The sequence below is a fragment of the Lissotriton helveticus genome, chromosome 2_1 (assembly GCF_964261635.1).
Source record: "Lissotriton helveticus chromosome 2_1, aLisHel1.1, whole genome shotgun sequence".
Classification (NCBI taxonomy): domain Eukaryota; kingdom Metazoa; phylum Chordata; class Amphibia; order Caudata; family Salamandridae; genus Lissotriton; species Lissotriton helveticus.
This window is the reverse complement of record NC_136059.1, coordinates 2,048,538,368-2,048,610,456: the sequence shown is the minus strand read 5'-3', so window position 1 is coordinate 2,048,610,456 and position 72,089 is coordinate 2,048,538,368.

The window sequence follows — 72,089 nt, the reverse complement described above, 5'->3', positions numbered from 1 at the left end:
CAACATCCACAATGCTCAGGGGTGTGGAATGCCCAATCAGAGAGCAGTTGGGGGTGTGGCACGCAAACTTCGGTGGAAGCCTCTGAGGAAGATAGCAATTGAAACGCGTCAGGTGATTCGAAGTTGCTGCAATCCCGCCCACCTGCGTGTGCAGTTTGTACGTAACAGGGGTTGGCCTAACGGCTAAGGCGCTCGACCTCGGACCTGGGGATCTGGGTTCAAGTCTCGGTAACGACGCCAAAAACCCCCTGTGATTCTGGGCAAATCACTTAATCTCCCCGTGCCTAAAAAAATGAAAGTGTGTCCTCATGTAACGTAACTGGTGCTATGTAAAGCGCTCTGATAACTGATTCGGTTCGGTTCTGTTCTAGTTCGCGCTATATAAAACTCCCAAAAAAAAAAAAAAAAAACAGGTTACGGGTCAAACCTTTTCTGTTGCTTGAGTGCTCCTTCATTTGGTGGCGGACCCAGGAGCATTAATACATAGCGGCAGCCCAGCCACGAGGGTGCACCATCCTGTTTAAGACAGGGGCCATGAGATGGGATGTTACCTACCTCGACTGTGGAGCAACGGAGCTGGATCAAAACTGCAACGCTAGTGGAGTCTCATCCAGAGTCTAGGGGCTCATACAGAGCAGCAGTTAAGACAGTGCGTTCATCTATGGACTTTAATGACTTCAACATCCACAATGCTCAGGGGCGTGGAATGCCCAATCAGAGAGCAGTTGGGGGTGTGGCACGCAAACTTCGGTGGAAGCCTCTGAGGAAGATAGCAATTGAAACGCGTCAGGTGATTCGAAGTTTCTGCATATCCCACCCACCTGCCTGTGCAGTTTGTACCTAACAATAAAGGTTATGGGTAAAACCTTCTCTGTTGCTTGAGTGCTCCTTCATTTGGTGGCGTACCCAGGAGCATTAATACATAGCGGCAGCCCAGCCGCGAGGGTGCACCATCCTGTTTAAGACGGGGGCCATGAGATGGGATGTTACCTACCTCGACTGTGGAGCAACGGAGCTGGATCAAAACTGCAACGCTAGTGGAGTCTCATCCAGAGTCTAGGGGCTCATACAGAGCAGCAGTAAGACAGTGCGTTCATCTATGGACTTTAATGACTTCAACATCCACAATGCTCAGGGGCGTGGAATGCCCAATCAGAGAGCAGTTGGGGGTGTGGCACGCAAACTTCGGTGGAAGCCTCTGAGGAAGATAGCAATTGAAACGCGTCAGGTGATTCGAAGTTTCTGCATATCCTGCCCACCTGCGTGTGCAGTTTGTACCTAACAATAAAGGTTACGGGTCAAACCTTCTCTGTTGCTTGAGTGCTCCTTCATTTGGTGGCGGACCCAGGAGCATTAATACATAGCGTCAGCCCAGCCGCAAGGGTGCACCATCCTGTTTAAGACGGGGGCCATGAGATGGGATGTTACCTACTTCGACTGTGGAGCAACGGAGCTGGATCAAAACTGCAACGCTAGTGGAGGCTCATCCAGAGTCTAGGGGCTCATACAGAGCAGCAGTTAAGACAGTGCGTCCATCTATGGACTTTAAGGACTTCAACATCCACAATGCTCAAGGGCGTGGAATGCCCAATCAGAGAGCAGTTGGGGGTGTGGCACGCAAACTTCGGTGGAAGCCTCTGAGGAAGATAGCAATTGAAACGCGTCAGGTGATTCAAAGTTTCTGCATATCCCGCCCACCTGCGTGTGCAGTTTGTACCTAACAATAAAGGTTACGGGTCAAACCTTCTCTGTTGCTTGAGTGCTCCTTCATTTGGTGGCGGACCCAGGAGCATTAATACATAGCGGCAGCCCAGCCGCGAGGGTGCACCATCCTGTTTAAGACGGGGGCCATGAGATGGGATGTTACCTACCTCGACTGTGGAGCAACGGAGCTGGATCAAAACTGCAACGCTAGTGGAGGCTCATCCAGAGTCAAGGGGCTCATACAGAGCAGCAGTTAAGACAGTGCGTTCATCTATGGACTTTAATGACTTCAACATCCACAATGCTCAGGGGCGTGGAATGCCCAATCAGAGAGCAGTTGGGGGTGTGGCACGCAAACTTCGGTGGAAGCCTCTGAGGAAGATAGCAATTGAAACGCGTCAGGTGATTCGAAGTTTCTGCATATCCTGCCCACCTGCGTGTGCAGTTTGTACCTAACAATAAAGGTTACGGGTCAAACCTTCTCTGTTGCTTGAGTGCTCCTTCATTTGGTGGCGGACCCAGGAGCATTAATACATAGCGTCAGCCCAGCCGCGAGGGTGCACCATCCTGTTTAAGACGGGGGCCATGAGATGGGATGTTACCTACTTCGACTGTGGAGCAACGGAGCTGGATCAAAACTGCAACGCTAGTGGAGGCTCATCCAGAGTCTAGGGGCTCATACAGAGCAGCAGTTAAGACAGTGCGTCCATCTATGGACTTTAATGACTTCAACATCCAAAATGCTCAAGGGCGTGGAATGCCCAATCAGAGAGCAGTTGGGGGTGTGGCACGCAAACTTCGGTGGAAGCCTCTGAGGAAGATAGCAATTGAAACGCGTCAGGTGATTCGAAGTTTCTGCATATCCCGCCCACCTGCGTGTGCAGTTTGTACCTAACAATAAAGGTTACGGGTCAAACCTTCTCTGTTGCTTGAGTGGTCCTTCATTTGGTGGCGGACCCAGGAGCATTAATACATAGCGGCAGCCCAGCCGCGAGGGTGCACCATCCTGTTTAAGACGGGGGCCATGAGATGGGATGTTACCTACCTCGACTGTGGAGTAACGGAGCTGGATCAAAACTGCAACGCTAGTGGAGGCTCATCCAGAGTCTAGGGGCTCATACAGAGCAGCAGTTAAGGCAGTGCGTTCATCTATGGACTTTAATGACTTCAACATCCACAATGCTCAGGGGCGTGGAATGCCCAATCAGAGAGCAGTTGGGGGTGTGGCACGCAAACTTTGGTGGAAGCCTCTGAGGGAGATAGCAATTGAAACGCGTCAGGTGATTCGAAGTTTCTGCATATCCCGCCCACCTGCGTGTGCAGTTTGTACCTAACAATAAAGGTTACGGGTCAAACCTTCTCTGTTGCTTGAGTGCTCCTTCATTTGGTGGCGGACCCAGGAGCATTAATACATAGCAGCAGCCCAGCCACGAGGGTGCACCATCCTGTTTAAGACGGGGGCCATGAGATGGGATGTTACCTACCTCGACTGTGGAGCAACGGAGCTGATCAAAACTGCAACGCTAGTGGAGTCTCATCCAGAGTCTAGGGGCTCATACAGAGCAGCAGTTAAGACAGTGCGTTCATCTATGGACTTTAATGACTTCAACATCCACAATGCTCAGGGGCGTGGAATGCCCAATCAGAGAGCAGTTGGGGGTGTGGCACGCAAACTTCGGTGGAAGCCTCTGAGGAAGATAGCAATTGAAACGCGTCAGGTGATTCGAAGTTTCTGCATATCCCACCCACCTGCCTGTGCAGTTTGTACCTAACAATAAAGGTTATGGGTAAAACCTTCTCTGTTGCTTGAGTGCTCCTTCATTTGGTGGCGTACCCAGGAGCATTAATACATAGCGGCAGCCCAGCCGCGAGGGTGCACCATCCTGTTTAAGACGGGGGCCATGAGATGGGATGTTACCTACCTCGACTGTGGAGCAACGGAGCTGGATCAAAACTGCAACGCTAGTGGAGTCTCATCCAGAGTCTAGGGGCTCATACAGAGCAGCAGTTAAGACAGTGCGTTCATCTATGGACTTTAATGACTTCAACATCCACAATGCTCAGGGGCGTGGAATGCCCAATCAGAGAGCAGTTGGGGGTGTGGCACGCAAACTTCGGTGGAAGCCTCTGAGGAAGATAGCAATTGAAACGCGTCAGGTGATTCGAAGTTTCTGCATATCCTGCCCACCTGCGTGTGCAGTTTGTACCTAACAATAAAGGTTACGGGTCAAACCTTCTCTGTTGCTTGAGTGCTCCTTCATTTGGTGGCGGACCCAGGAGCATTAATACATAGCGTCAGCCCAGCCGCAAGGGTGCACCATCCTGTTTAAGACGGGGGCCATGAGATGGGATGTTACCTACTTCGACTGTGGAGCAACGGAGCTGGATCAAAACTGCAACGCTAGTGGAGGCTCATCCAGAGTCTAGGGGCTCATACAGAGCAGCAGTTAAGACAGTGCGTCCATCTATGGACTTTAAGGACTTCAACATCCACAATGCTCAAGGGCGTGGAATGCCCAATCAGAGAGCAGTTGGGGGTGTGGCACGCAAACTTCGGTGGAAGCCTCTGAGGAAGATAGCAATTGAAACGCGTCAGGTGATTCAAAGTTTCTGCATATCCCGCCCACCTGCGTGTGCAGTTTGTACCTAACAATAAAGGTTACGGGTCAAACCTTCTCTGTTGCTTGAGTGCTCCTTCATTTGGTGGCGGACCCAGGAGCATTAATACATAGCGGCAGCCCAGCCGCGAGGGTGCACCATCCTGTTTAAGACGGGGGCCATGAGATGGGATGTTACCTACCTCGACTGTGGAGCAACGGAGCTGGATCAAAACTGCAACGCTAGTGGAGGCTCATCCAGAGTCAAGGGGCTCATACAGAGCAGCAGTTAAGACAGTGCGTTCATCTATGGACTTTAATGACTTCAACATCCACAATGCTCAGGGGCGTGGAATGCCCAATCAGAGAGCAGTTGGGGGTGTGGCACGCAAACTTCGGTGGAAGCCTCTGAGGAAGATAGCAATTGAAACGCGTCAGGTGATTCGAAGTTTCTGCATATCCTGCCCACCTGCGTGTGCAGTTTGTACCTAACAATAAAGGTTACGGGTCAAACCTTCTCTGTTGCTTGAGTGCTCCTTCATTTGGTGGCGGACCCAGGAGCATTAATACATAGCGTCAGCCCAGCCGCGAGGGTGCACCATCCTGTTTAAGACGGGGGCCATGAGATGGGATGTTACCTACTTCGACTGTGGAGCAACGGAGCTGGATCAAAACTGCAACGCTAGTGGAGGCTCATCCAGAGTCTAGGGGCTCATACAGAGCAGCAGTTAAGACAGTGCGTCCATCTATGGACTTTAATGACTTCAACATCCAAAATGCTCAAGGGCGTGGAATGCCCAATCAGAGAGCAGTTGGGGGTGTGGCACGCAAACTTCGGTGGAAGCCTCTGAGGAAGATAGCAATTGAAACGCGTCAGGTGATTCGAAGTTTCTGCATATCCCGCCCACCTGCGTGTGCAGTTTGTACCTAACAATAAAGGTTACGGGTCAAACCTTCTCTGTTGCTTGAGTGGTCCTTCATTTGGTGGCGGACCCAGGAGCATTAATACATAGCGGCAGCCCAGCCGCGAGGGTGCACCATCCTGTTTAAGACGGGGGCCATGAGATGGGATGTTACCTACCTCGACTGTGGAGTAACGGAGCTGGATCAAAACTGCAACGCTAGTGGAGGCTCATCCAGAGTCTAGGGGCTCATACAGAGCAGCAGTTAAGGCAGTGCGTTCATCTATGGACTTTAATGACTTCAACATCCACAATGCTCAGGGGCGTGGAATGCCCAATCAGAGAGCAGTTGGGGGTGTGGCACGCAAACTTTGGTGGAAGCCTCTGAGGGAGATAGCAATTGAAACGCGTCAGGTGATTCGAAGTTTCTGCATATCCCGCCCACCTGCGTGTGCAGTTTGTACGTAACAATAAAGGTTACGGGTCAAACCTTCTCTGTTGCTTGAGTGCTCCTTCATTTGGTGGCGGACCCAGGAGCATTAATACATAGCGGCAGCCCAGCCGCGAGGGTGCACCATCCTGTTTAAGATGGGGGCCATGAGATGGGATGTTACCTACTTCGACTGTGGAGCAACGGAGCTGGATCAAAACTGCAACGCTAGTGGAAGCTCATCCAGAGTCTAGGGGCTCATACAGAGCAGCAGTTAAGACAGTGCGTCCATCTATGGACTTTAATGACTTCAACATCCACAATGCTCAAGGGCGTGGAATGCCCAATCAGAGAGCAGTTGGGGGTGTGGCACGCAAACTTCGGTGGAAGCCTCTGAGGAAGATAGCAATTGAAACGCGTCAGGTGATTCGAAGTTTCTGTATATCCCGCCCACCTGCGTGTGCAGTTTGTACCTAACAATAAAGGTTACGGGTCAAACCTTCTCTGTTGCTTGAGTGGTCCTTCATTTGGTGGTGGACCCAGGAGCATTAATACATAGCGGCAGCCCAGCCGCGAGGGTGCACCATCCTGTTTAAGACGGGGGCCATGAGATGGGATGTTACCTACCTCGACTGTGGAGTAACGGAGCTGGATCAAAACTGCAACGCTAGTGGAGGCTCATCCAGAGTCTAGGGGCTCATACAGAGCAGCAGTTAAGGCAGTGCGTTCATCTATGGACTTTAATGTTTTCAACATCCACAATGCTCAGGGGCGTGGAATGCCCAATCAGAGAGCAGTTGGGGGTGTGGCACGCAAACTTCGGTGGAAGCCTCTGAGGGAGATAGCAATTGAAACGCGTCAGGTGATTCGAAGTTTCTGCATATCCTGCCCACCTGCGTGTGCAGTTTGTACCTAACAATAAAGGTTACGGGTCAAACCTTCTCTGTTGCTTGAGTGCTCCTTCATTTGGTGGCGGACCCAGGAGCATTAATACATAGCGTCAGCCCAGCCGCGAGGGTGCACCATCCTGTTTAAGACGGGGGCCATGAGATGGGATGTTACCTACTTCGACTGTGGAGCAACGGAGCTGGATCAAAACTGCAACGCTAGTGGAGGCTCATCCAGAGTCTAGGGGCTCATACAGAGCAGCAGTTAAGACAGTGCGTCCATCTATGGACTTTAATGACTTCAACATCCAAAATGCTCAAGGGCGTGGAATGCCCAATCAGAGAGCAGTTGGGGGTGTGGCACGCAAACTTCGGTGGAAGCCTCTGAGGAAGATAGCAATTGAAACGCGTCAGGTGATTCGAAGTTTCTGCATATCCCGCCCACCTGCGTGTGCAGTTTGTACCTAACAATAAAGGTTACGGGTCAAACCTTCTCTGTTGCTTGAGTGGTCCTTCATTTGGTGGCGGACCCAGGAGCATTAATACATAGCGGCAGCCCAGCCGCGAGGGTGCACCATCCTGTTTAAGACGGGGGCCATGAGATGGGATGTTACCTACCTCGACTGTGGAGTAACGGAGCTGGATCAAAACTGCAACGCTAGTGGAGGCTCATCCAGAGTCTAGGGGCTCATACAGAGCAGCAGTTAAGGCAGTGCGTTCATCTATGGACTTTAATGACTTCAACATCCACAATGCTCAGGGGCGTGGAATGCCCAATCAGAGAGCAGTTGGGGGTGTGGCACGCAAACTTTGGTGGAAGCCTCTGAGGGAGATAGCAATTGAAACGCGTCAGGTGATTCGAAGTTTCTGCATATCCCGCCCACCTGCGTGTGCAGTTTGTACGTAACAATAAAGGTTACGGGTCAAACCTTCTCTGTTGCTTGAGTGCTCCTTCATTTGGTGGCGGACCCAGGAGCATTAATACATAGCGGCAGCCCAGCCGCGAGGGTGCACCATCCTGTTTAAGATGGGGGCCATGAGATGGGATGTTACCTACTTCGACTGTGGAGCAACGGAGCTGGATCAAAACTGCAACGCTAGTGGAAGCTCATCCAGAGTCTAGGGGCTCATACAGAGCAGCAGTTAAGACAGTGCGTCCATCTATGGACTTTAATGACTTCAACATCCACAATGCTCAAGGGCGTGGAATGCCCAATCAGAGAGCAGTTGGGGGTGTGGCACGCAAACTTCGGTGGAAGCCTCTGAGGAAGATAGCAATTGAAACGCGTCAGGTGATTCGAAGTTTCTGTATATCCCGCCCACCTGCGTGTGCAGTTTGTACCTAACAATAAAGGTTACGGGTCAAACCTTCTCTGTTGCTTGAGTGGTCCTTCATTTGGTGGTGGACCCAGGAGCATTAATACATAGCGGCAGCCCAGCCGCGAGGGTGCACCATCCTGTTTAAGACGGGGGCCATGAGATGGGATGTTACCTACCTCGACTGTGGAGTAACGGAGCTGGATCAAAACTGCAACGCTAGTGGAGGCTCATCCAGAGTCTAGGGGCTCATACAGAGCAGCAGTTAAGGCAGTGCGTTCATCTATGGACTTTAATGTTTTCAACATCCACAATGCTCAGGGGCGTGGAATGCCCAATCAGAGAGCAGTTGGGGGTGTGGCACGCAAACTTCGGTGGAAGCCTCTGAGGGAGATAGCAATTGAAACGCGTCAGGTGATTAGAAGTTTCTGCATATCCCGCCCACCTGCGTGTGCAGTTTGTACGTAACAATAAAGGTTACGGGTCAAACCTTCTCTGTTGCTTGAGAGCTCCTTCATTTGGTGGCGGACCCATGAGCATTAATACATAGCGGCAGCCCAGCCGCGAGGGTGCACCATCCTGTTTAAGACGGGGGCACTGAGATGGGATGTTACCTACCTCGACTGTGGAGCAACGGAGCTGGATCAAAGCTGCAACGCTATTGGAGGCTCATCCAGAGTCTAGGGGGTCATACAGAGCAGCAGTTAAGACAGTGCGTTCATCTATGGACTTTAATGACTTCAACATCCACAATGCTCAGGGGTGTGGAATGCCCAATCAGAGAGCAGTTGGGGGTGTGGCACGCAAACTTCGGTGGAAGTCTCTGAGGAAGATAGCAATTGAAACGCATCAGGTGATTCGAAGTTTCTGCATATCCCGCCCACCTGCGTGTGCAGTTTGTACCTAACAATAAAGGTTACGGGTCAAACCTTCTCTGTTGCTTGAGTGCTCCTTCATTTGGTGGCGGACCCAGGAGCATTAATACATAGCGGCAGCCCAGCCGCGAGGGTGCACCATCCTGTTTAAGACGGGGGCCATGAGATGGGATGTTACCTACCTCGACTGTGGAGCAACGGAGCTGGATCAAAACTGCAACGCTATTGGAGGCTCATCCAGAGTCTAGGGGGTCATACAGAGCAGCAGTTAAGACAGTGCGTTCATCTATGGACTTTAATGACTTCAACATTGTTGGACAGGCCACATGAAGGGCCGCTCTCCCCCGGCCCAACCAGGCCCGAACCAGCCACGCAAGTACCACACACCACCATTGCATGTCCACCGTCCCCGCAGGGACCCCTACACTCGAACCTGTTGACCGCGTAGGCCGACCCACTACCGGCCTGCGCGCCCATCCTGGGCGCCATCTTGGACACTCCACCACGAGGCCGCCTGGCCCCCGATCGACCTCAACCCTGGGCCTGGCCAGGCCTCAGACATTCCGGCACCAACATCCACCCAGGAGGTGAGCGGGCTACTTGGTCAGTCAATGGGAGCAAGAGGTGTCGATGGCTCTCCCCCGCCAAGTACCGCTCGCCCATCGCCTCCCCGGGCGCTGGCTCCACCCCCCTGCTGGGTGTCTGAACCCCCTCATCCCGGACCTCCCGACCTCCAAGTGCGAGGGTCCGGACATCAAAGCACACCAGCCCTATAACTGGGGCAGCTCCAGAGCAGGACGGGAGTTGTATCTTGGAGTCGAGAGACGCAAAGAAGAACTCATCCTTGACGGACTACTGGCGCTGCCGTAGCTCTGTCTTGTGCACCTTCGTCTTGCCTGCTGGCGCTGCCGCGGCTTTGGGAACCACCCTATCCTTCATCGTCGTCGGGACCTGCTGGCGTGGCCGCGGACCGTTGTAACCACCACCTTCATCGGGACCTGCTGGCTCTGCCGCGGACCGTCGTCTTCCTTCATCCATCTCGGGACCTGCTGGCTCCGCCGCGGCCCGTTCATCTACACCCCCGAGCTCGAGGATTGAGAGCTATTGCCATTTTTTTAGTAACAAGACTGTCCCGCTACCCTCTTCCCAAACAGAGACCAGAATAGAGGGGACCCCTGAGTCCAGACCTCCTTGTACCATTCTACCGTACTTGAAGAATTCCCTATAAAGTATCGTTGAACTTTATCCTTGTGTGGTGTCCGTCTGTGGGGGGGAAGTTACTTGTCTGTACGACTCTCTGGAGACGGCTCTCCCCGGAGACCTCTCCCCTTATCCTCGGCCGACCCTCCCGGTCCGTCTAACATTGGTGGCCAGCGACGGGATCCGAATCACCGCATAAACCGTACAGAGAGTAGCTCACCCCACGGCGAATCACGATGTCAACTAAAGACAGCGGATCAACGGAGAAATTCCAGATGGAGAAATTGGACGAGTACAGCCATCGTGAACTTAAACAGTTCTGTATCGAATTAGGTATCGCTACCACCGGACTAAATACCAAAGATGACTTTAAGCAGGCCCTGGAATCTTGGGCAGAAACCGGGGCTGCCGGAACCCCCGATCAAGACATCGCAGCACAAACCCCCATGGCCCCTGAAGAACGAAGAACGGGTCTCTCGCCAGACGAGATCCAGGAACGAGAAAGAACCCGACTACACGAGCTGGAAATGGCCCGGCTCAAAATGGACGTTGAACTAAAGTTGGCCGAACAGAAAATCAACTTAGAGCACCTGCGTCTCCGAGAAGAAAGAGAGGAGAAACAGAGACAAAGGGAGCTCGAGGAAAAGAAACTGGCATATGAACATGAGCGGAAATTAGCTGAAATCGACCTACGCAAACAGAATAAAGAAGCAGGGGTGCCCGAGCAACCCCACACTCCAGGGGCAACAGAGAAGAAGGTACACATCCCCAAGGATGTCGTTCGAGAATACTTCCGAGAGGACGACATCCAGCAATGGTTTAAGGCCTATGAAATCGCTATGACTGCACACCGGATCGATAGAAGCGATTGGGGGGCCGGTCTGTGGGGGAGATTCCTCAATGAGGGCCGCGACGCCCTGCTGCAACTCCCGGACCACCAGATGACCTCCTATGACCATATGAAAGCCGCACTCCTCACCCGCTATGGCCTCACACCCGAGATGTACCGTCAGAGGTTCCGAGACTGCACCCGCATCCCAGGTACAACTTGGGTGGACTATGTCAATTACTTTAGCCGAGCCTTCGAGGGCTGGATCAAAGGAAGCAAGGTCACAACCTACGAACAACTGTTCAATCTTATGGTATGGGAGCATCTGTCGAACAATTGCTTCATTGAACTTCGCCAGCACCTCCTCGACAGCAAGTTAACGGATCCCCGGCAGCTCGCAGCCGAAGCAGACCGGTGGGAGATCACCAGAGTGAGTCGAAATGGGTCCTCCGAACAGAACCGGAACAACAATGGTCAGCACCGTCCCCGAGGAGGTGGAGGCCAAGGACGCGGAAGAAGCAACGCTCCGGTCACCCCCACTACCAGCCCCACCCCCCCGGCCAACCGGGGCAGCACCCCAGCGCGACCGGGACATCGAGCCAATGTTACCTGCCATCGATGCCAACGAGTCGGACACTATGCAAACGACCCAAACTGCCCCCAGTACCAGAGCCCAAGACCCCGCCAAGTAGCCGCTGCTGCTCTGGGGGAGGAACAGATCTCAGAGGAACAAGAAGAATATGAACAGGAACACCAAGAATGGGAGCCAGCCGCCATGGCTCTCGCCTGCCTAGGGGGGAGAGACATGGTCCCGCGGGTCCCCCTACCCGCTAATACCCAGAAGTACAGCCAATGGGTGGGCATCAATGGACGCCGGGCTGAAGCCCTTCGTGACACTGGGGCCAGTGTAACAGCCGTCCGCTGTCACCTGGTGACCCCCGAACAATACTTACCAAACATTCTCTGCCCTGTACGTTCAGCCGATAACTCAGAAAGTCTGTGTCGGATGGCCTGCGTCCCCTTCGAATGGGGAGGGGTCTCCGGCATGTTGAAGGTGACGGTCCGAGATGATGCCCCCGTAGACTGCCTCCTGGGTAATGACCTGGAAAGCTCTCCTTGGGCAGCAGTCGAACGAAAAGAACACCTGGGGATGCTGGGCGTCCCGGACTGGGCGTGCGTCACCACCCGGTCCATGACCGCCCGTGCCAACACCCGCCCAGAGGAACTCGAATGGCCGGCGCCACCGCCTCCGGTCGCCCCCGCCGAAACCACCGACCGTGACGTCCCCCCCGAACCAGCTCAACCTCCAGACCTCGCTAACCTCGACCAGTGGCCTCAAGAGGGGGGGCCCACGCAAGAACAATTTCGCCAAGAACAAAAGACCTGTCCCTCCCTCGAGGGACTCCGCCAGCAAGCACTAGCCCAAAGCGCAGGGGATACCTCCGGAACTCACTGGGTCTACTGGGACAATGATCTGCTGTACAGTGAGCAAAGAATCGCGGAGCTGGGGGCCAGCCGAGTCCTAGTGGTACCCCTCCGTTTTAGAGACTTTCTGCTAAACCTGGCCCACGATGTCCCCCTGGCAGGACACTTGGGTCAAGACAAAACCTATAGCCGCCTGGTGACCCACTTCTTCTGGCCCAAAATGAGGGACAATGTACACCAGCATTGCCGATCTTGCCCCACGTGCCAAGCCAGTGGGAAGAGCGGCCGCAAACTGAAAGCCCCCCTGCAACCTTTTCCCGTGGTCACCACCCCGTTCGAGAGGGTCGGAATCGATATCGTAGGGCCCCTGGACCCGCGCACAAAACAAGGCCATCGATTCATCCTGGTGCTAGTGGACCACGCCACCCGCTACCCGGAGGCTGTTCCCCTGCGGACTGTGACAGCCCCGGTAGTCGGCCGGGCTCTGATGGGGATCTTCTCCCGGGTAGGCTTCCCCCGGGAGGTCGTCAGTGACAGAGGCACGAACTTTATTTCGAAATATATGAAATCTCTCTGGCAACAGTGCGGGGTTACCTACCGGTTCACGACCCCCTATCACCCTCAAGGAAACGGCCTCGTTGAGCGGTTCAACCGCACGCTCAAAGGGATGATCGGGGGGTTGGAAGAGCCCCTCCGTCGCCAGTGGGATGTGCTGCTGCCGTGCCTCCTCTTCGCATATCGAGAGGTTCCCCAGAAGTCCCTGGGCTTCAGCCCATTTGAACTGCTATATGGACACCCCGTGCGCGGGCCGCTCAGCCTAGTTAAGGAAGGCTGGGAGATGCCCCCTCTAAAGAACCCACCAGATGTTTTCCGCTACCTCCTAACACTCCGCAACCAGACCCGGCGATTCCGAGAACTAGCAAAAGCCAACCTAGAGGCCAGTCAAGAGGACATGAAAAGGTGGTATGACCGGAATGCCTCCTCCATCGAATTTGAACCTGGGCAACAGGTATGGGTGATGTCCCCCACCGAACCTTGCGCCCTACAAGACAAGTGGACAGGGCCCTTCAAAGTGGTCGAGCGCAAGGGTCCGGCTACCTATCTCATCGACTTGGAATCTTCCCGGAACCCCCTCCGGGTCCTCCACGCTAACAGACTGAAACCGCACTTTGTACGGACAGAACTCAGCCTCCTGATGGCCACAGACAATGGGGCTGAAGAGGACTCCGAGCCCCTCCCGGACCTCCTCCGAACGCGGGAGAAAGACGGTTCCGTAGAGGGGGTCCGACTCTCAGAGGCCCTCACCCGAGAGCAACACCAGGAGTGCCAAGTTCTCCTGTCACAATTCGCCAGCCTGTTCTCCCTCACCCCAGGTGTCACTTCCTGGTGTACGCACGATGTGGACACGGGGGACAGCCCCCCTATCCGCCACCGGGCCTACCGCGTGCCAGATCGGGTACGGGCCTGCATCCAGGAGGAAGTAGCCAAAATGCTCACGCTCGGGGTCATCGAGCCCTCAGACAGCCCCTGGGCCAGCCCGGTAGTACTGGTCCCCAAAGCAGCCGCCCCCGGCACCACACCAGAACTCCGGTTCTGCGTCGACTACCGGGGCTTGAATGCGGTCACCAGGACAGACGCACATCCCATCCCCCGGGCAGATGAACTAATCGACCGCATGGGAGCTGCCCGCTACCTCAGTATCTTCGACCTGACGGCGGGCTACTGGCAAATCGGCCTCACACCCCGGGCACAAGAACGTTCTGCCTTTTCCACTCCCGATGGCCATTACCATTTCACAGTCATGCCCTTCGGCATGAAGAATGCCCCAGCAACCTTCCAACGGCTCGTCAATCAGGTCCTGGCGGGGCTCGAAGGATTCAGCGCCGCCTACCTAGACGACATCGCTGTATACAGCAACCAGTGGTCCGAGCACCTCCACCACCTCCGAGCAGTGCTGCACGCCCTTCAGCAAGCTGGCCTCACGATCAAGGCCAGCAAATGTCAAATTGGGCAAGGGTCTGTAACCTACCTCGGGCACCAGGTGGGAAGCGGCCTGGTGGCCCCTCTGCAGCTAAAAATTGCCGCCATCCAGTCCTGGCAGCCCCCCCTTACCCAGACCGAGGTACGAGCCTTCCTGGGCCTCACGGGCTATTACCGAAGGTTCGTGAAAGACTATGGTACTATCGTGAGGCCCCTCTCAGAGCTCACGTCAAAAAATCAGCCCCAGAAAGTCAACTGGACCCCAGAGTGTCAAGCTGCATTTGAACAATTGAAAGCCGCCATGTGCTCCGCCCCTGTGCTCCAGGCCCCCGACTACAGCCGGGAGTTCATCGTCCAGACGGATGCCTCCGACCATGGCATTGGGGCAGTCCTGTCTCAAGTGAACACCGAAGGCCGTGATCAGCCGGTGGCCTTCATCAGCCGGCGACTCCTACCACGGGAACAACGCTGGAGCACCATAGAGAGGGAGGCCTTCGCGGTGGTATGGGCCCTCAAGAAGCTCCGGCCCTACCTTTTTGGCACACCCTTTCGGGTACAGACCGACCACCGACCCCTGCAGTGGCTGATGCAGATGCGGGGGGAAAACCCGAAGTTACTACGCTGGTCCATCTCCCTACAAGGGATGGACTTCACAGTTGAACATCGGCCTGGGCCAGATCACGCCAACGCAGATGGCCTGTCCCGGTTCTTCCGCCTCGACGAGAAGAGTCCCCAAGAGAATGGGTAACTCTCCCCGCCTTCAGCTGGGGGGGACGCATGTTGGACAGGCCACATGAAGGGCCGCTCTCCCCCGGCCCAACCAGGCCCGAACCAGCCACGCAAGTACCACACACCACCATTGCACGTCCACCGTCCCCGCAGGGACCCCTACACTCGAACCTGTTGACCGCGTAGGCCGACCCACTACCGGCCTGCGCGCCCATCCTGGGCGCCATCTTGGACACTCCACCACGAGGCCGCCTGGCCCCCGATCGACCTCAACCCTGGGCCTGGCCAGGCCTCAGACATTCCGGCACCAACATCCACCCAGGAGGTGAGCGGGCTACTTGGTCAGTCAATGGGAGCAAGAGGTGTCGATGGCTCTCCCCCGCCAAGTACCGCTCGCCCATCGCCTCCCCGGGCGCTGGCTCCACCCCCCCTGCTGGGTGTCTGAACCCCCTCATCCCGGACCTCCCGACCTCCAAGTGCGAGGGTCCGGACATCAAAGCACACCAGCCCTATAACTGGGGCAGCTCCAGAGCAGGACGGGAGTTGTATCTTGGAGTCGAGAGACGCAAAGAAGAACTCATCCTTGACGGACTACTGGCGCTGCCGTAGCTCTGTCTTGTGCACCTTCGTCTTGCCTGCTGGCGCTGCCGCGGCTTTGGGAACCACCCTATCCTTCATCGTCGTCGGGACCTGCTGGCGTGGCCGCGGACCGTTGTAACCACCACCTTCATCGGGACCTGCTGGCTCTGCCGCGGACCGTCGTCTTCCTTCATCCATCTCGGGACCTGCTGGCTCCGCCGCGGCCCGTTCATCTACACCCCCGAGCTCGAGGATTGAGAGCTATTGCCATTTTTTTAGTAACAAGACTGTCCCGCTACCCTCTTCCCAAACAGAGACCAGAATAGAGGGGACCCCTGAGTCCAGACCTCCTTGTACCATTCTACCGTACTTGAAGAATTCCCTATAAAGTATCGTTGAACTTTATCCTTGTGTGGTGTCCGTCTGTGGGGGGGAAGTTACTTGTCTGTACGACTCTCTGGAGACGGCTCTCCCCGGAGACCTCTCCCCTTATCCTCGGCCGACCCTCCCGGTCCGTCTAACAAACATCCACAATGCTCAGGGGCGTGGAATGCCCAATCAGAGAGCAGTTGGGGGTGTGGCACGCAAACTTCGGTGGAAGCCTCTGAGGAAGATAGCAATTGAAACGTGTCAGGTGATTCGAAGTTTATGCATATCCCGCCCACCTGCGTGTGCAGTTTGTACCTAACAATAAAGGTTACGGGTCAAACCTACTCTGTTGCTTGAGTGCTCCTTCATTTGGTGGCGGACCCAGAAGCATTAATACATAGCGGCAGCCCAGCCGCGAGGGTGCACCATCCTGTTTAAGACGGGGGCCATGAGATGGGATGTTACCTACCTCGACTGTGGAGCAACGGAGCTGGATCAAAACTGCAACGCTAGTGGAGGCTCATCCAGAGTCTAGGGGCTCATACAGAGCAGCAGTTAAGACAGTGCGTTCATCTATGGACTTTAATGACTTCAACATCCACAATGCTCACTGGCGTGGAATGCCCAATCAGAGAGCAGTTGGGGGTGTGGCACGCAAACTTCGGTGGAAGCCTCTGAGGAAGATAGCAATTGAAACGCGTCAGGTGATTCGAAGTTTCTGCATATCCCGCCCACCTGCGTGTGCAGTTTGTACCTAACAATAAAGGTTACGGGTAAAACCTTCTCTGTTGCTTGAGTGCTCCTTCATTTGGTGGCGGACCCAGGAGCATTAATACATAGCGGCAACTCAGCCGCGAGGGTGCACCATCCTGTTTAAGATGGGGGCAATGAGATGGGATGTTACCTACCTCGACTGTGTAGCAACGGAGCTGGATCAAAACTGCAACGCTAGTGGAGGCTCATCCAGAGCCTAGGGGCTCATACAGAGCAGCAGTTAAGACAGTGCGTTCATGTATGGACTTTAATGACTTCAACATCCACAATGCTCAGGGGCATGGAATGCCCAATCAGAGAGTAGTTGGGGGTGTGGCACGCAAACTTCGGTGGAAGCCTCTGAGGAAGATAGCAATTGAAACGCGTCAGGTGATTCGAAGTTTTTGCATATCCCGCCCACCTGCGTGTGCAGTTTGTACCTAACAATAAAGGTTACGGGTCAAACCTTCTCTGTTGCTTGAGTGCTCCTTCATTTGGTGGCGGACCCAGGAGCATTAATACATAGCGGCAGCCCAGCCGCGAGGGTGCACCATCCTGTTTAAGACGGGGGCCATGAGATGGGATGTTACCTACCTCGACTGTGGAGCAAAGGAGCTGGATCAAAACTGCAACGCTAGTGGAGGCTCATCCAGAGTCTAGGGGCTCATACAGAGCAGCAGTTAAGACAGTGCGTTCATCTATGGACTTTAATGACTTCAACATCCACAATGCTCACTGGCGTGGAATGCCCAATCAGAGAGCAGTTGGGGGTGTGGCACGCAAACTTCGGTGGAAGCCTCTGAGGAAGATAGCAATTGAAACGCGTCAGGTGATTCGAAGTTTCTGCATATCCCGCCCACCTGCGTGTGCAGTTTGTACCTAACAATAAAGGTTACGGGTCAAACCTTCTCTGTTGCTTGAGTGCTCCTTCATTTGGTGGCGGACCCAGGAGCATTAATACATAGCGGCAGCCCAGCCGCGAGGGTGCACCATCCTGTTTAAGATGGGGGCCATGAGATGGGATGTTACCTACCTCGACTGTGGAGCAACGGAGCTGATCAAAACTGCAACGCTAGTGGAGGCTCATCCAGAGTCTAGGGGCTCATACAGAGCAGCAGTTAAGACAGTGCGTTCATGTATGGACTTTAATGACTTCACCATCCACAATGCTCAGGGGCGTGGAATTCCCAATCAGAGAGTAGTTGGGGGTGTGGCACGCAAACTTCGGTGGAAGCCTCTGAGGAAGATAGCAATTGAAACGCGTCAGGTGATTCGAAGTTTCTGCATATCCCGCCCACCTGCGTGTGCAGTTTGTACCTAACAATAAAGGTTACGGGTCAAACCTTCTCTGTTGCTTGAGTGCTCCTTCATTTGGTGGCGGACCCAGGAGCATAAAAAAACATAGCGGCAGCCCAGCCGCGAGGGTGCACCATCCTGTTTAAGACGGGGGCTATGAGATGGGATGTTACCTACCACGACTGTGGAGCAAAGGAGCTGGATCAAAACTGCAACGCTAGTGGAGGCTCATCCAGAGTCTAGGGGCTCATACAGAGCAGCAGTTAGGACAGTGCGTTCATCTATGGACTTTAATGACTTCAACATCCACAATGCCCAGCGGCGTGGAATGCCCAATCAGAGAGCAGTTGGGGGTGTGGCACGCAAACTTCGGTGGAGGCTTCTGAGGAAGATAGCAATTGAAACGCGTCAGGTGATTCTAATTTTTTGCATATCCCGCCCACCTGCGTGTGCAGTTTGTACCTAACAATAAAGGTTACGGTTCAAACCTTCTCTGTTGCTTGAGTGCTCCTTCATTTGGTGGCGGACCCTGGAGCATTAATACATAGCAGCAGCCCAGCCGCGAGGGTGCACCATCCTGTTTAAGACGGGGGCCATGAGATGGGATGTTACCTACCTCGACTGTGGAGCAACGGAGCTGGATCAAAACTGCAACGCTAGTGGAGGCTCATCCAGAGTCTAGGGGCTCATACAGAGCAGCAGTTAAGAAAGTGCGTTCATCTATGGACTTTAATTACTTCAACATCCACAATGCTCAGGGGCGTGGAATGCCCAATCAGAGAGCAGTTGGGGGTGTGGCACGCAAACTTCGGTGGAAGCCTCTGAGGAAGATAGCAATTGAAACGCGTCAGGTGATTCGAAGTTTCTGCATATTCCGCCCACCTGCGTGTGCAGTTTGTACCTAACAATAAAGGTTACGGGTCAAACCTTCTCTGTTGCTTGAGTGCTCCTTCATTTGGTGGCGGACCCAGGAGCATTAATACATAGCGGCAGCCCAGCCGCGAGGGTGCACCATCCTGTTTAAGACGGGGGCCATGAGATGGGATGTTACCTACCTCGACTGTTGAGCAACGGAGCTGGATCAAAACTGCAATGCTAGTGGAGGCTCATCCAGAGTCTAGGGGCTCATACAGAGCAGCAGTTAAGACAGTGCGTTCATCTATGGACTTTAATGACTTCAACATCCACAATGCTCAGGGGCGTGGAATGCCCAATCAGAGAGCAGTTGGGGGTGTGGCACGCAAACTTCGGTGGAAGCCTCTGAGGAAGATAGCAATTGAAACGCGGCAGGTGATTCGAAGTTGCTGCAATCCCGCCCACCTGCGTGTGCAGTTTGTACGTAACAGGGGTTGGCCTAACGGCTAAGGCGCTCGACCTCGGACCTGGGGATCTGGGTTCAAGTCTCGGTAACGACGCCAAAAACCCCCTGTGATTCTGGGCAAATCACTTAATCTCCCTGTGCCTAAAAAAATGAAAGTGTGTCCTCATGTAACATAACTGGTGCTATGTAAAGCGCTCTGATAACTGATTCGGTTCGGTTCTAGTTCGCGCTATATAAAACTCCCAAAAAAAAAAAAAAAAAAAAAGGTTACGGGTCAAACCTTCTCTGTTGCTTGAGTGCTCCTTCATTTGGTGGCGGACCCAGGAGCATTAATACATAGCGGCAGCCCAGCCGCGAGGGTGCACCATCCTGTTTAAGACGGGGGCCATGAGATGGGATGTTACCTACCTCGACTGTGGAGCAACGGAGCTGGATCAAAACTGCAACGCTAGTGGAGTCTCATCCAGAGTCTAGGGGCTCATACAGAGCAGCAGTTAAGACAGTGCGTTCATCTATGGACTTTAATGACTTCAACATCCACAATGCTCAGGGGCGTGGAATGCCCAATCAGAGAGCAGTTGGGGGTGTGGCACGCAAACTTCGGTGGAAGCCTCTGAGGAAGATAGCAATTGAAACGCGTCAGGTGATTCGAAGTTTCTGCATATCCCACCCACCTGCCTGTGCAGTTTGTACCTAACAATAAAGGTTATGGGTAAAACCTTCTCTGTTGCTTGAGTGCTCCTTCATTTGGTGGCGTACCCAGGAGCATTAATACATAGCGGCAGCCCAGCCGCGAGGGTGCACCATCCTGTTTAAGACGGGGGCCATGAGATGGGATGTTACCTACCTCGACTGTGGAGCAACGGAGCTGGATCAAAACTGCAACGCTAGTGGAGTCTCATCCAGAGTCTAGGGGCTCATACAGAGCAGCAGTTAAGACAGTGCGTTCATCTATGGACTTTAATGACTTCAACATCCACAATGCTCAGGGGCGTGGAATGCCCAATCAGAGAGCAGTTGGCGGTGTGGCACGCAAACTTCGGTGGAAGCCTCTGAGGAAGATAGCAATTGAAACGCGTCAGGTGATTCGAAGTTTCTGCATATCCTGCCCACCTGCGTGTGCAGTTTGTACCTAACAATAAAGGTTACGGGTCAAACCTTCTCTGATGCTTGAGTGCTCCTTCATTTGGTGGCGGACCCAGGAGCATTAATACATAGCGTCAGCCCAGCCGCGAGGGTGCACCATCCTGTTTAAGACGGGGGCCATGAGATGGGATGTTACCTACTTCGACTGTGGAGCAACGGAGCTGGATCAAAACTGCAACGCTAGTGGAGGCTCATCCAGAGTCTAGGGGCTCATACAGAGCAGCAGTTAAGACAGTGCGTCCATCTATGGACTTTAATGACTTCAACATCCACAATGCTCAAGGGCGTGGAATGCCCAATCAGAGAGCAGTTGGGGGTGTGGCACGCAAACTTCGGTGGAAGCCTCTGAGGAAGATAGCAATTGAAACGCGTCAGGTGATTCGAAGTTTCTGCATATCCCGCCCACCTGCGTGTGCAGTTTGTACCTAACAATAAAGGTTACGGGTCAAACCTTCTCTGTTGCTTGAGTGCTCCTTCATTTGGTGGCGGACCCAGGAGCATTAATACATAGCGGCAGCCCAGCCGCGAGGGTGCACCATCCTGTTTAAGACGGGGGCCATGAGATGGGATGTTACCTACCTCGACTGTGGAGCAACGGAGCTGGATCAAAACTGCAACGCTAGTGGAGGCTCATCCAGAGTCTAGGGGCTCATACAGAGCAGCAGTTAAGACAGTGAGTTCATCTATGGACTTTAATGACTTCAACATCCACAATGCTCAGGGGCGTGGAATGCCCAATCAGAGAGCAGTTGGGGGTGTGGCACGCAAACTTCGGTGGAAGCCTCTGAGGAAGATAGCAATTGAAACGCGTCAGGTGATTCGAAGTTTCTGCATATCCTGCCCACCTGCGTGTGCAGTTTGTACCTAACAATAAAGGTTACTGGTCAAACCTTCTCTGTTGCTTGAGTGCTCCTTCATTTGGTGGCGGACCCAGGAGCATTAATACATAGCGTCAGCCCAGCCGCGAGGGTGCACCATCCTGTTTAAGACGGGGGCCATGAGATGGGATGTTACCTACTTCGACTGTGGAGCAACGGAGCTGGATCAAAACTGCAACGCTAGTGGAGGCTCATCCAGAGTCTAGGGGCTCATACAGAGCAGCAGTTAAGACAGTGCGTCCATCTATGGACTTTAATGACTTCAAAATCCACAATGCTCAAGGGCGTGGAATGCCCAATCAGAGAGCAGTTGGGGGTGTGGCACGCAAACTTCGGTGGAAGCCTCTGAGGAAGATAGCAATTGAAACGCGTCAGGTGATTCGAAGTTTCTGCATATCCCGCCCACCTGCGTGTGCAGTTTGTACCTAACAATAAAGGTTACGGGTCAAACCTTCTCTGTTGCTTGAGTGGTCCTTCATTTGGTGGCGGACCCAGGAGCATTAATACATAGCGGCAGCCCAGCCGCGAGGGTGCACCATCCTGTTTAAGACGGGGGCCATGAGATGGGATGTTACCTACCTCAACTGTGGAGTAACGGAGCTGGATCAAAACTGCAACGCTAGTGGAGGCTCATCCAGAGTCTAGGGGCTCATACAGAGCAGCAGTTAAGGCAGTGCGTTCATCTATGGACTTTAATGACTTCAACATCCACAATGCTCAGGGGCGTGGAATGCCCAATCAGAGAGCAGTTGGGGGTGTGGCACGCAAACTTTGGTGGAAGCCTCTGAGGGAGATAGCAATTGAAACGCGTCAGGTGATTCGAAGTTTCTGCATATCCCGCCCACCTGCGTGTGCAGTTTGTACGTAACAATAAAGGTTACGGGTCAAACCTTCTCTGTTGCTTGAGTGCTCCTTCATTTGGTGGCGGACCCAGGAGCATTAATACATAGCGGCAGCCCAGCCGCGAGGGTGCACCATCCTGTTTAAGATGGGGGCCATGAGATGGGATGTTACCTACTTCGACTGTGGAGCAACGGAGCTGGATCAAAACTGCAACGCTAGTGGAAGCTCATCCAGAGTCTAGGGGCTCATACAGAGCAGCAGTTAAGACAGTGCGTCCATCTATGGACTTTAATGACTTCAACATCCACAATGCTCAAGGGCGTGGAATGCCCAATCAGAGAGCAGTTGGGGGTGTGGCACGCAAACTTCGGTGGAAGCCTCTGAGGAAGATAGCAATTGAAACGCGTCAGTTGATTCGAAGTTTCTGTATATCCCGCCCACCTGCGTGTGCAGTTTGTACCTAACAATAAAGGTTACGGGTCAAACCTTCTCTGTTGCTTGAGTGGTCCTTCATTTGGTGGTGGACCCAGGAGCATTAATACATAGCGGCAGCCCAGCCGCGAGGGTGCACCATCCTGTTTAAGACGGGGGCCATGAGATGGGATGTTACCTACCTCGACTGTGGAGTAACGGAGCTGGATCAAAACTGCAACGCTAGTGGAGGCTCATCCAGAGTCTAGGGGCTCATACAGAGCAGCAGTTAAGGCAGTGCGTTCATCTATGGACTTTAATGTTTTCAACATCCACAATGCTCAGGGGCGTGGAATGCCCAATCAGAGAGCAGTTGGGGGTGTGGCACGCAAACTTCGGTGGAAGCCTCTGAGGGAGATAGCAATTGAAACGCGTCAGGTGATTCGAAGTTTCTGCATATCCCGCCCACCTGCGTGTGCAGTTTGTACGTAACAATAAAGGTTACGGGTCAAACCTTCTCTGTTGCTTGAGAGCTCCTTCATTTGGTGGCGGACCCATGAGCATTAATACATAGCGGCAGCCCAGCCGCGAGGGTGCACCATCCTGTTTAAGACGGGGGCACTGAGATGGGATGTTACCTACCTCGACTGTGGAGCAACGGAGCTGGATCAAAACTGCAACGCTATTGGAGGCTCATCCAGAGTCTAGGGGGTCATACAGAGCAGCAGTTAAGACAGTGCGTTCATCTATGGACTTTAATGACTTCAACATCCACAATGCTCAGGGGTGTGGAATGCCCAATCAGAGAGCAGTTAGGGGTGTGGCACGCAAACTTCGGTGGAAGTCTCTGAGGAAGATAGCAATTGAAACGCATCAGGTGATTCGAAGTTTCTGCATATCCCGCCCACCTGCGTGTGCAGTTTGTACCTAACAATAAAGGTTACGGGTCAAACCTTCTCTGTTGCTTGAGTGCTCCTTCATTTGGTGGCGGACCCAGGAGCATTAATACATAGCGGCAGCCCAGCCGCGAGGGTGCACCATCCTGTTTAAGACGGGGGCCATGAGATGGGATGTTACCTACCTCGACTGTGGAGCAACGGAGCTGGATCAAAACTGCAACGCTATTGGAGGCTCATCCAGAGTCTAGGGGGTCATACAGAGCAGCAGTTAACACAGTGCGTTCATCTATGGACTTTAATGACTTCAACATCCACAATGCTCAGGGGTGTGGAATGCCCAATCAGATAGCAGTTGGGGGTGTGGCACGCAAACTTCGGTGGAAGCCTCTGAGGAAGATAGCAATTGAAACGCATCAGGTGATTCGAAGTTTCTGCATATCCCGCCCACCTGCGTGTGCAGTTTGTACCCAACAATAAAGGTTACGGGTCAAACCTTCTCTGTTGCTTGAGTGCTCCTTCATTTGGTGGCGGACCCAGGAGCATTAATACATAGCGGCAGCCCAGCCGCGAGGGTGCACCATCCTGTTTAAGACGGGGGCCATGAGATGGGATGTTACCTACCTCGACTGTGGAGCAACGGAGCTGGATCAAAACTGCAACGCTATTGGAGGCTCATCCAGAGTCTAGGGGGTCATACAGAGCAGCAGTTAAGACAGTGCGTTCATCTATGGACTTTAATGACTTCAACATCCACAATGCTCAGGGGCGTGGAATGCCCAATCAGAGAGCAGTTGGGGGTGTGGCACGCAAACTTCGGTGGAAGCCTCTGAGGAAGATAGCAATTGAAACGTGTCAGGTGATTCGAAGTTTATGCATATCCCGCCCACCTGCGTGTGCAGTTTGTACCTAACAATAAAGGTTACGGGTCAAACCTACTCTGTTGCTTGAGTGCTCCTTCATTTGGTGGCGGACCCAGAAGCATTAATACATAGCGGCAGCCCAGCCGCGAGGGTGCACCATCCTGTTTAAGACGGGGGCCATGAGATGGGATGTTACCTACCTCGACTGTGGAGCAACGGAGCTGGATCAAAACTGCAACGCTAGTGGAGGCTCATCCAGAGTCTAGGGGCTCATACAGAGCAGCAGTTAAGACAGTGCGTTCATCTATGGACTTTAATGACTTCAACATCCACAATGCTCACTGGCGTGGAATGCCCAATCAGAGAGCAGTTGGGGGTGTGGCACGCAAACTTCGGTGGAAGCCTCTGAGGAAGATAGCAATTGAAACGCGTCAGGTGATTCGAAGTTTCTGCATATCCCGCCCACCTGCGTGTGCAGTTTGTACCTAACAATAAAGGTTACGGGTCAAACCTTCTCTGTTGCTTGAGTGCTCCTTCATTTGGTGGCGGACCCAGGAGCATTAATACATAGCGTCAGCCCAGCCGCGAGGGTGCACCATCCTGTTTAAGACGGGGGCCATGAGATGGGATGTTACCTACTTCGACTGTGGAGCAACGGAGCTGGATCAAAACTGCAACGCTAGTGGAGGCTCATCCAGAGTCTAGGGGCTCATACAGAGCAGCAGTTAAGACAGTGCGTCCATCTATGGACTTTAATGACTTCAACATCCACAATGCTCAAGGGCGTGGAATGCCCAATCAGAGAGCAGTTGGGGGTGTGGCACGCAAACTTCGGTGGAAGCCTCTGAGGAAGATAGCAATTGAAACGCGTCAGGTGATTCGAAGTTTCTGCATATCCCGCCCACCTGCGTGTGCAGTTTGTACCTAACAATAAAGGTTACGGGTCAAACCTTCTCTGTTGCTTGAGTGCTCCTTCATTTGGTGGCGGACCCAGGAGCATTAATACATAGCGGCAGCCCAGCCGCGAGGGTGCACCATCCTGTTTAAGACGGGGGCCATGAGATGGGATGTTACCTACCTCGACTGTGGAGCAACGGAGCTGGATCAAAACTGCAACGCTAGTGGAGGCTCATCCAGAGTCTAGGGGCTCATACAGAGCAGCAGTTAAGACAGTGAGTTCATCTATGGACTTTAATGACTTCAACATCCACAATGCTCAGGGGCGTGGAATGCCCAATCAGAGAGCAGTTGGGGGTGTGGCACGCAAACTTCGGTGGAAGCCTCTGAGGAAGATAGCAATTGAAACGCATCAGGTGATTCGAAGTTTCTGCATATCCTGCCCACCTGCGTGTGCAGTTTGTACCTAACAATAAAGGTTACGGGTCAAACCTTCTCTGTTGCTTGAGTGCTCCTTCATTTGGTGGCGGACCCAGGAGCATTAATACATAGCGTCAGCCCAGCCGCGAGGGTGCACCATCCTGTTTAAGACGGGGGCCATGAGATGGGATGTTACCTACTTCGACTGTGGAGCAACGGAGCTGGATCAAAACTGCAACGCTAGTGGAGGCTCATCCAGAGTCTAGGGGCTCATACAGAGCAGCAGTTAAGACAGTGCGTCCATCTATGGACTTTAATGACTTCAACATCCACAATGCTCAAGGGCGTGGAATGCCCAATCAGAGAGCAGTTGGGGGTGTGGCACGCAAACTTCGGTGGAAGCCTCTGAGGAAGATAGCAATTGAAACGCGTCAGGTGATTCGAAGTTTCTGCATATCCCGCCCACCTGCGTGTGCAGTTTGTACCTAACAATAAAGGTTACGGGTCAAACCTTCTCTGTTGCTTGAGTGGTCCTTCATTTGGTGGCGGACCCAGGAGCATTAATACATAGCGGCAGCCCAGCCGCGAGGGTGCACCATCCTGTTTAAGACGGGGGCCATGAGATGGGATGTTACCTACCTCGACTGTGGAGTAACGGAGCTGGATCAAAACTGCAACGCTAGTGGAGGCTCATCCAGAGTCTAGGGGCTCATACAGAGCAGCAGTTAAGGCAGTGCGTTCATCTATGGACTTTAATGACTTCAACATCCACAATGCTCAGGGGCGTGGAATGCCCAATCAGAGAGCAGTTGGGGGTGTGGCACGCAAACTTTGGTGGAAGCCTCTGAGGGAGATAGCAATTGAAACGCGTCAGGTGATTCGAAGTTTCTGCATATCCCGCCCACCTGCGTGTGCAGTTTGTACGTAACAATAAAGGTTACGGGTCAAACCTTCTCTGTTGCTTGAGTGCTCCTTCATTTGGTGGCGGACCCAGGAGCATTAATACATAGCGGCAGCCCAGCCGCGAGGGTGCACCATCCTGTTTAAGATGGGGGCCATGAGATGGGATGTTACCTACTTCGACTGTGGAGCAACGGAGCTGGATCAAAACTGCAACGCTAGTGGAAGCTCATCCAGAGTCTAGGGGCTCATACAGAGCAGCAGTTAAGACAGTGCGTCCATCTATGGACTTTAATGACTTCAACATCCACAATGCTCAAGGGCGTGGAATGCCCAATCAGAGAGCAGTTGGGGGTGTGGCACGCAAACTTCGGTGGAAGCCTCTGAGGAAGATAGCAATTGAAACGCGTCAGGTGATTCGAAGTTTCTGTATATCCCGCCCACCTGCGTGTGCAGTTTGTACCTAACAATAAAGGTTACGGGTCAAACCTTCACTGTTGCTTGAGTGGTCCTTCATTTGGTGGTGGACCCAGGAGCATTAATACATAGCGGCAGCCCAGCCGCGAGGGTGCACCATCCTGTTTAAGACGGGGGCCATGAGATGGGATGTTACCTACCTCGACTGTGGAGTAACGGAGCTGGATCAAAACTGCAACGCTAGTGGAGGCTCATCCAGAGTCTAGGGGCTCATACAGAGCAGCAGTTAAGGCAGTGCGTTCATCTATGGACTTTAATGTTTTCAACATCCACAATGCTCAGGGGCGTGGAATGCCCAATCAGAGAGCAGTTGGGGGTGTGGCACGCAAACTTCGGTGGAAGCCTCTGAGGGAGATAGCAATTGAAACGCGTCAGGTGATTCGAAGTTTCTGCATATCCCGCCCACCTGCGTGTGCAGTTTGTACGTAACAATAAAGGTTACGGGTCAAACCTTCTCTGTTGCTTGAGAGCTCCTTCATTTGGTGGCGGACCCATGAGCATTAATACATAGCGGCAGCCCAGCCGCGAGGGTGCACCATCCTGTTTAAGACGGGGGCACTGAGATGGGATGTTACCTACCTCGACTGTGGAGCAACGGAGCTGGATCAAAACTGCAACGCTATTGGAGGCTCATCCAGAGTCTAGGGGGTCATACAGAGCAGCAGTTAAGACAGTGCGTTCATCTATGGACTTTAATGACTTCAACATCCACAATGCTCAGGGGTGTGGAATGCCCAATCAGAGAGCAGTTAGGGGTGTGGCACGCAAACTTCGGTGGAAGTCTCTGAGGAAGATAGCAATTGAAACGCATCAGGTGATTCGAAGTTTCTGCATATCCCGCCCACCTGCGTGTGCAGTTTGTACCTAACAATAAAGGTTACGGGTCAAACCTTCTCTGTTGCTTGAGTGCTCCTTCATTTGGTGGCGGACCCAGGAGCATTAATACATAGCGGCAGCCCAGCCGCGAGGGTGCACCATCCTGTTTAAGACGGGGGCCATGAGATGGGATGTTACCTACCTCGACTGTGGAGCAACGGAGCTGGATCAAAACTGCAACGCTATTGGAGGCTCATCCAGAGTCTAGGGGGTCATACAGAGCAGCAGTTAACACAGTGCGTTCATCTATGGACTTTAATGACTTCAACATCCACAATGCTCAGGGGTGTGGAATGCCCAATCAGATAGCAGTTGGGGGTGTGGCACGCAAACTTCGGTGGAAGCCTCTGAGGAAGATAGCAATTGAAACGCATCAGGTGATTCGAAGTTTCTGCATATCCCGCCCACCTGCGTGTGCAGTTTGTACCCAACAATAAAGGTTACGGGTCAAACCTTCTCTGTTGCTTGAGTGCTCCTTCATTTGGTGGCGGACCCAAGAGCATTAATACATAGCGGCAGCCCAGCCGCGAGGGTGCACCATCCTGTTTAAGACGGGGGCCATGAGATGGGATGTTACCTACCTCGACTGTGGAGCAACGGAGCTGGATCAAAACTGCAACGCTATTGGAGGCTCATCCAGAGTCTAGGGGGTCATACAGAGCAGCAGTTAAGACAGTGCGTTCATCTATGGACTTTAATGACTTCAACATCCACAATGCTCAGGGGCGTGGAATGCCCAATCAGAGAGCAGTTGGGGGTGTGGCACGCAAACTTCGGTGGAAGCCTCTGAGGAAGATAGCAATTGAAACGTGTCAGGTGATTCGAAGTTTATGCATATCCCGCCCACCTGCGTGTGCAGTTTGTACCTAACAATAAAGGTTACGGGTCAAACCTACTCTGTTGCTTGAGTGCTCCTTCATTTGGTGGCGGACCCAGAAGCATTAATACATAGCGGCAGCCCAGCCGCGAGGGTGCACCATCCTGTTTAAGACGGGGGCCATGAGATGGGATGTTACCTACCTCGACTGTGGAGCAACGGAGCTGGATCAAAACTGCAACGCTAGTGGAGGCTCATCCAGAGTCTAGGGGCTCATACAGAGCAGCAGTTAAGACAGTGCGTTCATCTATGGACTTTAATGACTTCAACATCCACAATGCTCACTGGCGTGGAATGCCCAATCAGAGAGCAGTTGGGGGTGTGGCACGCAAACTTCGGTGGAAGCCTCTGAGGAAGATAGCAATTGAAACGCGTCAGGTGATTCGAAGTTTCTGCATATCCCGCCCACCTGCGTGTGCAGTTTGTACCTAACAATAAAGGTTACGGGTCAAACCTTCTCTGTTGCTTGAGTGCTCCTTCATTTGGTGGCGGACCCAGGAGCATTAATACATAGCGGCAGCTCAGCCGCGAGGGTGCACCATCCTGTTTAAGATGGGGGCAATGAGATGGGATGTTACCTACCTCGACTGTGTAGCAACGGAGCTGGATCAAAACTGCAACGCTAGTGGAGGCTCATCCAGAGTCTAGGGGCTCATACAGAGCAGCAGTTAAGACAGTGCGTTCATGTATGGACTTTAATGACTTCAACATCCACAATGCTCAGGGGCGTGGAATGCCCAATCAGAGAGTAGTTGGGGGTGTGGCACGCAAACTTCGGTGGAAGCCTCTGAGGAAGATAGCAATTGAAACGCGTCAGGTGATTCGAAGTTTTTGCATATCCCGCCCACCTGCGTGTGCAGTTTGTACCTAACAATAAAGGTTACGGGTCAAACCTTCTCTGTTGCTTGAGTGCTCCTTCATTTGGTGGCGGACCCAGGAGCATTAATACATAGCGGCAGCCCAGCCGCGAGGGTGCACCATCCTGTTTAAGACGGGGGCCATGAGATGGGATGTTACCTACCTCGACTGTGGAGCAAAGAAGCTGGATCAAAACTGCAACGCTAGTGGAGGCTCATCCAGAGTCTAGGGGCTCATACAGAGCAGCAGTTAAGACAGTGCGTTCATCTATGGACTTTAATGACTTCAACATCCACAATGCTCACTGGCGTGGAATGCCCAATCAGAGAGCAGTTGGGGGTGTGGCACGCAAACTTCGGTGGAAGCCTCTGAGGAAGATAGCAATTGAAACGCGTCAGGTGATTCGAAGTTTCTGCATATCCCGCCCACCTGCGTGTGCAGTTTGTACCTAACAATAAAGGTTGTGGGTCAAACCTTCTCTGTTGTTTGAGTGCTCCTTCATTTGGTGGCGGACCCAGGAGCATTAATACATAGCGGCAGCCCAGCCGCGAGGGTGCACCATCCTGTTTAAGACGGGGGCCATGAGATGGGATGTTACCTACCTCGACTGTGGAGCAACGGAGCTGGATCAAAACTGCAACGCTAGTGGAGGCTCATCCAGAGTCTAGGGGCTCATACAGAGCAGCAGTTAAGGCAGTGCGTTCATCTATGGACTTTAATGACTTCAACATCCACAATGCTCACTGGCGTGGAATGCCCAATCAGAGAGCAGTTGGGGGTGTGGCACGCAAACTTCGGTGGAAGCCTCTGAGGAAGATAGCAATTGAAACGCGTCAGGTGATTCGAAGTTTCTGCATATCCCGCCCACCTGCGTGTGCAGTTTGTACCTAACAATAAAGGTTACGGGTCAAACCTTCTCTGTTGCTTGAGTGCTCCTTCATTTGGTGGCGGACCCAGGAGCATTAATACATAGCGGCAGCTCAGCCGCGAGGGTGCACCATCCTGTTTAAGATGGGGGCAATGAGATGGGATGTTACCTACCTCGACTGTGTAGCAACGGAGCTGGATCAAAACTGCAACGCTAGTGGAGGCTCATCCAGAGTCTAGGGGCTCATACAGAGCAGCAGTTAAGACAGTGCGTTCATGTACGGACTTTAATGACTTCAACATCCACAATGCTCAGGGGCGTGGAATGCCCAATCAGAGAGTAGTTGGGGGTGTGGCACGCAAACTTCGGTGGAACCCTCTGAGGAAGATAGCAATTGAAACGTATCAGGTGATTCGAAGTTTTTGCATATCCCGCCCACCTGCGTGTGCAGTTTGTACCTAACAATAAAGGTTACGGGTCAAACCTTCTCTGTTGCTTGAGTGCTCCTTCATTTGGTGGCGGACCCAGGAGCATTAATACATAGCGGCAGCCCAGCCGCGAGGGTGCACCATCCTGTTTAAGACGGGGGCCATGAGATGGGATGTTACCTACCTCGACTGTGGAGCAAAGGAGCTGGATCAAAACTGCAACGCTAGTGGAGGCTCATCCAGAGTCTAGGGGCTCATACAGAGCAGCAGTTAAGACAGTGCGTTCATCTATGGACTTTAATGACTTCAACATCCACAATGCTCACTGGCGTGGAATGCCCAATCAGAGAGCAGTTGGGGGTGTGGCACGCAAACTTCGGTGGAAGCCTCTGAGGAAGATAGCAATTGAAACGCGTCAGGTGATTCGAAGTTTCTGCATATCCCGCCCACCTGCGTGTGCAGTTTGTACCTAACAATAAAGGTTACGGGTCAAACCTTCTCTGTTGCTTGAGTGCTCCTTCATTTGGTGGCGGACCCAGGAGCATTAATACATAGCGGCAGCCCAGCCGCGAGGGTGCACCATCCTGTTTAAGATGGGGGCCATGAGATGGGATGTTACCTACCTCGACTGTGGAGCAACGGAGCTGATCAAAACTGCAACGCTAGTGGAGGCTCATCCAGAGTCTAGGGGCTCATACAGAGCAGCAGTTAGGACAGTGCGTTCATCTATGGACTTTAATGACTTCAACATCCACAATGCCCAGCGGCGTGGAATGCCCAATCAGAGAGCAGTTGGGGGTGTGGCACGCAAACTTCGGTGGAGGCTTCTCAGGAAGATAGCAATTGAAACGCGTCAGGTGATTCTAATTTTTTGCATATCCCGCCCACCTGCGTGTGCAGTTTGTACCTAACAATAAAGGTTACAGTTCAAACCTTCTCTGTTGCTTGAGTGCTCCTTCATTTGGTGGCGGACCCAGGAGCATTAATACATAGCAGCAGCCCAGCCGCGAGGGTGCACCATCCTGTTTAAGACGGGGGCCATGAGATGGGATGTTACCTACCTCGACTGTGGAGCAACGGAGCTGGATCAAAACTGCAACGCTAGTGGAGGCTCATCCAGAGTCTAGGGGCTCATACAGAGCAGCAGTTAAGAAAGTGCGTTCATCTATGGACTTTAATTACTTCAACATCCACAATGCTCAGGGGCGTGGAATGCCCAATCAGAGAGCAGTTGGGGGTGTGGCACGCAAACTTCGGTGGAAGCCTCTGAGGAAGATAGCAATTGAAACGCGTCAGGTGATTCGAAGTTTCTGCATATCCCGCCCACCTGCGTGTGCAGTTTGTACCTAACAATAAAGGTTACGGGTCAAACCTTCTCTGTTGCTTGAGTGCTCCTTCATTTGGTGGCGGACCCAGGAGCATTAATACATAGCGGCAGCCCAGCCGCGAGGGTGCACCATCCTGTTTAAGACGGGGGCCATGAGATGGGATGTTACCTACCTCGACTGTTGAGCAACGGAGCTGGATCAAAACTGCAATGCTAGTGGAGGCTCATCCAGAGTCTAGGGGCTCATACAGAGCAGCAGTTAAGACAGTGCGTTCATCTATGGACTTTAATGACTTCAACATCCACAATGCTCAGGGGCGTGGAATGCCCAATCAGAGAGCAGTTGGGGGTGTGGCACGCAAACTTCGGTGGAAGCCTCTGAGGAAGATAGCAATTGAAACGCGTCAGGTGATTCGAAGTTGCTGCAATCCCGCCCACCTGCGTGTGCAGTTTGTACGTAACAGGGGTTGGCCTAACGGCTAAGGCGCTCGACCTCGGACCTGGGGATCTGGGTTCAAGTCTCGGAAACGACGCCAAAAACCCCCTGTGATTCTGGGCAAATCACTTAATCTCCCTGTGCCTAAAAAAATGAAAGTGTGTCCTCATGTAACGTAACTGGTGCTATGTAAAGCGCTCTGATAACTGATTCGGTTCGGTTCTAGTTCGCGCTATATAAAACTCCCAAAAAAATAATAATAATCTGGGTCAAACCTTCTCTGTTGCTTGAGTGCTCCTTCATTTGGTGGCGGACCCAGGAGCATTAATACATAGCGGCAGCCCAGCCGCGAGGGTGCACCATCCTGTTTAAGACGGGGGCCATGAGATGGGATGTTACCTACCTCGACTGTGGAGCAACGGAGCTGGATCAAAACTGCAACGCTAGTGGAGTCTCATCCAGAGTCTAGGGGCTCATACAGAGCAGCAGTTAAGACAGTGCGTTCATCTATGGACTTTAATGACTTCAACATCCACAATGCTCAGGGGCGTGGAATGCCCAATCAGAGAGCAGTTGGGGGTGTGGCACGCAAACTTCGGTGGAAGCCTCTGAGGAAGATAGCAATTGAAACGCGTCAGGTGATTCGAAGTTTCTGCATATCCCGCCCACCTGCGTGTGCAGTTTGTACCTAACAATAAAGGTTACGGGTCAAACCTTCTCTGTTGCTTGAGTGCTCCTTCATTTGGTGGCGGACCCAGGAGCATTAATATATAGCGGCAGCCCAGCCGCGAGGGTGCACCATCCTGTTTAAGACGGGGGCCATGAGATGGGATGTTACCTACCTCGACTGTTGAGCAACGGAGCTGGATCAAAACTGCAATGCTAGTGGAGGCTCATCCAGAGTCTAGGGGCTCATACAGAGCAGCAGTTAAGACAGTGCGTTCATCTATGGACTTTAATGACTTCAACATCCACAATGCTCAGGGGCGTGGAATGCCCAATCAGAGAGCAGTTGGGGGTGTGGCACGCAAACTTTGGTGGAAGCCTCTGAGGAAGATAGCAATTGAAACGCATCAGGTGATTCGAAGTTGCTGCAATCCCGCCCACCTGCGTGTGCAGTTTGTACGTAACAATAAAGGTTACGGGTCAAACCTTCTCTGTTGCTTGAGTGCTCCTTTATTTGGTGGCGTACCCAGGAGCATTAATACATAGCGGCAGCCCAGCCGCGAGGGTGCACCATCCTGTTTAAGACGGGGGCCATGAGATGGGATGTTACCTACCTCGACTGTGGAGCAACGGAGCTGGATCAAAACTGCAACGCTAGTGGAGGCTCATCCAGAGTCTAGGGGCTCATACAGAGCAGCAGTTAAGACAGTGCGTTCATCTATGGACTTTAATGACTTCAACATCCACAATGCTCAGGGGTGTGGAATGCCCAATCAGAGAGCAGTTGGGGGTGTGGCACGCAAACTTCGGTGGAAGCCTCTGAGGAAGATAGCAATTGAAACGCGTCAGTTGATTCGAAGTTTCTGCATATCCCGCCCACCTGCGTGTGCAGTTTGTACCTAACAATAAAGGTTACGGGTCAAACCTTCTCTGTTGCTTGAGTGCTCCTTCATTTGGTGGCGGACCCAGGAGCATTAATACATAGCGGCAGCTCAGCCGCGAGTGTGCACCATCCTGTTTAAGACGGGGGCAATGAGATGGGATGTTACCTACCTCGACTGTGTAGCAACGGAGCTGGATCAAAACTGCAACGCTAGTGGAGGCTCATCCAGAGTCTAGGGGCTCATACAGAGCAGCAGTTAAGACAGTGCGTTCATCTATGGACTTTAATGACTTCAACATCCACAATGCCCAGCGGCGTGGAATGCCCAATCAGAGAGTAGTTGGGGGTGTGGCACGCAAACTTCGGTGGAAGCCTCTGAGGAAGATAGCAATTGAAACGCGTCAGGTGATTCGAAGTTTTTGCATATCCAGCCCACCTGCGTGTGCAGTTTGTACCTAACAATAAAGGTTACGGGTCAAACCTTCTCTGTTGCTTGAGTGCTCCTTCATTTGGTGGCGGACCCAGGAGCATTAATACATAGCGGCAGCCCAGCCGCGAGGGTGCACCATCCTGTTTAAGACGGGGGCCATGAGATGGGATGTTACCTACCTCGACTGTGGAGCAAAGGAGCTGGATCAAAACTGCAACGCTAGTGGAGGCTCATCCAGAGTCTAGGGGCTCATACAGAGCAGCAGTTAAGACAGTGCGTTCATCTATGGACTTTAATGACTTCAACATCCACAATGCTCACTGGCGTGGAATGCCCAATCAGAGAGCAGTTGGGGGTGTGGCACGCAAACTTCGGTGGAAGCCTCTGAGGAAGATAGCAATTGAAACGTGTCAGGTGATTCGAAGTTTCTGCATATCCCGCCCACCTGCGTGTGCAGTTTGTACCTAACAATAAAGGTTACGGGTCAAACCTTCTCTGTTGCTTGAGTGCTCCTTCATTTGGTGGCGGACCCAGGAGCATTAATACATAGCGGCAGCCCAGCCGCGAGGGTGCACAATCCTGTTTAAGATGGGGGCCATGAGATGGGATGTTACCTACCTCGACTGTTGAGCAACGGAGCTGATCAAAACTGCAACACTAGTGGAGGCTCATCCAGAGTCTAGGGGCTCATACAGAGCAGCAGTTAAGACAGTGCGTTCATCTGACTTCAACATCCACAATGCTCAGGGGCGTGGAATGCCCAATCAGAGAGCAGTTGGGGGTGTGGCACGCAAACTTTGGTGGAAGCCTCTGAGGAAGATAGCAATTGAAACGCGTCAGGTGATTCGAAGTTGCTGCAATCCCGCCCACCTGCGTGTGCAGTTTGTACGTAACAATAAAGGTTACGGGTCAAACCTTCTCTGTTGCTTGAGTGCTCCTTTATTTGGTGGCGGACCCAGGAGCATTAATACATAGCGGCAGCCCAGCCGCGAGGGTGCACCATCCTGTTTAAGACGGGGGCCATGAGATGGGATGTTACCTACCTCGACTGTGGAGCAAAGGAGCTGGATCAAAACTGCAACGCTAGTGGAGGCTCATCCAGAGTCTAGGGGCTCATACAGAGCAGCAGTTAAGACAGTGCGTTCATCTATGGACTTTAATGACTTCAACATCCACAATGCTCACTGGCGTGGAATGCCCAATCAGAGAGCAGTTGTGGGTGTGGCACGCAAACTTCGGTGGAAGCCTCTGAGGAAGATAGCAATTGAAACGCGTCAGGTGATTCGAAGTTTCTGCATATCCCGCCCACCTGCGTGTGCAGTTTGTACCTAACAATAAAGGTTACGGGTCAAACCTTCTCTGTTGCTTGAGTGCTCCTTCATTTGGTGGCGGACCCAGGAGCATTAATACATAGCGGCAGCCCAGCCGCGAGGGTGCACCATCCTGTTTAAGATGGGGGCCATGAGATGGGATGTTACCTACCTCGACTGTGGAGCAACGGAGCTGATCAAAACTGCAACGCTAGTGGAGGCTCATCCAGAGTCTAGGGGCTCATACAGAGCAGCAGTTAGGACAGTGCGTTCATCTATGGACTTTAATGACTTCAACATCCACAATGCCCAGCGGCGTGGAATGCCCAATCAGAGAGCAGTTGGGGGTGTGGCACGCACACTTCGGTGGAGGCTTCTGAGGAAGATAGCAATTGAAACGCGTCAGGTGATTCTAATTTTTTGCATATCCCGCCCACCTGCGTGTGCAGTTTGTACCTAACAATAAAGGTTACGGTTCAAACCTTCTCTGTTGCTTGAGTGCTCCTTCATTTGGTGGCGGACCCTGGAGCATTAATACATAGCAGCAGCCCAGCCGCGAGGGTGCACCATCCTGTTTAAGACGGGGGCCATGAGATGGGATGTTACCTACCTCGACTGTGGAGCAACGGAGCTGGATCAAAACTGCAACGCTAGTGGAGGCTCATCCAGAGTCTAGGGGCTCATACAGAGCAGCAGTTAAGAAAGTGCGTTCATCTATGGACTTTAATTACTTCAACATCCACAATGCTCAGGGGCGTGGAATGCCCAATCAGAGAGCAGTTGGGGGTGTGGCACGCAAACTTCGGTGGAAGCCTCTGAGGAAGATAGCAATTGAAACGCGTCAGGTGATTCGAAGTTTCTGCATATCCCGCCCACCTGCGTGTGCAGTTTGTACCTAACAATAAAGGTTACGGGTCAAACCTTCTCTGTTGCTTGAGTGCTCCTTCATTTGGTGGCGGACCCAGGAGCATTAATACATAGCGGCAGCCCAGCCGCGAGGGTGCACCATCCTGTTTAAGACGGGGGCCATGAGATGGGATGTTACCTACCTCGACTGTTGAGCAACGGAGCTGGATCAAAACTGCAATGCTAGTGGAGGCTCATCCAGAGTCTAGGGGCTCATACAGAGCAGCAGTTAAGACAGTGCGTTCATCTATGGACTTTAATGACTTCAACATCCACAATGCTCACTGGCGTGAAATGCCCAATCAGAGAGCAGTTGGGGGTGTGGCACGCAAACTTCGGTGGAAGCCTCTGAGGAAGATAGCAATTGAAACGCGTCAGGTGATTCGAAGTTTCTGCATATCCCGCCCACCTGCGTGTGCAGTTTGTACCTAACAATAAAGGTTACGGGTCAAACCTTCTCTGTTGCTTGAGTGCTCCTTCATTTGGTGGCGGACCCAGGAGCATTAATACATAGCGGCAGCCCAGCCGCGAGGGTGCACCATCCTGTTTAAGATGGGGGCCATGAGATGGGATGTTACCTACCTCGACTGTGGAGCAACGGAGCTGATCAAAACTGCAACGCTAGTGGAGGCTCATCCAGAGTCTAGGGGCTCATACAGAGCAGCAGTTAGGACAGTGCGTTCATCTATGGACTTTAATGACTTCAACATCCACAATGCCCAGCGGCGTGGAATGCCCAATCAGAGAGCAGTTGGGGGTGTGGCACGCAAACTTCGGTGGAGGCTTCTGAGGAAGATAGCAATTGAAACGCGTCAGGTGATTCTAATTTTTTGCATATCCCGCCCACCTGCGTGTGCAGTTTGTACCTAACAATAAAGGTTACGGGTCAAACCTTCTCTGTTGCTTGAGTGCTCCTTCATTTGGTGGCGGACCCAGGAGCATTAATACATAGCGGCAGCCCAGCCGCGAGGGTGCACCATCCTGTTTAAGACGGGGGCCATGAGATGGGATGTTACCTACCTCGACTGTTGAGCAACGGAGCTGGATCAAAACTGCAATGCTAGTGGAGGCTCATCCAGAGTCTAGGGGCTCATACAGAGCAGCAGTTAAGACAGTGCGTTCATCTATGGACTTTAATGACTTCAACATCCACAATGCTCAGGGGCGTGGAATGCCCAATCAGAGAGCAGTTGGGGGTGTGGCACGCAAACTTCGGTGGAAGCCTCTGAGGAAGATAGCAATTGAAACGCGTCAGGTGATTCGAAGTTGCTGCAATCCCGCCCACCTGCGTGTGCAGTTTGTACGTAACAGGGGTTGGCCTAACGGCTAAGGCGCTCGACCTCGGACCTGGGGATCTGGGTTCAAGTCTCGGTAACGACGCCAAAAACCCCCTGTGATTCTGGGCAAATCACTTAATCTCCCTGTGCCTAAAAAAAATGAAAGTGTGTCCTCATGTAACGTAACTGGTGCTATGTAAAGCGCTCTGATAACTGATTCGGTTCGGTTCTAGTTCGCGCTATATAAAACTCCCCAAAAAATAATAATAATCTGGGTCAAACCTTCTCTGTTGCTTGAGTGCTCCTTCATTTGGTGGCGGACCCAGGAGCATTAATACATAGCGGCAGCCCAGCCGCGAGGGTGCACCATCCTGTTTAAGACGGGGGCCATGAGATGGGATGTTACCTACCTCGACTGTGGAGCAACGGAGCTGGATCAAAACTGCAACGCTAGTGGAGTCTCATCCAGAGTCTAGGGGCTCATACAGAGCAGCAGTTAAGACAGTGCGTTCATCTATGGACTTTAATGACTTCAACATCCACAATGCTCAGGGGCGTGGAATGCCCAATCAGAGAGCAGTTGGGGGTGTGGCACGCAAACTTCGGTGGAAGCCTCTAAGGAAGATAGCAATTGAAACGCGTCAGGTGATTCGAAGTTTCTGCATATCCCGCCCACCTGCGTGTGCAGTTTGTACCTAACAATAAAGGTTACGGGTCAAACCTTCTCTGTTGCTTGAGTGCTCCTTCATTTGGTGGCGGACCCTGGAGCATTAATACATAGCGGCAGCCCAGCCGCGAGGGTGCACCATCCTGTTTAAGACGGGGGCCATGAGATGGGATGTTACCTACCTCGACTGTGGAGCAACGGAGCTGGATCAAAACTGCAACACTAGTGGAGGCTCATCCAGAGTCTAGGGGCTCATACAGAGCAGCAGTTAAGAAAGTGCGTTCATCTATGGACTTTAATGACTTCAACATCCACAATGCTCAGGGGCGTGGAATGCCCAATCAGAGAGCAGTTGGGGGTGTGGCACGCAAACTTCGGTGGAAGCCTCTGAGGAAGATAGCAATTGAAACGCGTCAGGTGATTCGAAGTTTCTGCATATCCCGCCCACCTGCGTGTGCAGTTTGTACCTAACAATAAAGGTTACGGGTCAAACCTTCTCTGTTGCTTGAGTGCTCCTTCATTTGGTGGCGGACCCGGGAGCATTAATATATAGCGGCAGCCCAGCCGCGAGGGTGCACCATCCTGTTTAAGACGGGGGCCATGAGATGGGATGTTACCTACCTCGACTGTTGAGCAACGGAGCTGGATCAAAACTGCAATGCTAGTGGAGGCTCATCCAGAGTCTAGGGGCTCATACAGAGCAGCAGTTAAGACAGTGCGTTCATCTATGGACTTTAATGACTTCAACATCCACAATGCTCAGGGGCGTGGAATGCCCAATCAGAGAGCAGTTGGGGGTGTGGCACGCAAACTTTGGTGGAAGCCTCTGAGGAAGATAGCAATTGAAACGCATCAGGTGATTCGAAGTTGCTGCAATCCCGCCCACCTGCGTGTGCAGTTTGTACGTAACAATAAAGGTTACGGGTCAAACCTTCTCTGTTGCTTGAGTGCTCCTTTATTTGGTGGCGTACCCAGGAGCATTAATACATAGCGGCAGCCCAGCCGCGAGGGTGCACCATCCTGTTTAAGACGGGGGCCATGAGATGGGATGTTACCTACCTCGACTGTGGAGCAACGGAGCTGGATCAAAACTGCAACGCTAGTGGAGGCTCATCCAGAGTCTAGGGGCTCATACAGAGCAGCAGTTAAGACAGTGCGTTCATCTATGGACTTTAATGACTTCAACATCCACAATGCTCAGGGGTGTGGAATGCCCAATCAGAGAGCAGTTGGGGGTGTGGCACGCAAACTTCGGTGGAAGCCTCTGAGGAAGATAGCAATTGAAACGCGTCAGGTGATTCGAAGTTTCTGCATATCCCGCCCACCTGCGTGTGCAGTTTGTACCTAACAATAAAGGTTACGGGTCAAACCTTCTCTGTTGCTTGAGTGCTCCTTCATTTGGTGGCGGACCCAGGAGCATTAATATATAGCGGCAGCCCAGCCGCGAGGGTGCACCATCCTGTTTAAGACGGGGGCCATGAGATGGGATGTTACCTACCTCGACTGTTGAGCAACTGAGCTGGATCAAAACTGCAATGCTAGTGGAGGCTCATCCAGAGTCTAGGGGCTCATACAGAGCAGCAGTTAAGACAGTGCGTTCATCTATGGACTTTAATGACTTCAACATCCACAATGCTCAGGGGCGTGGAATGCCCAATCAGAGAGCAGTTGGGGGTGTGGCACGCAAACTTTGGTGGAAGCCTCTGAGGAAGATAGCAATTGAAACGCATCAGGTGATTCGAAGTTGCTGCAATCCCGCCCACCTGCGTGTGCAGTTTGTACGTAACAATAAAGGTTACGGGTCAAACCTTCTCTGTTGCTTGAGTGCTCCTTTATTTGGTGGCGTACCCAGGAGCATTAATACATAGCGGCAGCCCAGCCGCGAGGGTGCACCATCCTGTTTAAGACGGGGGCCATGAGATGGGATGTTACCTACCTCGACTGTGGAGCAACGGAGCTGGATCAAAACTGCAACGCTAGTGGAGGCTCATCCAGAGTCTAGGGGCTCATACAGAGCAGCAGTTAAGACAGTGCGTTCATCTATGGACTTTAATGACTTCAACATCCACAATGCTCAGGGGTGTGGAATGCCCAATCAGAGAGCAGTTGGGGGTGTGGCACGCAAACTTCGGTGGAAGCCTCTGAGGAAGATAGCAATTGAAACGCGTCAGTTGATTCGAAGTTTCTGCATATCCCGCCCACCTGCGTGTGCAGTTTGTACCTAACAATAAAGGTTACGGGTCAAACCTTCTCTGTTGCTTGAGTGCTCCTTCATTTGGTGGCGGACCCAGGAGCATTAATACATAGCGGCAGCTCAGCCGCGAGTGTGCACCATCCTGTTTAAGACGGGGGCAATGAGATGGGATGTTACCTACCTCGACTGTGTAGCAACGGAGCTGGATCAAAACTGCAACGCTAGTGGAGGCTCATCCAGAGTCTAGGGGCTCATACAGAGCAGCAGTTAAGACAGTGCGTTCATCTATGGACTTTAATGACTTCAACATCCACAATGCCCAGCGGCGTGGAATGCCCAATCAGAGAGTAGTTGGGGGTGTGGCACGCAAACTTCGGTGGAAGCCTCTGAGGAAGATAGCAATTGAAACGCGTCAGGTGATTCGAAGTTTTTGCATATCCAGCCCACCTGCGTGTGCAGTTTGTACCTAACAATAAAGGTTACGGGTCAAACCTTCTCTGTTGCTTGAGTGCTCCTTCATTTGGTGGCGGACCCAGGAGCATTAATACATAGCGGCAGCCCAGCCGCGAGGGTGCACCATCCTGTTTAAGACGGGGGCCATGAGATGGGATGTTACCTACCTCGACTGTGGAGCAAAGGAGCTGGATCAAAACTGCAACGCTAGTGGAGGCTCATCCAGAGTCTAGGGGCTCATACAGAGCAGCAGTTAAGACAGTGCGTTCATCTATGGACTTTAATGACTTCAACATCCACAATGCTCACTGGCGTGGAATGCCCAATCAGAGAGCAGTTGGGGGTGTGGCACGCAAACTTCGGTGGAAGCCTCTGAGGAAGATAGCAATTGAAACGTGTCAGGTGATTCGAAGTTTCTGCATATCCCGCCCACCTGCGTGTGCAGTTTGTACCTAACAATAAAGGTTACGGGTCAAACCTTCTCTGTTGCTTGAGTGCTCCTTCATTTGGTGGCGGACCCAGAACCATTAATACATAGCGGCAGCCCAGCCGCGAGGGTGCACAATCCTGTTTAAGATGGGGGCCATGAGATGGGATGTTACCTACCTCGACTGTTGAGCAACGGAGCTGATCAAAACTGCAACACTAGTGGAGGCTCATCCAGAGTCTAGGGGCTCATACAGAGCAGCAGTTAAGACAGTGCGTTCATCTGACTTCAACATCCACAATGCTCAGGGGCGTGGAATGCCCAATCAGAGAGCAGTTGGGGGTGTGGCACGCAAACTTTGGTGGAAGCCTCTGAGGAAGATAGCAATTGAAACGCGTCAGGTGATTCGAAGTTGCTGCAATCCCGCCCACCTGCGTGTGCAGTTTGTACGTAACAATAAAGGTTACGGGTCAAACCTTCTCTGTTGCTTGAGTGCTCCTTTATTTGGTGGCGGACCCAGGAGCATTAATACATAGCGGCAGCCCAGCCGCGAGGGTGCACCATCCTGTTTAAGACGGGGGCCATGAGATGGGATGTTACCTACCTCGACTGTGGAGCAAAGGAGCTGGATCAAAACTGCAACGCTAGTGGAGGCTCATCCAGAGTCTAGGGGCTCATACAGAGCAGCAGTTAGGACAGTGCGTTCATCTATGGACTTTAATGACTTCAACATCCACAATGCCCAGCGGCGTGGAATGCCCAATCAGAGAGCAGTTGGGGGTGTGGCACGCACACTTCGGTGGAGGCTTCTGAGGAAGATAGCAATTGAAACGCGTCAGGTGATTCTAATTTTTTGCATATCCCGCCCACCTGCGTGTGCAGTTTGTACCTAACAATAAAGGTTACGGTTCAAACCTTCTCTGTTGCTTGAGTGCTCCTTCATTTGGTGGCGGACCCTGGAGCATTAATACATAGCAGCAGCCCAGCCGCGAGGGTGCACCATCCTGTTTAAGACGGGGGCCATGAGATGGGATGTTACCTACCTCGACTGTGGAGCAACGGAGCTGGATCAAAACTGCAACGCTAGTGGAGGCTCATCCAGAGTCTAGGGGCTCATACAGAGCAGCAGTTAAGAAAGTGCGTTCATCTATGGACTTTAATTACTTCAACATCCACAATGCTCAGGGGCGTGGAATGCCCAATCAGAGAGCAGTTGGGGGTGTGGCACGCAAACTTCGGTGGAAGCCTCTGAGGAAGATAGCAATTGAAACGCGTCAGGTGATTCGAAGTTTCTGCATATCCCGCCCACCTGCGTGTGCAGTTTGTACCTAACAATAAAGGTTACGGGTCAAACCTTCTCTGTTGCTTGAGTGCTCCTTCATTTGGTGGCGGACCCAGGAGCATTAATACATAGCGGCAGCCCAGCCGCGAGGGTGCACCATCCTGTTTAAGACGGGGGCCATGAGATGGGATGTTACCTACCTCGACTGTTGAGCAACGGAGCTGGATCAAAACTGCAATGCTAGTGGAGGCTCATCCAGAGTCTAGGGGCTCATACAGAGCAGCAGTTAAGACAGTGCGTTCATCTATGGACTTTAATGACTTCAACATCCACAATGCTCACTGGCGTGGAATGCCCAATCAGAGAGCAGTTGGGGGTGTGGCACGCAAACTTCGGTGGAAGCCTCTGAGGAAGATAGCAATTGAAACGCGTCAGGTGATTCGAAGTTTCTGCATATCCCGCCCACCTGCGTGTGCAGTTTGTACCTAACAATAAAGGTTACGGGTCAAACCTTCTCTGTTGCTTGAGTGCTCCTTCATTTGGTGGCGGACCCAGGAGCATTAATACATAGCGGCAGCCCAGCCGCGAGGGTGCACCATCCTGTTTAAGATGGGGGCCATGAGATGGGATGTTACCTACCTCGACTGTGGAGCAACGGAGCTGATCAAAACTGCAACGCTAGTGGAGGCTCATCCAGAGTCTAGGGGCTCATACAGAGCAGCAGTTAGGACAGTGCGTTCATCTATGGACTTTAATGACTTCAACATCCACAATGCCCAGCGGCGTGGAATGCCCAATCAGAGAGCAGTTGGGGGTGTGGCACGCAAACTTCGGTGGAGGCTTCTGAGGAAGATAGCAATTGAAACGCGTCAGGTGATTCTAATTTTTTGCATATCCCGCCCACCTGCGTGTGCAGTTTGTACCTAACAATAAAGGTTACGGTTCAAACCTTCTCTGTTGCTTGAGTGCTCCTTCATTTGGTGGCGGACCCTGGAGCATTAATACATAGCAGCAGCCCAGCCGCGAGGGTGCACCATCCTGTTTAAGACGGGGGCCATGAGATGGGATGTTACCTACCTCGACTGTGGAGCAACGGAGCTGGATCAAAACTGCAACGCTAGTGGAGGCTCATCCAGAGTCTAGGGGCTCATACAGAGCAGCAGTTAAGAAAGTGCGTTCATCTATGGACTTTAATTACTTCAACATCCACAATGCTCAGGGGCGTGGAATGCCCAATCAGAGAGCAGTTGGGGGTGTGGCACGCAAACTTCGGTGGAAGCCTCTGAGGAAGATAGCAATTGAAACGCGTCAGGTGATTCGAAGTTTCTGCATATCCCGCCCACCTGCGTGTGCAGTTTGTACCTAACAATAAAGGTTACGGGTCAAACCTTCTCTGTTGCTTGAGTGCTCCTTCATTTGGTGGCGGACCCAGGAGCATTAATACATAGCGGCAGCCCAGCCGCGAGGGTGCACCATCCTGTTTAAGACGGGGGCCATGAGATGGGATGTTACCTACCTCGACTGTTGAGCAACGGAGCTGGATCAAAACTGCAATGCTAGTGGAGGCTCATCCAGAGTCTAGGGGCTCATACAGAGCAGCAGTTAAGACAGTGCGTTCATCTATGGACTTTAATGACTTCAACATCCACAATGCTCAGGGGCGTGGAATGCCCAATCAGAGAGCAGTTGGGGGTGTGGCACGCAAACTTCGGTGGAAGCCTCTGAGGAAGATAGCAATTGAAACGCGTCAGGTGATTCGAAGTTGCTGCAATCCCGCCCACCTGCGTGTGCAGTTTGTACGTAACAGGGGTTGGCCTAACGGCTAAGGCGCTCGACCTCGGACCTGGGGATCTGGGTTCAAGTCTCGGTAACGACGCCAAAAACCCCCTGTGATTCTGGGCAAATCACTTAATCTCCCTGTGCCTAAAAAAATGAAAGTGTGTCCTCATGTAACGTAACTGGTGCTATGTAAAGCGCTCTGATAACTGATTCGGTTCGGTTCTAGTTCGCGCTATATAAAACTCCCAAAAAAATAATAATAATCTGGGTCAAACCTTCTCTGTTGCTTGAGTGCTCCTTCATTTGGTGGCGGACCCAGGAGCATTAATACATAGCGGCAGCCCAGCCGCGAGGGTGCACCATCCTGTTTAAGACGGGGGCCATGAGATGGGATGTTACCTACCTCGACTGTGGAGCAACGGAGCTGGATCAAAACTGCAACGCTAGTGGAGTCTCATCCAGAGTCTAGGGGCTCATACAGAGCAGCAGTTAAGACAGTGCGTTCATCTATGGACTTTAATGACTTCAACATCCACAATGCTCAGGGGCGTGGAATGCCCAATCAGAGAGCAGTTGGGGGTGTGGCACGCAAACTTCGGTGGAAGCCTCTGAGGAAGATAGCAATTGAAACGCGTCAGGTGATTCGAAGTTTTTGCATATCCCGCCCACCTGCGTGTGCAGTTTGTACCTAACAATAAAGGTTACGGGTCAAACCTTCTCTGTTGCTTGAGTGCTCCTTCATTTGGTGGCGGACCCAGGAGCATTAATACATAGCGGCAGCCCAGCCGCGAGGGTGCACCATCCTGTTTAAGACGGGGGCCATGAGATGGGATGTTACCTACCTCGACTGTTGAGCAACGGAGCTGGATCAAAACTGCAATGCTAGTGGAGGCTCATCCAGAGTCTAGGGGCTCATACAGAGCAGCAGTTAAGACAGTGCGTTCATCTATGGACTTTAATGACTTCAACATCCACAATGCTCACTGGCGTGGAATGCCCAATCAGAGAGCAGTTGGGGGTGTGGCACGCAAACTTCGGTGGAAGCCTCTGAGGAAGATAGCAATTGAAACGCGTCAGGTGATTCGAAGTTTCTGCATATCCCGCCCACCTGCGTGTGCAGTTTGTACCTAACAATAAAGGTTACGGGTCAAACCTTCTCTGTTGCTTGAGTGCTCCTTCATTTGGTGGCGGACCCAGGAGCATTAATACATAGCAGCAGCCCAGCCGCGAGGGTGCACCATCCTGTTTAAGATGGGGGCCATGAGATGGGATGTTACCTACCTCGACTGTGGAGCAACGGAGCTGATCAAAACTGCAACGCTAGTGGAGGCTCATCCAGAGTCTAGGGGCTCATACAGAGCAGCAGTTAGGACAGTGCGTTCATCTATGGACTTTAATGACTTCAACATCCACAATGCCCAGCGGCGTGGAATGCCCAATCAGAGAGCAGTTGGGGGTGTGGCACGCAAACTTCGGTGGAGGCTTCTGAGGAAGATAGCAATTGAAACGCGTCAGGTGATTCTAATTTTTTGCATATCCCGCCCACCTGCGTGTGCAGTTTGTACCTAACAATAAAGGTTACGGTTCAAACCTTCTCTGTTGCTTGAGTGCTCCTTCATTTGGTGGCGGACCCTGGAGCATTAATACATAGCAGCAGCCCAGCCGCGAGGGTGCACCATCCTGTTTAAGACGGGGGCCATGAGATGGGATGTTACCTACCTCGACTGTGGAGCAACGGAGCTGGATCAAAACTGCAATGCTAGTGGAGGCTCATCCAGAGTCTAGGGGCTCATACAGAGCAGCAGTTAAGACAGTGCGTTCATCTATGGACTTTAATGACTTCAACATCCACAATGCTCAGGGGCGTGCAATGCCCAATCAGAGAGCAGTTGGGGGTGTGGCACGCAAACTTCGGTGGAAGCCTCTGAGGAAGATAGCAATTGAAACGCGTCAGGTGATTCGAAGTTGCTGCAATCCCGCCCACCTGCGTGTGCAGTTTGTACGTAACAGGGGTTGGCCTAACGGCTAAGGCGCTCGACCTCGGACCTGGGGATCTGGGTTCAAGTCTCGGTAACGACGCCAAAAACCCCCTGTGATTCTGGGCAAATCACTTAATCTCCCTGTGCCTAAAAAAATGAAAGTGTGTCCTCATGTAACGTAACTGGTGCTATGTAAAGCGCTCTGATAACTGATTCGGTTCGGTTCTAGTTCGCGCTATATAAAACTCCCAAAAAAATAATAATAATCTGGGTCAAACCTTCTCTGTTGCTTGAGTGCTCCTTCATTTGGTGGCGGACCCAGGAGCATTAATACATAGCGGCAGCCCAGCCGCGAGGGTGCACCATCCTGTTTAAGACGGGGGCCATGAGATGGGATGTTACCTACCTCGACTGTGGAGCAACGGAGCTGGATCAAAACTGCAACGCTAGTGGAGTCTCATCCAGAGTCTAGGGGCTCATACAGAGCAGCAGTTAAGACAGTGCGTTCATCTATGGACTTTAATGACTTCAACATCCACAATGCTCAGGGGCGTGGAATGCCCAATCAGAGAGCAGTTGGGGGTGTGGCACGCAAACTTCGGTGGAAGCCTCTAAGGAAGATAGCAATTGAAACGCGTCAGGTGATTCGAAGTTTCTGCATATCCCGCCCACCTGCGTGTGCAGTTTGTACCTAACAATAAAGGTTACGGGTCAAACCTTCTCTGTTGCTTGAGTGCTCCTTCATTTGGTGGCGGACCCTGGAGCATTAATACATAGCGGCAGCCCAGCCGCGAGGGTGCACCATCCTGTTTAAGACGGGGGCCATGAGATGGGATGTTACCTACCTCGACTGTGGAGCAACGGAGCTGGATCAAAACTGCAACACTAGTGGAGGCTCATCCAGAGTCTAGGGGCTCATACAGAGCAGCAGTTAAGAAAGTGCGTTCATCTATGGACTTTAATGACTTCAACATCCACAATGCTCAGGGGCGTGGAATGCCCAATCAGAGAGCAGTTGGGGGTGTGGCACGCAAACTTCGGTGGAAGCCTCTGAGGAAGATAGCAATTGAAACGCGTCAGGTGATTCGAAGTTTCTGCATATCCCGCCCACCTGCGTGTGCAGTTTGTACCTAACAATAAAGGTTACGGGTCAAACCTTCTCTGTTGCTTGAGTGCTCCTTCATTTGGTGGCGGACCCAGGAGCATTAATATATAGCGGCAGCCCAGCCGCGAGGGTGCACCATCCTGTTTAAGACGGGGGCCATGAGATGGGATGTTACCTACCTCGACTGTTGAGCAACGGAGCTGGATCAAAACTGCAATGCTAGTGGAGGCTCATCCAGAGTCTAGGGGCTCATACAGAGCAGCAGTTAAGACAGTGCGTTCATCTATGGACTTTAATGACTTCAACATCCACAATGCTCAGGGGCGTGGAATGCCCAATCAGAGAGCAGTTGGGGGTGTGGCACGCAAACTTTGGTGGAAGCCTCTGAGGAAGATAGCAATTGAAATGCATCAGGTGATTCGAAGTTGCTGCAATCCCGCCCACCTGCGTGTGCAGTTTGTACGTAACAATAAAGGTTACGGGTCAAACCTTCTCTGTTGCTTGAGTGCTCCTTTATTTGGTGGCGTACCCAGAAGCATTAATACATAGCGGCAGCCCAGCCGCGAGGGTGCACCATCCTGTTTAAGACGGGGGCCATGAGATGGGATGTTACCTACCTCGACTGTGGAGCAACGGAGCTGGATCAAAACTGCAACGCTAGTGGAGGCTCATCCAGAGTCTAGGGGCTCATACAGAGCAGCAGTTAAGACAGTGCGTTCATCTATGGACTTTAATGACTTCAACATCCACAATGCCCAGCGGCGTGGAATGCCCAATCAGAGAGTAGTTGGGGGTGTGGCACGCAAACTTCGGTGGAAGCCTCTGAGGAAGATAGCAATTGAAACGCGTCAGTTGATTCGAAGTTTCTGCATATCCCGCCCACCTGCGTGTGCAGTTTGTACCTAACAATAAAGGTTACGGGTCAAACCTTCTCTGTTGCTTGAGTGCTCCTTCATTTGGTGGCGGACTCAGGAGCATTAATACATAGCGGCAGCTCAGCCGCGAGTGTGCACCATCCTGTTTAAGACGGGGGCAATGAGATGGGATGTTACCTACCTCGACTGTGTAGCAACGGAGCTGGATCAAAACTGCAACGCTAGTGGAGGCTCATCCAGAGTCTAGGGGCTCATACAGAGCAGCAGTTAAGACAGTGCGTTCATCTATGGACTTTAATGACTTCAACATCCACAATGCCCAGCGGCGTGGAATGCCCAATCAGAGAGTAGTTGGGGGTGTGGCACGCAAACTTCGGTGGAAACCTCTGAGGAAGATAGCAATTGAAACGCGTCAGGTGATTCGAAGTTTTTGCATATCCAGCCCACCTGCGTGTGCAGTTTGTACCTAACAATAAAGGTTACGGGTCAAACCTTCTCTGTTGCTTGAGTGCTCCTTCATTTGGTGGCGGACCCAGGAGCATTAATACATAGCGGCAGCCCAGCCGCGAGGGTGCACCATCCTGTTTAAGACGGGGGCCATGAGATGGGATGTTACCTACCTCGACTGTGGAGCAAAGGAGCTGGATCAAAACTGCAACGCTAGTGGAGGCTCATCCAGAGTCTAGGGGCTCATACAGAGCAGCAGTTAAGACAGTGCGTTCATCTATGGACTTTAATGACTTCAACATCCACAATGCTCACTGGCGTGGAATGCCCAATCAGAGAGCAGTTGGGGGTGTGGCACGCAAACTTCGGTGGAAGCCTCTGAGGAAGATAGCAATTGAAACGTGTCAGGTGATTCGAAGTTTCTGCATATCCCGCCCACCTGCGTGTGCAGTTTGTACCTAACAATAAAGGTTACGGGTCAAACCTTCTCTGTTGCTTGAGTGCTCCTTCATTTGTTGGCGGACCCAGGAGCATTAATACATAGCGGCAGCCCAGCCGCGAGGGTGCACCATCCTGTTTAAGATGGGGGCCATGAGATTGGATGTTACCTACCTCGACTGTTGAGCAACGGAGCTGATCAAAACTGCAACACTAGTGGAGGCTCATCCAGAGTCTAGGGGCTCATACAGAGCATCAGTTAAGACAGTGCGTTCATCTGACTTCAACATCCACAATGCTCAGGGGCGTGGAATGCCCAATCAGAAAGCAGTTGGGGGTGTGGCACGCAAACTTTGGTGGAAGCCTATGAGGAAGATAGCAATTGAAACGCGTCAGGTGATTCGAAGTTGCTGCAATCCCGCCCACCTGCGTGTGCAGTTTGTACGTAACAATAAAGGTTACGGGTCAAACCTTCTCTGTTGCTTGAGTGCTCCTTTATTTGGTGGCGGACCCAGGAGCATTAATACATAGCGGCAGCCCAGCCGCGAGGGTGCACCATCCTGTTTAAGACGGGGGCCATGAGATGGGATGTTACCTACCTCGACTGTGGAGCAAAGGAGCTGGATCAAAACTGCAACGCTAGTGTAGGCTCATCCAGAGTCTAGGGGCTCATACAGAGCAGCAGTTAAGACAGTGCGTTCATCTATGGACTTTAATGACTTCAACATCCACAATGCTCACTGGCGTGGAATCCCCAATCAGAGAGCAGTTGGGGGTGTGGCACGCAAACTTCGGTGGAAACCTCTGAGGAAGATAGCAATTGAAACGTGTCAGGTGATTCGAAGTTTCTGCATATCCCGCCCACCTGCGTGTGCAGTTTGTACCTAACAATAAAGGTTACGGGTCAAACCTTCTCTGTTGCTTGAGTGCTCCTTCATTTGGTGGCGGACCCAGGAGCATTAATACATAGCGGCAGCCCAGCCGCGAGGGTGCACCATCCTGTTTAAGATGGGGGCCATGAGATGGGATGTTACCTACCTCGACTGTGGAGCAACGGAGCTGATCAAAACTGCAACGCTAGTGGAGGCTCATCCAGAGTCTAGGGGCTCATACAGAGCAGCAGTTAAGACAGTGCGTTCATGTATGGACTTTAATGACTTCAACATCCACAATGCTCACTGGCGTGGAATGCCCAATCAGAGAGCAGTTGGGGGTGTGGCACGCAAACTTCGGTGGAAGCCTCTGAGGAAGATAGCAATTGAAACGTGTCAGGTGATTCGAAGTTTCTGCATATCCCGCCCACCTGCGTGTGCAGTTTGTACCTAACAATAAAGGTTACGGGTCAAACCTTCTCTGTTGCTTGAGTGCTCCTTCATTTGTTGGCGGACCCAGGAGCATTAATACATAGCGGCAGCCCAGCCGCGAGGGTGCACCATCCTGTTTAAGATGGGGGCCATGAGATTGGATGTTACCTACCTCGACTGTTGAGCAACGGAGCTGATCAAAACTGCAACACTAGTGGAGGCTCATCCAGAGTCTAGGGGCTCATACAGAGCATCAGTTAAGACAGTGCGTTCATCTGACTTCAACATCCACAATGCTCAGGGGCGTGGAATGCCCAATCAGAAAGCAGTTGGGGGTGTGGCACGCAAACTTTGGTGGAAGCCTCTGAGGAAGATAGCAATTGAAACGCGTCAGGTGATTCGAAGTTGCTGCAATCCCGCCCACCTGCGTGTGCAGTTTGTACGTAACAATAAAGGTTACGGGTCAAACCTTCTCTGTTGCTTGAGTGCTCCTTTATTTGGTGGCGGACCCAGGAGCATTAATACATAGCGGCAGCCCAGCCGCGAGGGTGCACCATCCTGTTTAAGACGGGGGCCATGAGATGGGATGTTACCTACCTCGACTGTGGAGCAAAGGAGCTGGATCAAAACTGCAACGCTAGTGGAGGCTCATCCAGAGTCTAGGGGCTCATACAGAGCAGCAGTTAAGACAGTGCGTTCATCTATGGACTTTAATGACTTCAACATCCACAATGCTCACTGCCGTGGAATGCCCAATCAGAGAGCAGTTGGGGGTGTGGCACGCAAACTTCGGTGGAAACCTCTGAGGAAGATAGCAATTGAAACGTGTCAGGTGATTCGAAGTTTCTGCATATCCCGCCCACCTGCGTGTGCAGTTTGTACCTAACAATAAAGGTTACGGGTCAAACCTTCTCTGTTGCTTGAGTGCTCCTTCATTTGGTGGCGGACCCAGGAGCATTAATACATAGCGGCAGCCCAGCCGCGAGGGTGCACCATCCTGTTTAAGATGGGGGCCATGAGATGGGATGTTACCTACCTCGACTGTGGAGCAACGGAGCTGATCAAAACTGCAACGCTAGTGGAGGCTCATCCAGAGTCTAGGGGCTCATACAGAGCAGCAGTTAAGACAGTGCGTTCATGTATGGACTTTAATGACTTCACCATCCACAATGCTCAGGGGCGTGGAATGCCCAATCAGAGAGTAGTTGGGGGTGTGGCACGCAAACTTCGGTGGAAGCCTCTGAGGAAGATAGCAATTGAAACGCGTCAGGTGATTCGAAGTTTCTGCATATCCCGCCCACCTGCGTGTGCAGTTTGTACCTAACAATAAAGGTTACGGGTCAAACCTTCTCTGTTGCTTGAGTGCTCCTTCATTTGGTGGCGGACCCAGGAGCATAAAAAGACACAGCGGCAGCCCAGCCGCGAGGGTGCACCATCCTGTTTAAGACGGGGGCCATGAGATGGGATGTTACCTACCTCGACTGTGGAGCAAAGGAGCTGGATCAAAACTGCAACGCTAGTGGAGGCTCATCCAGAGTCTAGGGGCTCATACAGAGCAGCAGTTAAGACAGTGCGTTCATCTATGGACTTTAATGACTTCAACATCCACAATGCCCAGCGGCGTGGAATGCCCAATCAGAGAGCAGTTGGGGGTGTGGCACGCAAACTTCGGTGGAGGCTTCTGAGGAAGATAGCAATTGAAACGCATCAGGTGATTCTAATTTTTTGCATATCCCGCCCACCTGCGTGTGCAGTTTGTACCTAACAATAAAGGTTACGGGTCAAACCTTCTCTGTTGCTTGAGTGCTCCTTCCTTTGGTGGCGGACCCTGGAGCATTAATAAATAGCAGCAGCCCAGCCGCGAGGGTGCACCATCCTGTTTAAGACGGGGGCCATGAGATGGGATGTTACCTACCTTGACTGTGGAGCAACGGAGCTGGATCAAAACTGCAACGCTAGTGGAGGCTCATCCAGAGTCTAGGGGCTCATACAGAGCAGCAGTTAAGAAAGTGCGTTCATCTATGGACTTTAATGACTTCAACATCCACAATGCTCAGGGGCGTGGAATGCCCAATCAGAGAGCAGTTGGGGGTGTGGCACGCAAACTTCGGTGGAAGCCGCTGAGGAAGATAGCAATTGAAACGCGTCAGGTGATTCGAAGTTTCTGCATATCCCGCCCACCTGCGTGTGCAGTTTGTACCTAACAATAAAGGTTACGGGTCAAACCTTCTCTGTTGCTTGAGTGCTCCTTCATTTGGTGGCGGACCCAGGAGCATTAATACATAGCGGCAGCCCAGCCGCGAGGGTGCACCATCCTGTTTAAGACGGGGGCCATCAAATGGGATGTTACCTACCTCGACTGTTGAGCAACGGAGTTGGATCAAAACTGCAATGCTAGTGGAGGCTCATCCAGAGTCTAGGGGCTCATACAGAGCAGCAGTTAAGACAGTGCGTTCATCTATGGACTTTAATGACTTCAACATCCACAATGCTCAGGGGCGTGGAATGCCCAATCAGAGAGCAGTTGGGGGTGTGGCACGCAAACTTCGGTGGAAGCCTCTGAGGAAGATAGCAATTGAAACGCGTCAGGTGATTCGAAGTTGCTGCAATCCCGCCCACCTGCGTGTGCAGTTTGTACGTAACAGGGGTTGGCCTAACGGCTAAGGCGCTCGACCTCGGACCTGGGGATCTGGGTTCAAGTCTCGGTAACGACGCCAAAAACCACCTGTGATTCTGGGCAAATCACTTAATCTCCCCGTGCCTAAAAAAATGAAAGTGTGTCCTCATGTAACGTAACTGGTGCTATGTAAAGCGCTCTGATAACTGATTCGCGCTATATAAAACTCCCCAAAAAAAAAAAAAAAAAGGTTACGGGTCAAACCTTCTCTGTTGCTTGAGTGCTCCTTCATTTGGTGGCGGACCCAGGAGCATTAATACATAGCGGCAGCCCAGCCGCGAGGGTGCACCATCCTGTTTAAGACGGGGGCCATGAGATGGGATGTTACCTACCTCGACTGTGGAGCAACGGAGCTGGATCAAAACTGCAACGCTAGTGGAGTCTCATCCAGAGTCTAGGGGCTCATACAGAGCAGCAGTTAAGACAGTGCGTTCATCTATGGACTTTAATGACTTCAACATCCACAATGCTCAGGGGCGTGGAATGCCCAATCAGAGAGCAGTTGGGGGTGTGGCACGCAAACTTCGGTGGAAGCCTCTAAGGAAGATAGCAATTGAAACGCGTCAGGTGATTCGAAGTTTCTGCATATCCCGCCCACCTGCGTGTGCAGTTTGTACCTAACAATAAAGGTTACGGGTCAAACCTTCTCTGTTGCTTGAGTGCTCCTTCATTTGGTGGCGGACCCTGGAGCATTAATACATAGCAGCAGCCCAGCCGCGAGGGTGCACCATCCTGTTTAAGACGGGGGCCATGAGATGGGATGTTACCTACCTCGACTGTGGAGCAACGGAGCTGGATCAAAACTGCAACACTAGTGGAGGCTCATCCAGAGTCTAGGGGCTCATACAGAGCAGCAGTTAAGAAAGTGCGTTCATCTATGGACTTTAATGGCTTCAACATCCACAATGATCAGGGGCGTGGAATGCCCAATCAGAGAGCAGTTGGGGGTGTGGCACGCAAACTTCGGTGGAAGCCTCTGAGGAAGATAGCAATTGAAACGCGTCAGGTGATTCGAAGTTTCTGCATATCCCGGCCACCTGCGTGTGCAGTTTGTACCTAACAATAAAGGTTACGGGTCAAACCTTCTCTGTTGCTTGAGTGCTCCTTCATTTGGTGGCGGACCCAGGAGCATTAATACATAGCGGCAGCCCAGCCGCGAGGGTGCACCATCCTGTTTAAGACAGGGGCCATGAGATGGGATGTTACCTACCTCGACTGTTGAGCAACGGAGCTGGATCAAAACTGCAATGCTAGTGGAGGCTCATCCAGAGTCTAGGGGCTAATACAGAGCAGCAGTTAAGACAGTGCGTTCATCTGACTTCAACATCCACAATGCTCAGGGGCGTGGAATGCCCAATCAGAGAGCAGTTGGGGGTGTGGCACGCAAACTTTGGTGGAAGCCTCTGAGGAAGATAGCAATTGAAACGCGTCAGGTGAATTGAAGTTGCTGCAATCCCGCCCACCTGCGTGTGCAGTTTGTACGTAACAATAAAGGTTACGGGTCAAACCTTCTCTGTTGCTTGAGTGCTCCTTCATTTGGTGGCGGACCCAGGAGCATTAATACATAGCGGCAGCCCAGCCGCGAGGGTGCACCATCCTGTTTAAGACGGGGGCCATGAGATGGGATGTTACCTACCTCGACTGTGGAGCAACGGAGCTGGATCAAAACTGCAACGCTAGTGGAGGCTGATCCAGAGTCTAGGGGCTCATACAGAGCAGCAGTGAAGACCGTGCGTTCATCTATGGACTTTAATGACTTCAACATCCACAATGCTCAGGGGTGTGGAATGCCCAATCAGAGAGCAGTTGGGGGTGTGGCACGCAAACTTCGGTGGAAGCCTCTGAGGAAGATAGCAATTGAAACGCATCAGGTGATTCGAAGTTTCTGCATATCCCGCCCACCTGCGTGTGCAGTTTGTACCTAACAATAAAGGTTACGGGTCAAACCTTCTCTGTTGCTTGAGTGCTCCTTCATTTGGTGGCGGACCCAGGAGCATTAATACATAGCGGCAGCCCAGCCGCGAGGGTGCACCATCCTGTTTAAGACGGGGGCCATGAGATGGGATGTTACCTACCTCGACTGTGGAGCAACGGAGCTGGATCAAAACTGCAACGCTAGTGGAGGCTCATCCGGAGTCTAGGGGCTCATACAGAGCAGCAGTTAAGGCAGTGCGTTCATCTATGGACTTTAATGACTTCAACATCCACAATTCTCAGGGGCGTGGAATGCCCAATCAGAGAGCAGTTGGGGGTGTGGCACGCAAATTTCGGTGGAAGCCTCTGAGGAAGATAGCAATTGAAACGCGTCAGGTCATTCGAAGTTTCTGCATATCCCGCCCACCTGCGTGTGCAGTTTGTACGTAACAATAAAGGTTACGGGTCAAACCTTCTCTGTTGCTTGAGTGCTCCTTCATTTGGTGGCGGACCCAGGAGCATTAATACATAGCGGCAGCCCAGCCGCGAGGGTGCACCATCCTGTTTAAGACGGGGGCCATGAGATGGGATGTTACCTACCTCGACTGTGGAGCAACGGAGCTGGATCAAAACTGCAACGCTATTGGAGGCTCATCCAGAGTCTAGGGGGTCATACAGAGCAGCAGTTAAGACAGTGCGTTCATCTATGGACTTTAATGACTTCAACATCCACAATGCTCAGAGGCGTGGAATGCCCAATCAGAGAGCAGTTGGGGGTGTGGCACGCAAACTTCGGTGGAAGCCTCTGAGGAAGATAGCAATTGAAACGTGTCAGGTGATTAGAAGTTTATGCATATCCCGCCCACCTGCGTGTGCAGTTTGTACCTAACAATAAAGGTTACGGGTCAAACCTACTCTGTTGCTTGAGTGCTCCTTCATTTGGTGGCGGACCCAGAAGCATTAATACATAGCGCCAGCCCAGCCGCGAGGGTGCACCATCCTGTTTAAGACGGGGGCCATGAGATGGGATGTTACCTACCTCGACTGTGGAGCAACGGAGCTGGATCAAAACTGCAACGCTAGTGGAGGCTCATCCAGAGTCTAGGGGCTCATACATAGCAGCAGTTAAGACAGTGCGTTCATCTATGGACTTTAATGACTTCAACATCCACAATGCTCACTGGCGTGGAATGCCCAATCAGAGAGCAGTTGGGGGTGTGGCACGCAAACTTCGGTGGAAGCCTCTGAGGAAGATAGCAATTGAAACGCGTCAGGTGATTCGAAGTTTCTGCATATCCCGCCCACCTGCGTGTGCAGTTTGTACCTAACAATAAAGGTGACGGGTCAAACCTTCTCTGTTGCTTGAGTGCTCCTTCATTTGGTGGCGGACCCAGGAGCATTAATATATAGCGGCAGCCCAGCCGCGAGGGTGCACCATCCTGTTTAAGATGGGGGCCATGAGATGGGATGTTACCTACCTCGACTGTGGAGCAACGGAGCTGATCAAAACTGCAACGCTAGTGGAGGCTCATCCAGAGTCTAGGGGCTCATACAGAGCAGCAGTTAAGACAGTGCGTTCATGTATGGACTTTAATGACTTCACCATCCACAATGCTCAGGGGCGTGGAATGCCCAATCAGAGAGTAGTTGGGGGTGTGGCACGCAAACTTCGGTGGAAGCCTCTGAGGAAGATAGCAATTGAAACGCGTCAGGTGATTCAAATTTCTGCATATCCCGCCCACCTGCGTGTGCAGTTTGTACCTAACAATAAAGGTTACGGGTCAAACCTTCTCTGTTGCTTGAGTCCTCCTTCATTTGGTGGCGGACCCAGGAGCATAAAAAAAGATAGCGGCAGCCCAGCCGCGAGGGTGCACCATCCTGTTTAAGACGGGGGCCATGAGATGGGATGTTACCTACCTCGACTGTGGAGCAAAGGAGCTGGATCAAAACAGCAACGCTAGTGGAGGCTCATCCAGAGTCTAGGGGCTCATACAGAGCAACAGTTAAGACAGTGCGTTCATCTATGGACTTTAATGACTTCAACATCCACAATGCCCAGCGGCGTGGAATGCCCAATCAGAGAGCAGTTGGGGGTGTGGCACGCAAACTTCGGTGGAAGCCTCTGAGGAAGATAGCAATTGAAACGCGTCAGGTGATTCGAAGTTGCTGCAATCCCGCCCACCTGCGTGTGCAGTTTGTACGTAACAGGGGTTGGCCTAACGGCTAAGGCGCTCGACCTCAGACCTGGGGATCTGGGTTCAAGTCTCGGTAACGACGCCAAAAACCCCCTGTGATTCTGGGCAAATCACTTAATCTCCCCGTGCCTAAAAAAATGAAAGTGTGTCCTCATGTAACGTAACTGGTGCTATGTAAAGCGCTCTGATATCTGATTCGCGCTATATAAAACTCCCAAAAAAAAAAAAAAAAAGGTTACGGGTCAAACCTTCTCTGTTGCTTGAGTGCTCCTTCATTTGGTGGCGGACCCAGGAGCATTAATACATAGCGGCAGCCCAGCCGCGAGGGTGCACCATCCTGTTTAAGACGGGGGCCATGAGATGGGATGTTACCTACCTCGACTGTGGAGCAACGGAGCTGGATCAAAACTGCAACGCTAGTGGAGTCTCATCCAGAGTCTAGGGGCTCATACAGAGCAGCAGTTAAGACAGTGCGTTCATCTATGGACTTTAATGACTTCAACATCCACAATGCTCAGGGGCGTGGAATGCCCAATCAGAGAGCAGTTGGGGGTGTGGCACGCAAACTTCGGTGGAAGCCTCTAAGGAATATAGCAATTGAAACGCGTCAGGTCATTCGAAGTTTCTGCATATCCCGCCCACCTGCGTGTGCAGTTTGTACGTAACAATAAAGGTTACGGGTCAAACCTTCTCTGTTGCTTGAGTGCTCCTTCATTTGGTGGCGGACCCAGGAGCATTAATACATAGCGGCAGCCCAGCCGCGAGGGTGCACCATCCTGTTTAAGACGGGGGCCATGAGATGGGATGTTACCTACCTCGACTGTGGAGCAACGGAGCTGGATCAAAACTGCAACGCTATTGGAGGCTCATCCAGAGTCTAGGGGGTCATACAGAGCAGCAGTTAAGACAGTGCGTTCATCTATGGACTTTAATGACTTCAACATCCACAATGCTCAGGGGCGTGGAATGCCCAATCAGAGAGCAGTTGGGGGTGTGGCACGCAAACTTCGGTGGAAACCTCTGAGGAAGATAGCAATTGAAACGCGTCAGGTGATTCGAAGTTTCTGCATATCCCACCCACCTGCGTGAGCAGTTTGTACCTAACAATAAAGGTTACGGGTCAAACCTTCGCTGTTGCTTGAGTGCTCCTTCATTTGGTGGCGGACCCAGGAGCATTAATACATAGCAGCAGCCCAGCCGCGAGGGTGCACCATCCTGTTTAAGACGGGGGCCATGAGATGGGATGTTACCGACCTCGACTGTGGAGCAACGGAGCTGATCAAAACTGCAACGCTAGTGGAGGCTCATCCAGAGTCTAGGGGCTCATACAGAGCAGCATTTAAGACAGTGCGTTCATCTATGGACTTTAATGACTTCAACATCCACAATGCTCAGAGGCGTGGAATGCCCAATCAGAGAGCAGTTGGGGGTGTGGCACGCAAACTTCGGTGGAAGCCTCTGAGGAAGATAGCAATTGAAACGTGTCAGGTGATTCGAAGTTTATGCATATCCCGCCCACCTGCGTGTGCAGTTTGTACCTAACAATAAAGGTTACGGGTCAAACCTACTCTGTTGCTTGAGTGCTCCTTCATTTGGTGGCGGACCCAGAAGCATTATTACATAGCGCCAGCCCAGCCGCGAGGGTGCACCATCCTGTTTAAGACGGGGGCCATGAGATGGGATGTTACCTACCTCGACTGTGGAGCAACGGAGCTGGATCAAAACTGCAACGCTAGTGGAGGCTCATCCAGAGTCTAGGGGCTCATACATAGCAGCAGTTAAGACAGTGCGTTCATCTATGGACTTTAATGACTTCAACATCCACAATGCTCACTGGCGTGGAATGCCCAATCAGAGAGCAGTTGGGGGTGTGGCACGCAAACTTCGGTGGAAGCCTCTGAGGAAGATAGCAATTGAAACGCGTCAGGTGATTCGAAGTTTCTGCATATCCCGCCCACCTGCGTGTGCAGTTTGTACCTAACAATAAAGGTGACGGGTCAAACCTTCTCTGTTGCTTGAGTGCTCCTTCATTTGGTGGCGGACCCAGGAGCATTAATACATAGCGGCAGCCCAGCCGCGAGGGTGCACCATCCTGTTTAAGATGGGGGCCATGAGATGGGATGTTACCTACCTCGACTGTGGAGCAACGGAGCTGATCAAAACTGCAACGCTAGTGGAGGCTCATCCAGAGTCTAGGGGCTCATACAGAGCAGCAGTTAAGACAGTGCGTTCATGTATGGACTTTAATGACTTCACCATCCACAATGCTCAGGGGCGTGGAATGCCCAATCAGAGAGTAGTTGGGGGTGTGGCACGCAAACTTCGGTGGAAGCCTCTGAGGAAGATAGCAATTGAAACGCGTCAGGTGATTCAAAGTTTCTGCATATCCCGCCCACCTGCGTGTGCAGTTTGTACCTAACAATAAAGGTTACGGGTCAAACCTTCTCTGTTGCTTGAGTGCTCCTTCATTTGGTGGCGGACCCAGGAGCATAAAAAAACATAGCGGCAGCCCAGCCGCGAGGGTGCACCATCCTGTTTAAGACGGGGGCCATGAGATGGGATGTTACCTACCTCGACTGTGGAGCAAAGGAGCTGGATCAAAACAGCAACGCTAGTGGAGGCTCATCCAGAGTCTAGGGGCTCATACAGAGCAACAGTTAAGACAGTGCGTTCATCTATGGACTTTAATGACTTCAACATCCACAATGCCCAGCGGCGTGGAATGCCCAATCAGAGAGCAGTTGGGGGTGTGGCACGCAAACTTCGGTGGAAGCCTCTGAGGAAGATAGCAATTGAAACGCGTCAGGTGATTCGAAGTTGCTGCAATCCCGCCCACCTGCGTGTGCAGTTTGTACGTAACAGGGGTTGGCCTAACGGCTAAGGCGCTCGACCTCGGACCTGGGGATCTGGGTTCAAGTCTCGGTAACGACGCCAAAAACCCCCTGTGATTCTGGGCAAATCACTTAATCTCCCCGTGCCTAAAAAAATGAAAGTGTGTCCTCATGTAACGTAACTGGTGCTATGTAAAGCGCTCTGATATCTGATTCGCGCTATATAAAACTCCCAAAAAAAAAAAAAAAAAAGGTTACGGGTCAAACCTTCTCTGTTGCTTGAGTGCTCCTTCATTTGGTGGCGGACCCAGGAGCATTAATACATAGCGGCAGCCCAGCCGCGAGGGTGCACCATCCTGTTTAAGACGGGGGCCATGAGATGGGATGTTACCTACCTCGACTGTGGAGCAACGGAGCTGGATCAAAACTGCAACGCTAGTGGAGTCTCATCCAGAGTCTAGGGGCTCATACAGAGCAGCAGTTAAGACAGTACGTTCATCTATGGACTTTAATGACTTCAACATCCACAATGCTCAGGGGCGTGGAATGCCCAATCAGAGAGCAGTTGGGGGTGTGGCACGCAAACTTCGGTGGAAGCCTCTAAGGAAGATAGCAATTGAAACGCGTCAGGTGATTCGAAGTTTCTGCATATCCCGCCCACCTGCGTGTGCAGTTTGTACCTAACAATAAAGGTTACGGGTCAAACCTTCTCTGTTGCTTGAGTGCTCCTTCATTTGGTGGCGGACCCTGGAGCATTAATACATAGCAGCAGCCCAGCCGCGAGGGTGCACCATCCTGTTTAAGACGGGGGCCATGAGATGGGATGTTACCTACCTCGACTGTGGAGCAACGGAGCTGGATCAAAACTGCAACACTAGTGGAGGCTCATCCAGAGTCTAGGGGCTCATACAGAGCAGCAGTTAAGAAAGTGCGTTCATCTATGGACTTTAATGGCTTTAACATCCACAATGCTCAGGGGCGTGGAATGCCCAATCAGGGAGCAGTTGGGGGTGTGGCACGCAAACTTCGGTGGAAGCCTCTGAGGAAGATAGCAATTGAAACGCGTCAGGTGATTCGAAGTTGCTGCAATCCCACCCACCTGCGTGTGCAGTTTGTACATAACAGTAAAGGTTACGGATCAAACCTTCTCTGTTGCTTGAGTGCTCCTTCATTTGGTGGCGGACCCAGGAGCATTAATACATAGCGGCAGCCCAGCCGCGAGGGTGCACCATCCTGTTTAAGACGGGGGCCATGAGATGGGATGTTACCTACCTCGACTGTGGAGCAACGGAGCTGGATCAAAACTGCAACGCTAGTGGAGGCTGATCCAGAGTCTAGGGGCTCATACAGAGCAGCAGTGAAGACAGTGCGTTCATCTATGGACTTTAATGACTTCAACATCCACAATGCTCAGGAGTGTGGAATGCCCAATCAGAGAGCTTGTTGGGGGTGTGGCACGCAAACTTCGGTGGAAGCCTCTGAGGAAGATAGCAATTGAAACGCATCAGGTGATTCGAAGTTTCTGCATATCCCGCCCACCTGCGTGTGCAGTTTGTACCTAACAATAAAGGTTACGGGTCAAACCTTCTCTGTTGCTTGAGTGCTCCTTCATTTGGTGGCGGACCCAGGAGCATTAATACATAGCGGCAGCCCAGCCGCGAGGGTGCACCATCCTGTTTAAGACGGGGGCCATGAGATTGGATGTTACCTACCTCGACTGTGGAGCAACGGACCTGGATCCAAACTGCAACGCTAGTGGAGGCTCATCCGGAGTCTAGGGGCTCATACAGAGCAGCAGTTAAGGCAGTGCGTTCATCTATGGACTTTAATGACTTCAACATCCACAATGCTCAGGGGCGTGGAATGCCCAATCAGAGAGTAGTTGGGGGTGTGGCACGCAAACTACGGTGGAAGCCTATGAGGAAGATAGCAATTGAAATGCGTCAGGTGATTCGAAGTTTCTGCATATCCCGCCCACCTGCGTGTGCAGTTTGTACCTAACAATAAAGGTTACGGGTCAAACCTTCTCTGTTGCTTGAGTGCTCCTTCATTTGGTGGCGGACCCAGGAGCATTAATACATAGCGGCAGCCCAGCCGCGAGGGTGCACCATCCTGTTTAAGACGGGGGCCATGAGATGGGATGTTACCTACCTCGACTGTGGAGCAAAGGAGCTGGATCAAAACAGCAACGCTAGTGGAGGCTCATCCAGAGTCTAGGGGCTCATACAGAGCAACAGTTAAGACAGTGCGTTCATCTATGGACTTTAATGACTTCAACATCCACAATGCCCAGCGGCGTGGAATGCCCAATCAGAGAGCAGTTGGGGGTGTGGCACGCAAACTTCGGTGGAAGCCTCTGAGGAAGATAGCAATTGAAACGCGTCAGGTGATTCGAAGTTGCTGCAATCCCGCCCACCTGCGTGTGCAGTTTGTACGTAACAGGGGTTGGCCTAACGGCTAAGGCGCTCGACCTCGGACCTGGGGATCTGGGTTCAAGTCTCGGTAACGACGCCAAAAACCCCCTGTGATTCTGGGCAAATCACTTAATCTCCCCGTGCCTAAAAAAATGAAAGTGTGTCCTCATGTAACGTAACTGGTGCTATGTAAAGCGCTCTGATAACTGATTCGCGCTATATAAAACTCCCAAAAAAAAAAAAAAAAAAGGTTACGGGTCAAACCTTCTCTGTTGCTTGAGTGCTCCTTCATTTGGTGGCGGACCCAGGAGCATTAATACATAGCGGCAGCCCAGCCGCGAGGGTGCACCATCCTGTTTAAGACGGGGGCCATGAGATGGGATGTTACCTACCTCGACTGTGGAGCAACGGAGCTGGATCAAAACTGCAACACTAGTGGAGTCTCATCCAGAGTCTAGGGGCTCATACAGAGCAGCAGTTAAGACAGTGCGTTCATCTATGGACTTTAATGACTTCAACATCCACAATGCTCAGGGGCGTGGAATGCCCAATCAGAGAGCAGTTGGGGGTGTGGCACGCAAACTTCGGTGGAAGCCTCTAAGGAAGATAGCAATTGAAACGCGTCAGGTGATTCGAAGTTTCTGCATATCCCGCCCACCTGCGTGTGCAGTTTGTACCTAACAATAAAGGTTACGGGTCAAACCTTCTCTGTTGCTTGAGTGCTCCTTCATTTGGTGGCGGACCCTGGAGCATTAATACATAGCAGCAGCCCAGCCGCGAGGGTGCACCATCCTGTTTAAGACGGGGGCCATGAGATGGGATGTTACCTACCTCGACTGTGGAGCAACGGAGCTGGATCAAAACTGCAACACTAGTGGAGGCTCATCCAGAGTCTAGGGGCTCATACAGAGCAGCAGTTAAGAAAGTGCGTTCATCTATGGACTTTAATGGCTTCAACATCCACAATGCTCAGGGGCGTGGAATGCCCAATCAGAGAGCAGTTGGGGGTGTGGCACGCAAACTTCGGTGGAAGCCTCTGAGGAAGATAGCAATTGAAACGCGTCAGGTGATTCGAAGTTTCTGCATATCCCGCCCACCTGCGTGTGCAGTTTGTACCTAACAACAAAGGTTACGGGTCAAACCTTCTCTGTTGCTTGAGTGCTCCTTCATTTGGTGGCGGACCCAGGAGCATTAATACATAGCGGCAGCCCAGCCGCGAGGGTGCACCATCCTGTTTAAGACGGGGGCCATGAGATGGGATGTTACCTACCTCGACTGTTGAGCAACGGAGCTGGATCAAAACTGCAATGCTAGTGGAGGCTCATCCAGAGTCTAGGGGCTCATACAGAGCAGCAGTTAAGACAGTGCGTTCATCTGACTTCAACATCCACAATGCTCAGGGGCGTGGAATGCCCAATCAGAGAGCAGTTGGGGGTGTGGCACGCAAACTTCGGTGGAAGCCTCTGAGGAAGATAGCAATTGAAACGCGTCAGGTGATTCGAAGTTTCTGCATATCCCGCCCACCTGCGTGTGCAGTTTGTACGTAACAATAAAGGTTACGGGTCAAACCTTCTCTGTTGCTTGAGTGCTCCTTCATTTGGTGGCGGACCCAGGAGCATTAATACATAGCGGCAGCCCAGCCGCGAGGGTGCACCATCCTGTTTAAGACGGGGGCCATGAGATGGGATGTTACCTACCTCGACTGTGGAGCAACGGAGCTGGATCAAAACTGCAACGCTATTGGAGGCTCATCCAGAGTCTAGGGGGTCATACAGAGCAGCAGTTAAGACAGTGCGTTCATCTATGGACTTTAATGACTTCAACATCCACAATGCTCAGGGGCGTGGAATGCCCAATCAGAGAGCAGTTGGGGGTGTGGCACGCAAACTTCGGTGGAAACCTCTGAGGAAGATAGCAATTGAAACGCGTCAGGTGATTCGAAGTTTCTGCATATCCCACCCACCTGCGTGAGCAGTTTGTACCTAACAATAAAGGTTACGGGTCAAACCTTCGCTGTTGCTTGAGTGCTCCTTCATTTGGTGGCGGACCCAGGAGCATTAATACATAGCAGCAGCCCAGCCGCGAGGGTGCACCATCCTGTTTAAGACGGGGGCCATGAGATGGGATGTTACCTACCTCAACTGTGGAGCAACGGAGCTGATCAAAACTGCAACGCTAGTGGAGGCTCATCCAGAGTCTAGGGGCTCATACAGAGCAGCATTTAAGACAGTGCGTTCATCTATGGACTTTAATGACTTCAACATCCACAATGCTCAGAGGCGTGGAATGCCCATTCAGAGAGCAGTTGGGGGTGTGGCACGCAAACTTCGGTGGAAGCCTCTGAGGAAGATAGCAATTGAAACGTGTCAGGTGATTCGAAGTTTATGCATATCCCGCCCACCTGCGTGTGCAGTTTGTACCTAACAATAAAGGTTACGGGTCAAACCTACTCTGTTGCTTGAGTGCTCCTTCATTTGGTGGCGGACCCAGAAGCATTAATACATAGCGCCAGCCCAGCCGCGAGGGTGCACCATCCTGTTTAAGACGGGGGCCATGAGATGGGATGTTACCTACCTCGACTGTGGAGCAATGGAGCTGGATCAAAACTGCAACGCTAGTGGAGTCTCATCCAGAGTCTAGGGGCTCATACAGAGCAGCAGTTAAGACAGTGCGTTCATCTATGGACTTTAATGACTTCAACATCCACAATGCTCAGGGGCGTGGAATGCCCAATCAGAGAGCAGTTGGGGGTGTGGCACGCAAACTTCGGTGGAAGCCTCTAAGGAAGATAGCAATTGAAACGCGTCAGGTGATTCGAAGTTTCTGCATATCCCGCCCACCTGCGTGTGCAGTTTGTACCTAACAATAAAGGTTACGGGTCAAACCTTCTCTGTTGCTTGAGTGCTCCTTCATTTGGTGGCGGACCCTGGAGCATTAATACATAGCAGCAGCCCAGCCGCGAGGGTGCACCATCCTGTTTAAGACGGGGGCCATGAGATGGGATGTTACCTACCTCGACTGTGGAGCAACGGAGCTGGATCAAAACTGCAACACTAGTGGAGGCTCATCCAGAGTCTAGGGGCTCATACAGAGCAGCAGTTAAGAAAGTGCGTTCATCTATGGACTTTAATGGCTTCAACATCCACAATGATCAGGGGCGTGGAATGCCCAATCAGAGAGCAGTTGGGGGTGTGCACGCAAACTTCGGTGGAAGCCTCTGAGGAAGATAGCAATTGAAACGCGTCAGGTGATTCGAAGTTTCTGCATATCCCGGCCACCTGCGTGTGCAGTTTGTACCTAACAATAAAGGTTACGGGTCAAACCTTCTCTGTTGCTTGAGTGCTCCTTCATTTGGTGGCGGACCCAGGAGCATTAATACATAGCGGCAGCCCAGCCGCGAGGGTGCACCATCCTGTTTAAGACAGGGGCCATGAGATGGGATGTTACCTACCTCGACTGTTGAGCAACGGAGCTGGATCAAAACTGCAATGCTAGTGGAGGCTCATCCAGAGTCTAGGGGCTCATACAGAGCAGCAGTTAAGACAGTGCGTTCATCTGACTTCAACATCCACAATGCTCAGGGGCGTGGAATGCCCAATCAGAGAGCAGTTGGGGGTGTGGCACGCAAACTTTGGTGGAAGCCTCTGAGGAAGATAGCAATTGAAACGCGTCAGGTGATTTGAAGTTGCTGCAATCCCGCCCACCTGCGTGTGCAGTTTGTACGTAACAATAAAGGTTACGGGTCAAACCTTCTCTGTTGCTTGAGTGCTCCTTCATTTGGTGGCGGACCCAGGAGCATTAATACATAGCGGCAGCCCAGCCGCGAGGGTGCACCATCCTGTTTAAGACGGGGGCCATGAGATGGGATGTTACCTACCTCGACTGTGGAGCAACGGAGCTGGATCAAAACTGCAACGCTAGTGGAGGCTGATCCAGAGTCTAGGGGCTCATACAGAGCAGCAGTGAAGACCGTGCGTTCATCTATGGACTTTAATGACTTCAACATCCACAATGCTCAGGGGTGTGGAATGCCCAATCAGAGAGCAGTTGGGGATGTGGCACGCAAACTTCGGTGGAAGCCTCTGAGGAAGATAGCAATTGAAACGCATCAGGTGATTCGAAGTTTCTGCATATCCCGCCCACCTGCGTGTGCAGTTTGTACCTAACAATAAAGGTTACGGGTCAAACCTTCTCTGTTGCTTGAGTGCTCCTTCATTTGGTGGCGGACCCAGGAGCATTAATACATAGCGGCAGCCCAGCCGCGAGGGTGCACCATCCTGTTTAAGACGGGGGCCATGAGATGGGATGTTACCTACCTCGACTGTGGAGCAACGGAGCTGGATCAAAACTGCAACGCTAGTGGAGGCTCATCCGGAGTCTAGGGGCTCATACAGAGCAGCAGTTAAGGCAGTGCGTTCATCTATGGACTTTAATGACTTCAACATCCACAATTCTCAGGGGCGTGGAATGCCCAATCAGAGAGCAGTTGGGGGTGTGGCACGCAAACTTCGGTGGAAGCCTCTGAGGAAGATAGCAATTGAAACGCGTCAGGTCATTCGAAGTTTCTGCATATCCCGCCCACCTGCGTGTGCAGTTTGTACGTAACAATAAAGGTTACGGGTCAAACCTTCTCTGTTGCTTGAGTGCTCCTTCATTTGGTGGCGGACCCAGGAGCATTAATACATAGCGGCAGCCCAGCCGCGAGGGTGCACTATCCTGTTTAAGACGGGGGCCATGAGATGGGATGTTACCTACCTCGACTGTGGAGCAACGGAGCTGGATCAAAACTGCAACGCTATTGGAGGCTCATCCAGAGTCTAGGGGGTCATACAGAGCAGCAGTTAAGACAGTGCGTTCATCTATGGACTTTAATGACTTCAACATCCACAATGCTCAGGGGCGTGGAATGCCCAATCAGAGAGCAGTTGGGGGTGTGGCACGCAAACTTCGGTGGAAACCTCTGAGGAAGATAGCAATTGAAACGCGTCAGGTGATTCGAAGTTTCTGCATATCCCACCCACCTGCGTGAGCAGTTTGTACCTAACAATAAAGGTTACGGGTCAAACCTTCGCTGTTGCTTGAGTGCTCCTTCATTTGGTGGCGGACCCAGGAGCATTAATACATAGCAGCAGCCCAGCCGCGAGGGTGCACCATCCTGTTTAAGACGGGGGCCATGAGATGGGATGTTACCTACCTCGACTGTGGAGCAACGGAGCTGGATCAAAACTGCAACGCTAGTGGAGGCTCATCCAGAGTCTAGGGGCTCATACATAGCAGCAGTTAAGACAGTGCGTTCATCTATGGACTTTAATGACTTCAACATCCACAATGCTCACTGGCGTGGAATGCCCAATCAGAGAGCAGTTGGGGGTGTGGCACGCAAACTTCGGTGGAAGCCTCTGAGGAAGATAGCAATTGAAACGCGTCAGGTGATTCGAAGTTTCTGCATATCCCGCCCACCTGCGTGTGCAGTTTGTACCTAACAATAAAGGTGACGGGTCAAACCTTCTCTGTTGCTTGAGTGCTCCTTCATTTGGTGGCGGACCCAGGAGCATTAATACATAGCGGCAGCCCAGCCGCGAGGGTGCACCATCCTGTTTAAGATGGGGGCCATGAGATGGGATGTTACCTACCTCGACTGTGGAGCAACGGAGCTGATCAAAACTGCAACGCTAGTGGAGGCTCATCCAGAGTCTAGGGGCTCATACAGAGCAGCAGTTAAGACAGTGCGTTCATGTATGGACTTTAATGACTTCACCATCCACAATGCTCAGGGGCGTGGAATGCCCAATCAGAGAGTAGTTGGGGGTGTGGCACGCAAACTTCGGTGGAGGCTTCTGAGGAAGATAGCAATTGAAACGCGTCAGGTGATTCTAATTTTTTGCATATCCCGCCCACCTGCGTGTGCAGTTTGTACCTAACAATAAAGGTTACGGTTCAAACCTTCTCTGTTGCTTGAGTGCTCCTTCATTTGGTGGCGGACCCTGGAGCATTAATACATAGCAGCAGCCCAGCCGCGAGGGTGCACCATCCTGTTTAAGACGGGGGCCATGAGATGGGATGTTACCTACCTCGACTGTGGAGCAACGGAGCTGGATCAAAACTGCAACGCTAGTGGAGGCTCATCCAGAGTCTAGGGGCTCATACAGAGCAGCAGTTAAGAAAGTGCGTTCATCTATGGACTTTAATTACTTCAACATCCACAATGCTCAGGGGCGTGGAATGCCCAATCAGAGAGCAGTTGGGGGTGTGGCACGCAAACTTCGGTGGAAGCCTCTGAGGAAGATAGCAATTGAAACGCGTCAGGTGATTCGAAGTTTCTGCATATCCCGCCCACCTGCGTGTGCAGTTTGTACCTAACAATAAAGGTTACGGGTCAAACCTTCTCTGTTGCTTGAGTGCTCCTTCATTTGGTGGCGGACCCAGGAGCATTAATACATAGCGGCAGCCCAGCCGCGAGGGTGCACCATCCTGTTTAAGACGGGGGCCATGAGATGGGATGTTACCTACCTCGACTGTTGAGCAACGGAGCTGGATCAAAACTGCAATGCTAGTGGAGGCTCATCCAGAGTCTAGGGGCTCATACAGAGCAGCAGTTAAGACAGTGCGTTCATCTATGGACTTTAATGACTTCAACATCCACAATGCTCAGGGGCGTGGAATGCCCAATCAGAGAGCAGTTGGGGGTGTGGCACGCAAACTTCGGTGGAAGCCTCTGAGGAAGATAGCAATTGAAACGCGTCAGGTGATTCGAAGTTGCTGCAATCCCGCCCACCTGTGTGTGCAGTTTGTACGTAACAGGGGTTGGCCTAACGGCTAAGGCGCTCGACCTCGGACCTGGGGATCTGGGTTCAAGTCTCGGTAACGACGCCAAAAACCCCCTGTGATTCTGGGCAAATCACTTAATCTCCCTGTGCCTAAAAAAATGAAAGTGTGTCCTCATGTAACGTAACTGGTGCTATGTAAAGCGCTCTGATAACTGATTCGGTTCGGTTCTAGTTCGCACTATATAAAGCTCCCAAAAAAAAAATAATAATCTGGGTCAAACCTTCTCTGTTGCTTGAGTGCTCCTTCATTTGGTGGCGGACCCAGGAGCATTAATACATAGCGGCAGCCCAGCCGCGAGGGTGCACCATCCTGTTTAAGACGGGGGCCATGAGATGGGATGTTACCTACCTCGACTGTGGAGCAAACGGAGCTGGATCAAAACTGCAACGCTAGTGGAGTCTCATCCAGAGTCTAGGGGCTCATACAGAGCAGCAGTTAAGACAGTGCGTTCATCTATGGACTTTAATGACTTCAACATCCACAATGCTCAGGGGCGTGGAATGCCCAATCAGAGAGCAGTTGGGGGTGTGGCACGCAAACTTCGGTGGAAGCCTATAAGGAAGATAGCAATTGAAACGCGTCAGGTGATTCGAAGTTTCTGCATATCCCGCCCACCTGCGTGTGCAGTTTGTACCTAACAATAAAGGTTACGGGTCAAACCTTCTCTGTTGCTTGAGTGCTCCTTCATTTGGTGGCGGACCCTGGAGCATTAATACATAGCGGCAGCCCAGCCGCGAGGGTGCACCATCCTGTTTAAGACGGGGGCCATGAGATGGGATGTTACCTACCTCGACTGTGGAGCAACGGAGCTGGATCAAAACTGCAACACTAGTGGAGGCTCATCCAGAGTCTAGGGGCTCATACAGAGCAGCAGTTAAGAAAGTGCGTTCATCTATGGACTTTAATGACTTCAACATCCACAATGCTCAGGGGCGTGGAATGCCCAATCAGAGAGCAGTTGGGGGTGTGGCACACAAACTTCGGTGGAAGCCTCTGAGGAAGATAGCAATTGAAACGCGTCAGGTGATTCGAAGTTTCTGCATATCCCGCCCACCTGCGTGTGCAGTTTGTACCTAACAATAAAGGTTACGGGTCAAACCTTCTCTGTTGCTTGAGTGCTCCTTCATTTGGTGGCGGACCCAGGAGCATTAATACATAGCGGCAGCCCAGCCGCGAGGGTGCACCATCCTGTTTAAGACGGGGGCCATGAGATGGGATGTTACCTACCTCGACTGTTGAGCAACGGAGCTGGATCAAAACTGCAATGCTAGTGGAGGCTCATCCAGAGTCTAGGGGCTCATACAGAGCAGCAGTTAAGACAGTGCGTTCATCTGACTTCAACATCCACAATGCTCAGGGGCGTGGAATGCCCAATCAGAGAGCAGTTGGGGGTGTGGCACTCAAACTTCGGTGGAAGCCTCTGAGGAAGATAGCAATTGAAACGCGTCAGTTGATTCGAAGTTTCTGCATATCCCGCCCACCTGCGTGTGCAGTTTGTACCTAACAATAAAGGTTACGGGTCAAACCTTCTCTGTTGCTTGAGTGCTCCTTCATTTGGTGGCGGACCCAGGAGCATTAATACATAGCGGCAGCTCAGCCGCGAGTGTGCACCATCCTGTTTAAGACGGGGGCAATGAGATGGGATGTTACCTACCTCGACTGTGTAGCAACGGAGCTGGATCAAAACTGCAACGCTAGTGGAGGCTCATCCAGAGTCTAGGGGCTCATACAGAGCAGCAGTTAAGACAGTGCGTTCATCTATGGACTTTAATGACTTCAACATCCACAATGCCCAGCGGCGTGGAATGCCCAATCAGAGAGTAGTTGGGGGTGTGGCACGCAAACTTCGGTGGAAGCCTCTGAGGAAGATAGCAATTAAAATGCGTCAGGTGATTCAAAGTTTTTGCATATCCCGCCCACCTGCGTGTGCAGTTTGTACCTAACAATAAAGGTTATGGGTCAAACCTTCTCTGTTGCTTGAGTGCTCCTTCATTTGGTGGCGGACCCAGGAGCATTAATACATAGCGGCAGCCCAGCCGCGAGGGTGCACCATCCTGTTTAAGACGGGGGCCATGAGATGGGATGTTACCTACCTCGACTGTGGAGCAAAGGAGCTGGATCAAAACTGCAACGCTAGTGGAGGCTCATCCAGAGTCTAGGGGCTCATACAGAGCAGCAGTTAAGACAGTGCGTTCATCTATGGACTTTAATGAC